This window comes from Nicotiana tabacum, chromosome 4, assembly GCF_000715075.1.
Source record: "Nicotiana tabacum cultivar K326 chromosome 4, ASM71507v2, whole genome shotgun sequence".
Lineage (NCBI taxonomy): Eukaryota > Viridiplantae > Streptophyta > Magnoliopsida > Solanales > Solanaceae > Nicotiana > Nicotiana tabacum.
This window is the reverse complement of record NC_134083.1, coordinates 1,377,644-1,445,796: the sequence shown is the minus strand read 5'-3', so window position 1 is coordinate 1,445,796 and position 68,153 is coordinate 1,377,644. Positions and strand designations below refer to the sequence as shown.

The 68,153-nt window shown below is 37.9% G+C and overlaps 4 protein-coding genes across 9 annotated transcripts; all 4 read right to left on the bottom strand.

Moving 5' to 3' along the window:
• Positions 1-22,229: 22,229 nt before the first annotated feature.
• Positions 22,230-26,050, bottom strand: LOC107780104 (tyrosine-sulfated glycopeptide receptor 1). Its single transcript, XM_016600628.2, has one exon. It carries the CDS (start codon positions 25,643-25,645, stop codon positions 22,373-22,375), a length of 3,273 nt encoding a protein of 1,090 aa, XP_016456114.1. The 5' UTR covers positions 25,646-26,050; the 3' UTR covers positions 22,230-22,372.
• Positions 26,051-27,653: 1,603 nt separating this feature from the next.
• On the bottom strand, positions 27,654-36,232 carry LOC107780103 (vacuolar cation/proton exchanger 3-like). Of its 5 annotated transcripts, none has more exons than XR_012708424.1 (14): positions 35,832-36,232; positions 35,562-35,652; positions 35,156-35,447; positions 34,978-35,045; positions 34,859-34,887; positions 32,338-32,534; positions 31,910-32,122; positions 31,551-31,685; positions 30,038-30,154; positions 29,912-29,965; positions 29,556-29,672; positions 29,312-29,405; positions 28,580-28,741; positions 27,654-28,040 (listed from the first exon to the last, which is right to left on the bottom strand). XR_012708424.1 is itself a non-coding variant. In XM_075251211.1 (14 exons), the coding sequence occupies exons 6-14, from the start codon at positions 34,138-34,140 to the stop codon at positions 28,731-28,733; spliced, it is 1,158 nt and encodes a 385-aa protein (XP_075107312.1). In that variant the 5' UTR covers positions 34,141-34,579; positions 34,859-34,887; positions 34,978-35,045; positions 35,156-35,447; positions 35,562-35,652; positions 35,832-36,172; the 3' UTR covers positions 28,290-28,730. The 5 variants fall into 5 exon arrangements, 4 of the variants coding, with proteins under 4 accessions (XP_075107312.1, XP_016456110.1, XP_016456111.1 ...); XM_075251211.1 differs by lacking the exon at positions 27,654-28,040 and adding an exon at positions 33,921-34,579 and having other exon boundaries at positions 28,290-28,741; positions 35,832-36,172; XM_016600624.2 differs by lacking the exon at positions 27,654-28,040 and having other exon boundaries at positions 28,290-28,741.
• Positions 36,233-57,333: 21,101 nt separating this feature from the next.
• Positions 57,334-59,135, bottom strand: LOC107814152 (mitogen-activated protein kinase kinase 5). The gene has a single exon (XM_016639499.2). The coding sequence runs from the start codon at positions 58,870-58,872 to the stop codon at positions 57,751-57,753; it is 1,122 nt and encodes a 373-aa protein (XP_016494985.2). The 5' UTR covers positions 58,873-59,135; the 3' UTR covers positions 57,334-57,750.
• LOC107780102 (DNA-dependent metalloprotease WSS1) lies at positions 58,891-65,130 on the bottom strand. Of its 2 annotated transcripts, none has more exons than XM_016600622.2 (5): positions 64,988-65,130; positions 62,890-63,070; positions 62,567-62,762; positions 61,830-62,240; positions 58,891-61,352 (listed from the first exon to the last, which is right to left on the bottom strand). In XM_016600622.2, the coding sequence occupies exons 2-5, from the start codon at positions 63,042-63,044 to the stop codon at positions 61,158-61,160; spliced, it is 957 nt and encodes a 318-aa protein (XP_016456108.1). In that variant the 5' UTR covers positions 63,045-63,070; positions 64,988-65,130; the 3' UTR covers positions 58,891-61,157. The 2 variants fall into 2 exon arrangements, with proteins under 2 accessions (XP_016456108.1, XP_016456109.1); XM_016600623.2 differs by lacking the exon at positions 64,988-65,130 and adding an exon at positions 64,121-64,747.
• Positions 65,131-68,153: the final 3,023 nt, after the last annotated feature.

The window sequence follows — 68,153 nt, the reverse complement described above, 5'->3', positions numbered from 1 at the left end:
TACATGTACTTTCTTTTGTTTCTTCCCGAGGTCGTTTAGATCCTTCACCAAACGACTCACATTCCTTTTTATACGGATATATATTTTCAAAAAACTCAGCATTATCTGATTCTATAACCGTATTATTATGAATGTCGGGATTTTCTGATTTATGAACCAGAAATCGATATGCTTTACTATTTGTCGCATATCCTATGAAAACACAATCAACGGTTTTCGGTCCTATCTTTACCCTTTTGGGTTTAGGAACTTGCACTTTTGCCAAACACCCCCACACTTTAAAATAATTCAAGTTGGGCTTCCTTCCTTTCCATTGTTCATAAGGAATGGATTGTGTTTTGCTATGGGGCACTCGATTTAATACTCGATTAGCCGTAAGAATGGCTTCCCCCCACAAGTTCTGTGGCAAACCAGAACTTATCAACAACGCATTCATCATCTCCTTTAATGTGCGATTCTTTCTTTCCGCAATCCCATTAGATTGGGGCGTGTAAGGGGCTGTTGTTTGATGAATAATTCCATATTCTAAACATATTTCTTCAAAAGGAGATTCATATTCACCACCCCTATCACTTCTTATCATTTTTACTTTCTTGTTAAGTTGCGTTTCAACTTCATTTTTGTATTGCCTGAATGCGTCTATTGCTTCATCTTTACTATTCAGTAAGTAAACATAGCAATATCGAGTACCATCATCAATAAAAGTTATGAAATACTTCTTTCCACCGCGAGATGGTATTGACTTCATGTCACAAATATCTGTGTGAATTAAGTCTAAAGGATTTGAATTCCTTTCAACTGACTTATAAGGATGTTTAACATACTTAGATTCCACACATATTTGACATTTTGATTTTTCGCATTCAAACTTGGGCAGTACTTCCAAGTTAATCATTTTCCGCAAGGTTTTATAATTGACATGACCCAAACGTACATGCCATAAATCATTTGACTCAAGTAAGTAAGAAGAAGCTGAAATATTATTATTATTTTCAACAACCATTACATTTAGATTGAAAAGGCCCTCGGTGAGGTAACCTTTTCCCACAAATGTTCCATTCTTACTAATTACAACCTTGTTGGATACAAAAACGCACTTAAAACCGTGCTTAACAAGAAGTCCAGTAGAGACTAAATTCTTTCTCATTTCGGGAACATGAAGGACATTGTTCAAAGTCATGACCTTGCCAGAAGTCATTTTTAGAAATACCTTCCCATATCCTTCAACTTTTGCTGTTGAAGCATTTCCCATATAAACTGTCTCTCCGGGTTCAGCAAGAGCATAGGTAGCAAAAGCCTCTCTAACTGCACAAACATGGCGAGTGGCTCCTGAATCAAACCACCATAGTTTAGGATTTCCCACCAAGTTACATTCAGAGAGCATGGCACACAAGTTATCAACATCATCATGGTTTACTACCATGTTTGCTTGACCCCTTTTCTTGTCTTTCTTCGGAGCACGACACTCCGTAGATTTGTGTCCGGTTTTCCCACAGTTGTAGCAGTTTCCACTGAACCGCTTCTTGCTTGGGTTGTATTTCGGACCAGAAGCCTTCTTCCTCTTTTTGTTAGCTTCAACAATATTTGCTCCCATTATTGTTGAATTTCCACGGCCTCTCCTTTCAGCAGCTTTATTGTCCTCTTCGATTCTCAACCGAACAATGAGATCTTCAAGGGACATTTCCTTTCGTTTGTGTTTCAAATAATTTTTGAAGTCCTTCCACAACGGAGGCAACTTCTCAATCATTGCTGCTACTTGGAATGCTTCGTTGATTACAAGACCTTCAGCAAGTAGATCATGAATAATCACTTGCAATTCCTGGACTTGAGTAATAACAGACTTGCTATCTATCATTTTGTAGTCCAGAAATTTTGCGGCAACGAATTTCTTCATCCCGGCATCTTCAGTCTTATATTTCTTTTCAAGCGCATTCCACAATTCTTTGGATGTCTCCATGCTACTGTATACATTATACAGATTATCATCCAGTCCGCTAAGAATATAATTCTTGCATAAAAAATCAGAATGCTTCCACGCTTCAATCACGAGAAAGCGTTCATTATCTGGAGTTTTATCCGGCAGATCAGGAACATCTTCCTTGATGAACTTCTGTAGACATAACGTAGTTAAGTAGAAGAACATCTTCTGCTGCCAGCGTTTGAAATCAATCCCGAAAAATTTTCCGGGTTTTTCTGCCGGTGCCAACGCCGGTGTTCGGCTTGTCGTTGCGTTGGCAGTCGCCATCGGAACAGCTTGATTTTCGTTTTCAGTCATCATCTTTTTCAGAAAAGAATGACACAAACAAACGTTTAATACACGTTTTCAAACTGGAGTAAAAATCACGTAGATTTTAATATCCAACAAAACGCCACGAAGGCTTAACTCTCCAAAACGGGAGTACACAAACCACAAAGGTTTTAGTTTGCAGAATAATAAGAATAACACAAGTACAGAAATAAATATTAAATTCCTTAAGATTGTTATTCCCGGTCAATATTGCTGTATTTGTAAATATTAATTCTGCAAAATATAAGTTAACGTAATGAAACAATAATAATAAATTCGAGCCCACTGAATTCACAGTGTTTCCTTAAGGAATTTAATCCCCTCCTAGTACCCAAGGTAATGGATTATTTCCTCCCAGGATAGAACGAATAACACACTGGTGTAGCGGTACTTCAAACCCCAGTGTTTCGGCGAACACAAAGTTCGGTAGCAAATCACACTTACAGTTGCTTTGTTTGAAGTTAAAAAACAATGCAGAACGAAGGAGTATATACTCAGAAAAACGTATGGAAGTTCTGAGAGGAAGGAATGCAATGTATAGCCAATTTGTTGAGCGAATTGTATGTTGAGTATTTCTTCAACATTTGCTGCTCATATATATAGCAGCCAAGAAGGAGTGCAAGACCAAACGTCCACCCTTCATGGTGGATCAAGTGGAGCAAGCACTTCATATTTGTGGAGCAAGCACTTCATGGTGGGAAGACCATTATCCGGCTGCCAAATTATCAATACACGGATTGGAAAATATCCGTTTACAAATACGGATAATCTTACGTTAATATTTACTATTAACAAATAAATTTGGTCCAAAAAATTAATCAATCAATCGATCATTTGACCAAATCCAAATCCAAATCCAAAGCCGAAGCCGAAGCCGAAGCCGAAGCCGTAGCCGAAGCCGAGCCGAGCGAGCGACGACGACGACGGCGCGAGGCTTGCTTTCTTCTTAACTCTTTAAGAGCTACAAGAAGAGCAATTATATATATACCCACCAAAAATGTCTTCCACTTCCAATATGGGACAATGTCTCATTTTTAAGAGGGGGAAACTTAAAATTTTACTCAAAATTTCATTTTCCCTCCATTTTCCATTCACCCTCATTTTAAGAATATTACATCTTAAAAAATAAAACCTCAACAATCCCCCACATGAATGGGGAATGGCTATATCACGGAAGTATGCATGAAAAAACTGTGTGATTTACAAGCAAGGATTAATTGCATCTGGATAAGTAGGTTTCCCTTTGAACTTTCCGTAGTAAACTTATGTCGGATATACTCGGTCAACCGGTAGATTTGATATCTTTGAACCGTCGATCTTTGGTGTATACCTAGACAACCATAAGTCACACAATCAACCCTTAACCGTCTTTGGTTCTCATTGTTGTATTCGTTTCAGCCATGAACACCGCCTGGTTTCATAAGTGCGTAGAGAACTGGCCTTACAAAGTTCTCCTTGAAGCGGCTCACACTTCACACTTAAATAGGTGATTCCTAAACGTGTCATCCTGTAGATACACTATTTGATATACCCCGTATCAAATTTAGAAATCATTAAAAAGCCTTAATGCTTTATCCTTGGTACTGAACATTGTCTCATCACGAGAATGGACTAAAATTTTATTTGACAATGTTGAACCGTCATTAATGACTTTGTTTGATCTCTTTGAACCTAGATCTTGGGATCTCCAGTCTTCTAGGTAGAGTTACCGCCACAATGACTTGTTCTCGGCCATAGCCCCATTCCCTTGATGATTTCTCAACTACCTCTCTAGTTAGGCCTTTTGTAAGTGGATCCGACACATTATCACTTGACTTTACATAGTCAATTGTGATAATTCCTCTAGAGAGTAATTGCCTAACGGTTTTATGTCTTCGTCGTATATGACGAGATTTACCGTTATACATGACGCTCCCAGCCCTTCCAATTGCCGCTTGACTATCACAATGTATGCATATTGGTGCCAACGGTTTGGGCTAAAATGGAATGTCTTCCAAGAAATTCCGGAGCCATTCAGCTTCTTCACCGGCTTTATCTAAGGCTATGAATTCAGCCTCCATTGTAGAGCGGGCAATACATGTTTGTTTGGACGACTTCCAAGATACCGCTCCTCCACCAATAGTGAATACATATCCACTCGTGGACTTAGAATCAGTTGAACCGGTGATCCAATTTGCATCACAGTATCCCTCAATCACCGCAGGGAAATTACTGTAGTGCAATTCAAAGTTCTGGGTATGTTCTAAATATCCCAAAACTCGTTTCATTGCCATCCAATGAGATTGGCCTGGATTGCTCGTATATCGACTCAGTTTACTTATAGCACAAGCTATGTCTGGTCGTGTACAATTCATGATATACATTAAGCATCCCAATACACGAGCATAATCCAATTGTGATATGCTTTGGCCTTTGTTCTTTGCTAATGCAAGATTCACGTCAATTGGAGTCTTTGCAACTTTAAAGCCCAAGTGCTTGAATTTTTCAAGTACTGTCTTAATATAATGAGATTGTGACAATGCCAGACCTTGAGGAGTCTTATTGATCTTAATTCCCAGAATTAAATCAGCAACTCCCAAGTCTTTCATATCAAACTTGCTATTGAGCATACGCTTAGTAGCATTTATGTTGGCAATGTCATTACTCATTATCAACATATCATCCACATATAGGCAAACAATGACTATGTGATTTGGAACATTTTTAATGTACACGCATTTATCACATTCATTTATCTTAAAACCATTTGACAACATTGTTTGGTCAAATTTCGCATGCCATTGTTTGGGTGCTTGTTTTAGTCCGTAAAGAGACTTAACAAGTCTACATACCTTCTTTTCTTTACCTGGAACCACAAACCCTTCAGGTTGTTCCATGTAAATTTCTTCCTCCAACTCTCCATTTAAGAAGGCCGTCTTAACATCCATTTGATGAATTTCAAGACCATACACTGCAGCTAATGCTACTAACATCCGTATGGACGTAATTCTTGTAACTGGAGAGTATGTATCAAAGTAGTCTAGACCTTCTCGTTGTCTATACCCTTTGACTACGAGCCTTGCCTTGAATTTATCAATAGTGCCATCATCTTTGATTTTTCTCTTAAAAATCCATTTAGAACCCAAAGGTTTATTTCCAGGAGGAAGATCAACCAATTCCCATGTATGGTTGTTCAATATGGATTCTATTTCACTATTGACCGCCTCTTTCCAAAACAATGATTCCGAAGAAGTCATAGCTTCTTTAAATGTTTGAGGCTCATTCTCCAATAAGAAAGTCACAAAATCTGGTCCAAATGAAGTAGACCTTCTTTGACGTTTACTACGTCTTGGATTCTCCTGATTACATGTACTTTCTTTTGTTTCTTCCCGAGGTCGTTTAGATCCTTCACCAAACGACTCACATTCCTTTTTATACGGATATATATTTTCAAAAAACTCAGCATTATCTGATTCTATAACCGTATTATTATGAATGTCGGGATTTTCTGATTAATGGACCAGAAATCGATATGCTTTACTATTTGTCGCATATCCTATGAAAACACAATCAACGGTTTTCGGTCCTATCTTTACCCTTTTGGGTTTAGGAACTTGCACTTTTGCCAAACACCCCCACACTTTAAAATAATTCAAGTTGGGCTTCCTTCCTTTCCATTGTTCATAAGGAATGGATTGTGTTTTGCTATGGGGCACTCGATTTAATATTCGATTAGCCGTAAGAATGGCTTCCCCCACAAGTTCTGTGGCAAATCAGAACTTATCAACAACGCATTCATCATCTCCTTTAATGTGCGATTCTTTCTTTCCGCAATCCCATTAGATTGGGGCGTGTAAGGGGCTGTTGTTTGATGAATAATTCCATATTCTAAACATATTTCTTCAAAAGGAGATTCATATTCACCACCCCTATCACTTCTTATCATTTTTACTTTCTTGTTAAGTTGCGTTTCAACTTCATTTTTGTATTGCCTGAATGCGTCTATTGCTTCATCTTTACTATTCAGTAAGTAAACATAGCAATATCGAGTACCATCGTCAATAAAAGTTATGAAATACTTCTTTCCACCGCGAGATGGTATTGACTTCATGTCACAAATATCTGTGTGAATTAAGTCTAAAGGATTTGAATTCCTTTCAACTGACTTATAAGGATGTTTAACATACTTAGATTCCACACATATTTGACATTTTGATTTTTCGCATTCAAACTTGGGCAGTACTTCCAAGTTAATCATTTTCCGCAAGGTTTTATAATTGACATGACCCAAACGTACATGCCATAAATCATTTGACTCAAGTAAGTAAGAAGAAGCTGAAATATTATTATTATTTTCAACAACCATTACATTTAGATTGAAAAGGCCCTCGGTGAGGTAACCTTTTCCCACAAATGTTCCATTCTTACTAATTACAACCTTGTTGGACACAAAAACGCACTTAAAATCGTGCTTAACAAGAAGTCCAGTAGAGACTAAATTCTTTCTCATTTCGGGAACATGAAGGACATTGTTCAAAGTCATGACCTTGCCAGAAGTCATTTTTAGAAATACCTTCCCATATCCTTCAACTTTTGCTGTTGAAGCATTTCCCATATAAACTGTCTCTCCGGGTTCAGCAAGAGCATAGGTAGCAAAAGCCTCTCTAACTGCACAAACATGGCGAGTGGCTCCTGAATCAAACCACCATAGTTTAGGATTTCCCACCAAGTTACATTCAGAGAGCATGGCACACAAGTTATCAACATCATCATGGTTTACTACCATGTTTGCTTGACCCCTTTTCTTGTCTTTCTTCGGAGCACGACACTCCGTAGATTTGTGTCCGGTTTTCCCACAGTTGTAGCAATTTCCACTGAACCGCTTCTTGCTTGGGTTGTATTTCGGACCAGAAGCCTTCTTCCTCTTTTTGTTAGCTTCAACAATATTTGCTCCCATTATTGTTGAATTTCCACGGCCTCTCCTTTCAGCAGCTTTATTGTCCTCTTCGATTCTCAACCGAACAATGAGATCTTCAAGGGACATTTCCTTTCGTTTGTGTTTCAAATAATTTTTGAAGTCCTTCCACAACGGAGGCAACTTCTCAATCATTGCTGCTACTTGGAATGCTTCGTTGATTACAAGACCTTCAGCAAGTAGATCATGAATAATCACTTGCAATTCCTGGACTTGAGTAATAACAGACTTGCTATCTATCATTTTGTAGTCCAGAAATTTTGCGGCAACGAATTTCTTCATCCCGGCATCTTCAGTCTTATATTTCTTTTCAAGCGCATTCCACAATTCTTTGGATGTCTCCATGCTACTGTATACATTATACAGATTATCATCCAGTCCGCTAAGAATATAATTCTTGCATAAAAAATCAGAATGCTTCCACGCTTCAATCACGAGAAAGCGTTCATTATCTGGAGTTTTATCCGGCAGATCAGGAACATCTTCCTTGATGAACTTCTGTAGACATAACGTAGTTAAGTAGAAGAACATCTTCTGCTGCCAGCGTTTGAAATCAATCCCGAAAAATTTTCCGGGTTTTTCTGCCGGTGCCAACGCCGGTGTTCGGCTTGTCGTTGCGTTGGCAGTCGCCATCGGAACAGCTTGATTTTCGTTTTCAGTCATCATCTTTTTCAGAAAAGAATGACACAAACAAACGTTTAATACACGTTTTCAAACTGGAGTAAAAATCACGTAGATTTTAATATCCAACAAAACGCCACGAAGGCTTAACTCTCCAAAACGGGAGTACACAAACCACAAAGGTTTTAGTTTGCAGAATAATAAGAATAACACAAGTACAGAAATAAATATTAAATTCCTTAAGATTGTTATTCCCGGTCAATATTGCTGTATTTGTAAATATTAATTCTGCAAAATATAAGTTAACGTAATGAAACAATAATAATAAATTCGAGCCCACTGAATTCACAGTGTTTCCTTAAGGAATTTAATCCCCTCCTAGTACCCAAGGTAATGGATTATTTCCTCCCAGGATAGAACGAATAACACACTGGTGTAGCGGTACTTCAAACCCCAGTGTTTCGGCGAACACAAAGTTCGGTAGCAAATCACACTTACAGTTGCTTTGTTTGAAGTTAAAAAACAATGCAGAACGAAGGAGTATATACTCAGAAAAACGTATGGAAGTTCTGAGAGGAAGGAATGCAATGTATAGCCAATTTGTTGAGCGAATTGTATGTTGAGTATTTCTTCAACATTTGCTGCTCATATATATAGCAGCCAAGAAGGAGTGCAAGACCAAACGTCCACCCTTCATGGTGGATCAAGTGGAGCAAGCACTTCATATTTGTGGAGCAAGCACTTCATGGTGGGAAGACCATTATCCGGCTGCCAAATTATCAATACACGGATTGGAAAATATCCGTTTACAAATACGGATAATCTTACGTTAATATTTACTATTAACAAATAAATTTGGTCCAAAAAATTAATCAATCAATCGATCATTTGACCAAATCCAAATCCAAATCCAAAGCCGAAGCCGAAGCCGAAGCCGAAGCCGTAGCCGAAGCCGAGCCGAGCGAGCGAGCGACGACGACGGCGCGAGGCTTGCTTTCTTCTTAACTCTTTAAGAGCTACAAGAAGAGCAATTATATATATACCCACCAAAAATATCTTCCACTTCCAATATGGGACAATGTCTCATTGTTAAGAGGGGAAACTTAAAATTTTACTCAAAATTTCATTTTCCCTCCATTTCCCATTCACCCTCATTTTAAGAATATTACATCTTAAAAAATAAAACCTCAACAATCCCCCACATGAATGGGGAATGGCTATATCACGGAAGTATGCATGAAAAAACTGTGTGATTTACAAGCAAGGATTAATTGCATCTGGATAAGTAGGTTTCCCTTTGAACTTTTCGTAGTAAACTTATGTCGGATATACTCGGTCAATCGGTAGATTTGATATCTTTGAACCGTCGATCTTTGGTGTATACCTAGACAACTATAAGTCACACAATCAACCCTTAACCGTCTTTGGTTCTCATTGTTGTGTTCGTTTCAGCCATGAACACCGCCTGGTTTCATAAGTGCGTAGAGAACTGGCCTTACAAAGTTCTCCTTGAAGCGGCTCACACTTCACACTTAAATAGGTGATTCCTAAACGTGTCATCCTGTAGATACACTATTTGATATACCCCGTATCAAATTTAGAAATCATTAAAAAGCCTTAATGCTTTATCCTTGGTACTGAACATTGTCTCATCACGAGAATGGACTAAAATTTTATTTGACAATGTTGAACCGTCATTAATGACTTTGTTTGATCTCTTTGAACCTAGATCTTGGGATCTCCAGTCTTCTAGGTAGAGTTACCGCCACAATGACTTGTTCTCGGCCATAGCCCCATTCCCCTTGATGATTTCTCAACTACCTCTCTAGTTAGGCCTTTTGTAAGTGGATCCGACACATTATCACTTGACTTTACATAGTCAATTGTGATAATTCCTCTAGAGAGTAATTGCCTAACGGTTTTATGTCTTCGTCGTATATGACGAGATTTGCCGTTATACATGACGCTCCCAGCCCTTCCAATTGCCGCTTGACTATCACAATGTATGCATATTGGTGCCAACGGTTTGGGCCAAAATGGAATGTCTTCCAAGAAATTCCGGAGCCATTCAGCTTCTTCACCGGCTTTATCTAAGGCTATGAATTCAGCCTCCATTGTAGAGCGGGCAATACATGTTTGTTTGGACGACTTCCAAGATACCGCTCCTCCACCAATAGTGAATACATATCCACTCGTGGACTTAGAATCAGTTGAACCGGTGATCCAATTTGCATCACAGTATCCCTCAATCACCGCAGGGAAATTACTGTAGTGCAATTCAAAGTTCTGGGTATGTTCTAAATATCCCAAAACTCGTTTCATTGCCATCCAATGAGATTGGCCTGGATTGCTCGTATATCGACTCAGTTTACTTATAGCACAAGCTATGTCTGGTCGTGTACAATTCATGATATACATTAAGCATCCCAATACACGAGCATAATCCAATTGTGATATGCTTTGGCCTTTGTTCTTTGCTAATGCAAGATTCACGTCAATTGGAGTCTTTGCAACTTTAAAGCCCAAGTGCTTGAATTTTTCAAGTACTGTCTTAATATAATGAGATTGTGACAATGCCAGACCTTGAGGAGTCTTATTGATCTTAATTCCCAGAATTAAATCAGCAACTCCCAAGTCTTTCATATCAAACTTGCTATTGAGCATACGCTTAGTAGCATTTATGTTGGCAATGTCATTACTCATTATCAACATATCATCCACATATAGGCAAACAATGACTATGTGATTTGGAACATTTTTAATGTACACGCATTTATCACATTCATTTATCTTAAAACCATTTGACAACATTGTTTGGTCAAATTTCGCATGCCATTGTTTGGGTGCTTGTTTTAGTCCGTAAAGAGACTTAACAAGTCTACATACCTTCTTTTCTTTACCTGGAACCACAAACCCTTCAGGTTGTTCCATGTAAATTTCTTCCTCCAACTCTCCATTTAAGAAGGCCGTCTTAACATCCATTTGATGAATTTCAAGACCATACACTGCAGCTAATGCTACTAACATCCGTATGGACGTAATTCTTGTAATTGGAGAGTATGTATCAAAGTAGTCTAGACCTTCTCGTTGTCTATACCCTTTGACTACGAGCCTTGCCTTGAATTTATCAATAGTGCCATCATCTTTGATTTTTCTCTTAAAAATCCATTTAGAACCCAAAGGTTTATTTCCAGGAGGAAGATCAACCAATTCCCATGTATGGTTGTTCAATATGGATTCTATTTCACTATTGACTGCCTCTTTCCAAAACAATGATTCCGAAGAAGTCATAGCTTCTTTAAATGTTTGAGGCTCATTCTCCAATAAGAAAGTCACAAAATCTGGTCCAAATGAAGTAGACCTTCTTTGACGTTTACTACGTCTTGGATTCTCCTGATTACATGTACTTTCTTTTGTTTCTTCCCGAGGTCGTTTAGATCCTTCACCAAACGACTCACATTCCTTTTTATACGGATATATATTTTCAAAAAACTCAGCATTATCTGATTCTATAACCGTATTATTATGAATGTCGGGATTTTCTGATTAATGGACCAGAAATCGATATGCTTTACTATTTGTCGCATATCCTATGAAAACACAATCAACGGTTTTCGGTCCTATCTTTACCCTTTTGGGTTTAGGAACTTGCACTTTTGCCAAACACCCCCACACTTTAAAATAATTCAAGTTGGGCTTCCTTCCTTTCCATTGTTCATAAGGAATGGATTGTGTTTTGCTATGGGGCACTCGATTTAATATTCGATTAGCCGTAAGAATGGCTTCCCCCACAAGTTCTGTGGCAAACCAGAACTTATCAACAACGCATTCATCATCTCCTTTAATGTGCGATTCTTTCTTTCCGCAATCCCATTAGATTGGGGCGTGTAAGGGGCTGTTGTTTGATGAATAATTCCATATTCTAAACATATTTCTTCAAAAGGAGATTCATATTCACCACCCCTATCACTTCTTATCATTTTTACTTTCTTGTTAAGTTGCGTTTCAACTTCATTTTTGTATTGCCTGAATGCGTCTATTGCTTCATCTTTACTATTCAGTAAGTAAACATAGCAATATCGAGTACCATCGTCAATAAAAGTTATGAAATACTTCTTTCCACCGCGAGATGGTATTGACTTCATGTCATAAATATCTGTGTGAATTAAGTCTAAAGGATTTGAATTCCTTTCAACTGACTTATAAGGATGTTTAACATACTTAGATTTCACACATATTTGACATTTTGATTTTTCGCATTCAAACTTGGGCAGTACTTCCAAGTTAATCATTTTCCGCAAGGTTTTATAATTGACATGACCCAAACGTACATGCCATAAATCATTTGACTCAAGTAAGTAAGAAGAAGCTGAAATATTATTATTATTTTCAACAACCATTACATTTAGATTGAAAAGGCCCTCGGTGAGGTAACCTTTTCCCACAAATGTTCCATTCTTACTAATTACAACCTTGTTGGACACAAAAACGCACTTAAAACCGTGCTTAACAAGAAGTCCAGTAGAGACTAAATTCTTTCTCATTTCGGGAACATGAAGGACATTGTTCAAAGTCATGACCTTGCCAGAAGTCATTTTTAGAAATACCTTCCCATATCCTTCAACTTTTGCTGTTGAAGCATTTCCCATATAAACTGTCTCTCCGGGTTCAGCAAGAGCATAGGTAGCAAAAGCCTCTCTAACTGCACAAACATGGCGAGTGGCTCCTGAATCAAACCACCATAGTTTAGGATTTCCCACCAAGTTACATTCAGAGAGCATGGCACACAAGTTATCAACATCATCATGGTTTACTACCATGTTTGCTTGACCCCTTTTCTTGTCTTTCTTTGGAGCACGATACTCCGTAGATTTGTGTCCGATTTTCCCACAGTTGTAGCAGTTTCCACTGAACCGCTTCTTGCTTGGGTTGTATTTTGGACCAGAAGCCTTCTTCCTCTTTTTGTTAGCTTCAACAATATTTGCTCCCATTATTGTTGAATTTCCACGGCCTCTCCTTTCAGCAGCTTTATTGTCCTCTTCGATTCTCAACCGAACAATGAGATCTTCAAGGGACATTTCCTTTCGTTTGTGTTTCAAATAATTTTTGAAGTCCTTCCACAACGGAGGCAACTTCTCAATCATTGCTGCTACTTGGAATGCTTCGTTGATTACAAGACCTTCAGCAAGTAGATCATGAATAATCACTTGCAATTCCTGGACTTGAGTAATAACAGACTTGCTATCTATCATTTTGTAGTCCAGAAATTTTGCGGCAACGAATTTCTTCATCCCGGCATCTTCAGTCTTATATTTCTTTTCAAGCGCATTCCACAATTCTTTGGATGTCTCCATGCTACTGTATACATTATACAGATTATCATCCAGTCCGCTAAGAATATAATTCTTGCATAAAAAATCAGAATGCTTCCACGCTTCAATCACGAGAAAGCGTTCATTATCTGGAGTTTTATCCGGCAGATCAGGAACATCTTCCTTGATGAACTTCTGTAGACATAACGTAGTTAAGTAGAAGAACATCTTCTGTTGCCAGCGTTTGAAATCAATCCCGAAAAATTTTCCGGGTTTTTCTGCCGGTGCCAACGCCGGTGTTCGGCTTGTCGTTGCGTTGGCAGTCGCCATCGGAACAGCTTGATTTTCGTTTTCAGTCATCATCTTTTTCAGAAAAGAATGACACAAACAAACGTTTAATACACGTTTTCAAACTGGAGTAAAAATCACGTAGATTTTAATATCCAACAAAACGCCACGAAGGCTTAACTCTCCAAAACGGGAGTACACAAACCACAAAGGTTTTAGTTTGCAGAATAATAAGAATAACACAAGTACAGAAATAAATATTAAATTCCTTAAGATTGTTATTCCCGGTCAATATTGCTGTATTTGTAAATATTAATTCTGCAAAATATAAGTTAACGTAATGAAACAATAATAATAAATTCGAGCCCACTGAATTCACAGTGTTTCCTTAAGGAATTTAATCCCCTCCTAGTACCCAAGGTAATGGATTATTTCCTCCCAGGATAGAACGAATAACACACTGGTGTAGCGGTACTTCAAACCCCAGTGTTTCGGCGAACACAAAGTTCGGTAGCAAATCACACTTACAGTTGCTTTGTTTGAAGTTAAAAAATAATGCAGAACGAAGGAGTATATACTCAGAAAAACGTATGGAAGTTCTGAGAGGAAGGAATGCAATGTATAGCCAATTTGTTGAGCGAATTGTATGTTGGGTATTTCTTCAACATTTGCTGCTCATATATATAGCAGCCAAGAAGGAGTGCAAGACCAAACGTCCACCCTTCATGGTGGATCAAGTGGAGCAAGCACTTCATATTTGTGGAGCAAGCACTTCATGGTGGGAAGACCATTATCCGGCTGCCAAATTATCAATACACGGATTGGAAAATATCCGTTTACAAATACGGATAATCTTACGTTAATATTTACTATTAACAAATAAATTTGGTCCAAAAAATTAATCAATCAATCGATCATTTGACCAAATCCAAATCCAAATCCAAAGCCGAAGCCGAAGCCGAAGCCGAAGCCGTAGCCGAAGCCGAGCCGAGCGAGCGAGCGACGACGACGGCGCGAGGCTTGCTTTCTTCTTAACTCTTTAAGAGCTACAAGAAGAGCAATTATATATATACCCACCAAAAATGTCTTCCACTTCCAATATGGGACAATGTCTCATTGTTAAGAGGGGAAACTTAAAATTTTACTCAAAATTTCATTTTCCCTCCATTTCCCATTCACCCTCATTTTAAGAATATTACATCTTAAAAAATAAAACCTCAACAATCCCCCACATGAATGGGGAATGGCTATATCACGGAAGTATGCATGAAAAAACTGTGTGATTTACAAGCAAGGATTAATTGCATCTGGATAAGTAGGTTTCCCTTTGAACTTTTCGTAGTAAACTTATGTCGGATATACTCGGTCAATCGGTAGATTTGATATCTTTGAACCGTCGATCTTTGGTGTATACCTAGACAACTATAAGTCACACAATCAACCCTTAACCGTCTTTGGTTCTCATTGTTGTGTTCGTTTCAGCCATGAACACCGCCTGGTTTCATAAGTGCGTAGAGAACTGGCCTTACAAAGTTCTCCTTGAAGCGGCTCACACTTCACACTTAAATAGGTGATTCCTAAACGTGTCATCCTGTAGATACACTATTTGATATACCCCGTATCAAATTTAGAAATCATTAAAAAGCCTTAATGCTTTATCCTTGGTACTGAACATTGTCTCATCACGAGAATGGACTAAAATTTTATTTGACAATGTTGAACCGTCATTAATGACTTTGTTTGATCTCTTTGAACCTAGATCTTGGGATCTCCAGTCTTCTAGGTAGAGTTACCGCCACAATGACTTGTTCTCGGCCATAGCCCCATTCCCCTTGATGATTTCTCAACTACCTCTCTAGTTAGGCCTTTTGTAAGTGGATCCGACACATTATCACTTGACTTTACATAGTCAATTGTGATAATTCCTCTAGAGAGTAATTGCCTAACGGTTTTATGTCTTCGTCGTATATGACGAGATTTACCGTTATACATGACGCTCCCAGCCCTTCCAATTGCCGCTTGACTATCACAATGTATGCATATTGGTGCCAACGGTTTGGGCCAAAATGGAATGTCTTCCAAGAAATTCCGGAGCCATTCAGCTTCTTCACCGGCTTTATCTAAGGCTATGAATTCAGCCTCCATTGTAGAGCGGGCAATACATGTTTGTTTGGACGACTTCCAAGATACCGCTCCTCCACCAATAGTGAATACATATCCACTCGTGGACTTAGAATCAGTTGAACCGGTGATCCAATTTGCATCACAGTATCCCTCAATCACCGCAGGGAAATTACTGTAGTGCAATTCAAAGTTCTGGGTATGTTCTAAATATCCCAAAACTCGTTTCATTGCCATCCAATGAGATTGGCCTGGATTGCTCGTATATCGACTCAGTTTACTTATAGCACAAGCTATGTCTGGTCGTGTACAATTCATGATATACATTAAGCATCCCAATACACGAGCATAATCCAATTGTGATATGCTTTGGCCTTTGTTCTTTGCTAATGCAAGATTCACGTCAATTGGAGTCTTTGCAACTTTAAAGCCCAAGTGCTTGAATTTTTCAAGTACTGTCTTAATATAATGAGATTGTGACAATGCCAGACCTTGAGGAGTCTTATTGATCTTAATTCCCAGAATTAAATCAGCAACTCCCAAGTCTTTCATATCAAACTTGCTATTGAGCATACGCTTAGTAGCATTTATGTTGGCAATGTCATTACTCATTATCAACATATCATCCACATATAGGCAAACAATGACTATGTGATTTGGAACATTTTTAATGTACACGCATTTATCACATTCATTTATCTTAAAACCATTTGACAACATTGTTTGGTCAAATTTCGCATGCCATTGTTTGGGTGCTTGTTTTAGTCCGTAAAGAGACTTAACAAGTCTACATACCTTCTTTTCTTTACCTGGAACCACAAACCCTTCAGGTTGTTCCATGTAAATTTCTTCCTCCAACTCTCCATTTAAGAAGGCCGTCTTAACATCCATTTGATGAATTTCAAGACCATACACTGCAGCTAATGCTACTAACATCCGTATGGACGTAATTCTTGTAACTGGAGAGTATGTATCAAAGTAGTCTAGACCTTCTCGTTGTCTATACCCTTTGACTACGAGCCTTGCCTTGAATTTATCAATAGTGCCATCATCTTTGATTTTTCTCTTAAAAATCCATTTAGAACCCAAAGGTTTATTTCCAGGAGGAAGATCAACCAATTCCCATGTATGGTTGTTCAATATGGATTCTATTTCACTATTGACTGCCTCTTTCCAAAACAATGATTCCGAAGAAGTCATAGCTTCTTTAAATGTTTGAGGCTCATTCTCCAATAAGAAAGTCACAAAATCTGGTCCAAATGAAGTAGACGTTCTTTGACGTTTACTACGTCTTGGATTCTCCTGATTACATGTACTTTCTTTTGTTTCTTCTCGAGGTCGTTTAGATCCTTCACCAAACGACTTACATTCCTTTTTATACGGATATATATTTTCAAAAAACTCAGCATTATCTGATTCTATAACCGTATTATTATGAATGTCGGGATTTTCTGATTTATGAACCAGAAATCGATATGCTTTACTATTTGTCGCATATCCTATGAAAACACAATCAACGGTTTTCGGTCCTATCTTTACCCTTTTGGGTTTAGGAACTTGCACTTTTGCCAAACACCCCCACACTTTAAAATAATTCAAGTTGGGCTTCCTTCCTTTCCATTGTTCATAAGGAATGGATTGTGTTTTGCTATGGGGCACTCGATTTAATATTCGATTAGCCGTAAGAATGGCTTCCCCCCACAAGTTCTGTGGCAAATCAGAACTTATCAACAACGCATTCATCATCTCCTTTAATATGCGATTCTTTCTTTCCGCAATCCCATGAGATTGGGGCGTGTAAGGGGCTGTTGTTTGATGAATAATTCCATATTCTAAACATATTTCTTCAAAAGGAGATTCATATTCACCACCCCTATCACTTCTTATCATTTTTACTTTCTTGTTAAGTTGCGTTTCAACTTCATTTTTGTATTGCCTGAATGCGTCTATTGCTTCATCTTTACTATTCAGTAAGTAAACATAGCAATATCGAGTACCATCGTCAATAAAAGTTATGAAATACTTCTTTCCACCGCGAGATGGTATTGACTTCATGTCACAAATATCTGTGTGAATTAAGTCTAAAGGATTTGAATTCCTTTCAACTGACTTATAAGGATGTTTAACATACTTAGATTCCACACATATTTGACATTTTGATTTTTCGCATTCAAACTTGGGCAGTACTTCCAAGTTAATCATTTTCCGCAAGGTTTTATAATTGACATGACCCAAACATACATGCCATAAATCATTTGACTCAAGTAAGTAAGAAGAAGCTGAAATATTATTATTATTTTCAACAACCATTACATTTAGATTGAAAAGGCCCTCGGTGAGGTAACCTTTTCCCACAAATGTTCCATTCTTACTAATTACAACCTTGTTGGATACAAAAACGCACTTAAAACCGTGCTTAACAAGAAGTCCAGTAGAGACTAAATTCTTTCTCATTTCGGGAACATGAAGGACATTGTTCAAAGTCATGACCTTGCCAGAAGTCATTTTTAGAAATACCTTCCCATATCCTTCAACTTTTGCTGTTGAAGCATTTCCCATATAAACTGTCTCTCCGGGTTCAGCAAGAGCATAGGTAGCAAAAGCCTCTCTAACTGCACAAACATGGCGAGTGGCTCCTGAATCAAACCACCATAGTTTAGGATTTCCCACCAAGTTACATTCAGAGAGCATGGCACACAAGTTATCAACATCATCATGGTTTACTACCATGTTTGCTTGACCCCTTTTCTTGTCTTTCTTCGGAGCACGACACTCCGTAGATTTGTGTCCGGTTTTCCCACAGTTGTAGCAGTTTCCACTGAACCGCTTCTTGCTTGGGTTGTATTTCGGACCAGAAGCCTTCTTCCTCTTTTTGTTAGCTTCAACAATATTTGCTCCCATTATTGTTGAATTTCCACGGCCTCTCCTTTCAGCAGCTTTATTGTCCTCTTCGATTCTCAACCGAACAATGAGATCTTCAAGGGACATTTCCTTTCGTTTGTGTTTCAAATAATTTTTGAAGTCCTTCCACAACGGAGGCAACTTCTCAATCATTGCTGCTACTTGGAATGCTTCGTTGATTACAAGACCTTCAGCAAGTAGATCATGAATAATCACTTGCAATTCCTGGACTTGAGTAATAACAGACTTGCTATCTATCATTTTGTAGTCCAGAAATTTTGCGGCAACGAATTTCTTCATCCCGGCATCTTCAGTCTTATATTTCTTTTCAAGCGCATTCCACAATTCTTTGGATGTCTCCATGCTACTGTATACATTATACAGATTATCATCCAATCCGCTAAGAATATAATTCTTGCATAAAAAATCAGAATGCTTCCACGCTTCAATCACGAGAAAGCGTTCATTATCTGGAGTTTTATCCGGCAGATCAGGAACATCTTCCTTGATGAATTTCTGTAGACATAACGTAGTTAAGTAGAAGAACATCTTCTGCTGCCAGCGTTTGAAATCAATCCCGAAAAATTTTCCGGGTTTTTCTGCCGGTGCCAACGCCGGTGTTCGGCTTGTCGTTGCGTTGGCAGTCGCCATCGGAACAGCTTGATTTTCGTTTTCAGTCATCATCTTTTTCAGAAAAGAATGACACAAACAAACGTTTAATACACGTTTTCAAACTGGAGTAAAAATCACGTAGATTTTAATATCCAACAAAACGCCACGAAGGCTTAACTCTCCAAAACGGGAGTACACAAACCACAAAGGTTTTAGTTTGCAGAATAATAAGAATAACACAAGTACAGAAATAAATATTAAATTCCTTAAGATTGTTATTCCCGGTCAATATTGCTGTATTTGTAAATATTAATTCTGCAAAATATAAGTTAACGTAATGAAACAATAATAATAAATTCGAGCCCACTGAATTCACAGTGTTTCCTTAAGGAATTTAATCCCCTCCTAGTACCCAAGGTAATGGATTATTTCCTCCCAGGATAGAACGAATAACACACTGGTGTAGCGGTACTTCAAACCCCAGTGTTTCGGCGAACACAAAGTTCGGTAGCAAATCACACTTACAGTTGCTTTGTTTGAAGTTAAAAAACAATGCAGAACGAAGGAGTATATACTCAGAAAAACGTATGGAAGTTCTGAGAGGAAGGAATGCAATGTATAGCCAATTTGTTGAGCGAATTGTATGTTGAGTATTTCTTCAACATTTGCTGCTCATATATATAGCAGCCAAGAAGGAGTGCAAGACCAAACGTCCACCCTTCATGGTGGATCAAGTGGAGCAAGCACTTCATATTTGTGGAGCAAGCACTTCATGGTGGGAAGACCATTATCCGGCTGCCAAATTATCAATACACGGATTGGAAAATATCCGTTTACAAATACGGATAATCTTACGTTAATATTTACTATTAACAAATAAATTTGGTCCAAACCGAAGCCGAAGCCGAAGCCGAAGCCGAGCGAGCGACGACGGCGCGAGGCTTGCTTTCTTCTTAACTCTTTAAGAGCTACAAGAAGAGCAATTATATATATACCCACCAAAAATGTCTTCCACTTCCAATATGGGACAATGTCTCATTGTTAAGAGGGGGAAACTTAAAATTTTACTCAAAATTTCATTTTCCCTCCATTTCCCATTCACCCTCATTTTAAGAATATTACATCTTAAAAAATAAAACCTCAACAGATACTTGCATGTATATATGTAGGATTTGATATTATGTGTCATTGGAATAATTGGATCCTGCAAGATCTCAAAGGCTGTTTACTGAAATGATCTTTTTTGAAGTTCAATAATCTGGCAGTCAACTTCGAGAAGCTTCTAAAAATAAAATTTTATATATATTCCACAAGTTAATTTGAAGAATTATTTAGTTATTTACCACATACAGTAATAACTTGAACATGTAGAAGGAACCTTCACATATTCTCATATTCACTTTCTCTATTCTCGCACTTTCAAAAAATAAAAACTACTCCATTAATTAAACCCGTTACATGCCATTTGTCACATACCACTAATAATCCGGATTAAGTAAAATTGATCCAAAGTACTATTCGTTCTTTTACGTAACCTTCGTATAATGTATTGTGATGTTGGTCATATAATACAAGAGCTTTAAATCACATTGATAATATAAAAGTTGATATTATATTAGTTAGGGTGAAAGTGAAACCACCTTTTGCAAGGGTGGCATTCAACTTAAAAATAATAGTACTATGTTATTAGGGTCTTTGAGGGTTGGCCTCAATTTCTTAACTCAAATTCATTATACCAAAAAATTGTAGTAGAATACTACTAGTTTTAATGTATTTAAAAATTGGTTAAAGTTTATCTCAGAAATATTACAAGATAGGAGTACTACAGAAGACAAATAAGTTTGAGTGAATTTCTATTTACCCCTATATTATGAGTTAAAGGACAACACAAGCGGTAATTCTGTTATTTACTCCTCTAGTTTTCTTTTCACGAGTACTAGATTTCAAATAGTGGAAATTGTTCCCTTGGATGACAATGACAAAAATTTAATTAGTTTAGCATCTCTTTTATGGTGCAAAGATATTAGGAGTAGTTCTTATTCCCTTATCCTTGAGTACATAGTGCGCACAAAGCCTAAAATGATGTTTATATATTTGTATTTAAATAGAAGTTAAATTAACAGCATTTTATATATAGGATAGTAGAGTAGATATGGTTGGATTTCCTACAGTAAAATTCAATCATCACGTTACATCACGACAAAATTTTCAGAAATACCCCTACCAATGTAGACAGAATCAATGCAAGTATTAGTAGTGGAATTGAAATTATTATCCCTAACTTTAGGTACTCCTATTAAATTTGTTATCACTTGTCATAATATTCTACTTTTAATGTCAAAGGTGAATGGGGCATTTTGCTCTCCGGAGTGAAAAGAATTAGTAGAATTACCAGAACGTGATTTTAAAAGTTGCACTAAGGAGACCTACTTGTACCTTTTCCAAAAGATAATAATCTAACTCATGTAATTTTGTTATAACTTACTACTGTAGAAGTTTGTTTTCCAGTTTGGGGCTCATTTGCCTATAGCCTGCTTGTGGAAATGCCCAAACCAATTATAACTTGCCAGAGCTTTTTGTCCCTCTGCTGCAATGAACGAACTGTTTGCAGAGCAATATGGCGAAATTACAGCGTGGCTGATAAATGGTTAAGGTAATCTGTACTAACATCATTCTTAACCAATTCGATAACCAATGTATTGGGTATTATTTTCAGCATATTGTTTTCTACTTTCCCCTGTATACATTAACAGAAACTGTTAACCCCCAAAAAGAATATGCTATTTGGTAATTCTTTTTTCAGTGGGGTTGGAGAGGAGTAGGTGCAAATGAACTTCCATTGCTAAGGTGTAATGCTGCCTAGAGGTGTGTCCTTTACATTGCCAATACCGGTAGGTGTGATATTTCTGTTATTGAACATTGTATTGCTAATTTGTTCATCAATGTCGTAATGAACACTATCCATATGAATTAGTTAAGCAGACACCTATTAGAAAATTGGGCTAAAGAAGAACACCTATGTCCGGAACACTTTACTACTTATCAATAACTGCCAGTATAAGCAACTGGGACTTTCGTTTATTGCAGTGTTTGTATCTACCTGTCATCCTGAAATGAAATGCTCGCCATGAGTCAAAATCCTAAAATTAATTGATGAAATCTTTCACTTTATACATTTATTCCTACATGTTACTTTTGTATGTTGTAAAAAGGAAAGTCCAGCTTCCCAGCTATACAGACACTCGCAACTATATCAAATATATGCATACTGCCACATTATTTAGGTGCCTCCCGTTTGGATCCTACTTCTCTGAGCCACTCAACAACCTCTGTTATAGCTGGCCTTTTGAAAGGATTGTGGTTGACACACATACAGGCAACATCAAGCACCTTAAGCAATTCTTCTTCGAAGCCCTTGTCTCTCAGTAGAGGATCAAATATTTCTTCTTGTTTGCCCTCATTTCTCATTTGCTGCACCCATACAACCAACTCCCTCGACATCTTTGGTTTGGTCATGTCCACAGGTCTTCTGCCAGCCAGGAGTTCTAGCATCACAACTCCAAAACTATAGACATCCCCTCTCAAAGTGGCTATCCATGACTGACTGTACTCTGGTGGGATGTAGCCGAGGGTACCAACCAGTTCAGTGGTTACATGAGTATGGTAAGGAAGAATCAATCTGGACAATCCAAAATCTGCAACATGTGCTTTAAACTTTTCATCAAGGAGGATGTTACTGGATTTGATGTCACGATGAACAATATGTGGTTCACATATCTGATGCATGTAAGCCAGCCCACAACTCGCCCCCTGTGCAATCTTCAGTCGAGTTGGCCAATCAAGTAGGGATGCTCCTTCAGCCTTCTCGTGCAACCAGTAGTCCAGACTTCCATTTTCCATATAGGAATAGAACAGCAATCTACAGCCATCATGCACACAATAACCTTCAAGAGAGACCAAATTCTCATGTTGGGCAGTGGATAAAGCTTCCACCTCTGCCCTAAATTCTCTTTCAATTAAACCCATATCTCCTGAAAGCTTCTTAACGGCCAGTGTAGTTCCATCTGCTAAAGTTGCTTTGTAGACCAGACCAAAACCTCCACAACCAATTATGTTTGCTTGGTTGAAGTTATTTGTGGCTTTTAGTATGTCAAAAATTGTGAGATCCTTAATCTGATTCTTATTGGTTGGAAACATAACAAGCATGCTATTATCCTTACCGTTCTCGGCAGACAATCCAGAAGTGGAGTTGTAGGACACAATATCCAAGTCATTTTTCTCAGCGTCACCTCTCGGAAGGATCCTCCTCTTGGAGAATATCCATAATGCTGTGACAATAAGTGTTAAGGCAATGCCGAAGGAGATCCCTAGGATAAGTCCAATTATAATTTTCTTTTTTGGGCTTTTTCTCACTGCAGAAGGTTGTGTAGTTGCCGATTGGTCAGTGCAAGTGTGCTGAAGGATTTGACCGCAAAGTCCTGGATTCCCTAAGAAACTAGTGACAGGAAATGTGTCAAACTGACCTCCCGTTGGAATAGGGCCCTCAAGATTGTTGTGAGCAACACTGAAAGAAGACAAAAAATGAAGACCCTTGAGTGATGAAGGAATTTCACCTGAGAGGTTGTTTCCAGATAGATCTAGTTTCTCCAAGTTAGTGAGGTTGGATATTGTTTCCGGAATGTTTCCTGAAAAGTTGTTATTGCTCAGATCAAGAACAAGGATGTACTTCAGCTGACCAATCTCAGTTGGAATAATGCCGTCAAGGCTGTTATGTCCGAGGTAAATAGCTGGTGGCAGGTTTGACAGTTGATTATATTGCTGATTCGAGGCATTATTTGGCTGAACAAAAACAGGCAACTCTAAAGCACTTCTTTCTACCTGATCAGCAGCCCCCTCTGATGCCAGTCTTCGCAGTTGAGTAAGTTCTATTGGGAAGCCTCCGTAGAGAAGATTTTGAGACAAATCCATGTAAAATAGATTTTGTAGAGTTCCCAACCAACCTGGAATTTTGCCTGTGATTTGATTCATAGAAAGGTCTAGAACCTCTAACTTCCCAAGTTTAACCAGCCATGTCGGTATCTGTCCAGTAAAATTACAACCACCCAATCCCAGAATTTGGAGATTTTGAAAATCTTCAGACCCAATCAAGTTTCCGGCATCGGGCAATGTTTCATTATAGAAGTTTTTTGTGAGGATTAGTGTGGTGAGATTCTTACAACCCTTAAGGACTTCTATTGCTCCTGCAAAATTGGTTAGGCTGTTATTGGAAACCGAGAGGAAGGACAGAGATTGTAAAGACATTACACCAGGCATGATATCTCCCGTCAGCTTGTTAGTAGCCAGACGGATTGCAGTTAATGATCTGCATGAAAAAAAGCTTTGTGGAATGCTTCCAGTGAAGAAGTTATTCCCAAGGTCAATCGTGCTGAGTCGACTGAGGTTTGAGAAATCAAGAGCTGAGAGTTCACCTTCCAAGAAGTTGACCCTTAAATTGAGCACAGTGAGACGAGTACAAGCCATCAGTGAAGGGGGCACAGTGCCATTTAGAAAGTTTATATGGAGGAGCAACTGCTCCAATCTGTTGAGCCTCCCGATATCTTGAGGGATCAAACCTGTCAATTCATTGCCATAGAGTGCAAGGATTCTGAGGTTGACAAGGTTGACAATTCTTTCTGGGATGGGTCCAGAAAATTTATTGGCAGGTAAAAAGATTTCCTGCACTGTTGACACACTATAAATATCATCAGGAATGGATCCTGAAAGATGGTTGAATCCTGCTCTCAGAGTAACCAAATTGGAGCAACTTCCAAATCCTTTGGGAATCTGTCCCACGAAGTCATTGGAGGAGAAATCAAGAACTCTGATGGCTGCAGAGTAGCTGCAGATAAAGGAAGGTATTTGACCAGAGAAGCTATTGTTGCTAATATCAAAACTCACTAAATTAATTGCTGGCTCGAGAAATGATGATCGGATTGTCCCATTGAAGTGGTTGCTGGAGAGATTTAATAACTGGATGGGTGATGGCAATCTATCAGATAGGGGTAATTGTCCTGATAAACGGTTATAACTCAAGTCAATGATCTGCAAGCTACTAAATGACTCGAAAAATCCATCCGGGAGGGGACCAAAAAAGCGATTATGTGACAGGCTGAGTTGCTCAAGTTTGCTCAAGTTTGCAATAGAAGGTCTAATGCTTCCAAAAAGGCTTCTTGATGGAAGCAACAGACTGATTACTCTGCCACCATTATCACAACCAACACCTTCCCAGGTGCAACAATCAATAGAAGAAGACCAATTCAGAGGAGATGGAGAAGAGACAGCAACAGAGAATGATAACAAAGAATCACGATCAAGTTGATTGCAGGAGGCATGACAAATAGTAGCAGCAGAAGAAATTAGAAGTACAAGAACTGTCACTGTTATTAGGTAAAAAGAGTTATGGTGGGGTAAAGATGAAGAATGAAGAGAAGTGAGGAGCATGGCTGCTCGAAACTGATGATATGTCAGACCAGATTGTAGGTGGCGGCTGTCTTTATTATCCGTGATCATTAATTTGGACAACTAAAGATGAGCAAGAAGAAAGACAGTTGAAGATGCCAAGATACTCCAATCAACCATGTGGGTATTTTTTTGCAACTTCTTTGTCCTGTGGATCGTGCAAGACTTTAGTCTAACCCCATGAAGAGGAGAGAGAGAGAGAGAGAGAGAGAGAGAGAGAGAGAGAGAGAGAGAGAGAGAGAGAGAGAGAGAGAGAGAGAGAGAGAGAGAGAGAGAGAGAGTAGTTTGATGTTGACAAGGAGCAATTTTTATGTAAAAAAGGTGAGGTCTGAATTCTTGAAATAAAGCGTTTACTTTTGGGACGGCTGGATAGCTTGGTGGACTTTCTTTTTTATTCTGTGGATATTTGTATATTTGCCACCATCATATACTAAAGCGTGTAATATACGTGGGAAAGAGAGAGACTTTACCATACTATTCTCCTCACTTCCTCCTTATTGAAATGCTTTTTCTCCCAATATGACTTGTCTTCTTTATTTTAATTTTATGCCCACTTGCACTAAGTAACAGATTATTACACTCTTTTATTATGGCATGTTGTGATTTTCAAAAGTAGCTTGCACCTATCAGCTATTATGGGTTTGTTGCTATCCGATTTGCTACATGATGGGTAGTACTATTTGGGAGGTGGAAAATGTCTCAGATGATAAAGCAGACCATTAGAGGTGGAGGAAGAGCCACATAGTATATATATTTTTGACATAGTATGTTTATTGGTGAAAGGGAATCTTGGGGCAACCCGATCAACCTACAAAGACAATCTCTCGTGAAAATGCATAATAAAGTTGCGTGCATCAGATCTAATTTAGTCTGGCCCTTTTCCTAGATCGTACATTTAAGTATGTTTATTGGTGCTCCATTTTGATTTTTATGTAGCTGACTTCTCTCTGTACAAGCTGTGCTATAGTCACATGTTATGTTCTTCAACTGTTATCTGTGTGTAAGACATTACTCGGCCTCTTGCTTATTTTAATACTATTACTTGGCTCGTTGACCATTAAAAGAGTTTCCGGATCCATTCTAATTATTATTCTTTTTTAGAGAGAGAATGAAGGTTGGAAGTGAGTTTTTTCTTTAATTAAGGGTTTAATTTTGGTACTTTGATTGTGTAAAAATATAGCTAACTAAACATAATTTTTTAATAGTAAGTCAGGATTGGTGATCAGGTTGATATAGACATGTTCAATGGCTGCTTATTGGAGAAATTGCAGGGAAAGCAGAGGCCTGAATCCCCGGAGTTTGACGGCTTCTCAAGTCATCTTTTAGAATGGTTCGACAAATCTATTATCGGGGACAAATATTATAGGGTTAAAATTCCAAAAGATATATATAGAATTAGATCACTTATATGATAAATCTATACTGTAAGCATTAATCCTTAATCTAAATTTACTATCGCACTATACATAAGCATTAAACTATACTGACAATGTAAAAAAAGTTATATTGCCTGCGTATATAATAAAAATCTAAAAAAATTTAATTTATTTCAAGCGGGGGAGTCGTATCATAATGGCCAATCATAATCCATTAGCGAGCACTGAGCCATCTCTGCGCATGATGGTGGAGGAAAAGGGATCACAAATCACCAAATAATAATTCAAAAGTCAAGAGTAGTAATAATAATAACAATAATCCCCTGTTGTTTTTTGTCAAAGGGGTTATTATGGCTTATGAGTTATGAGCATAGTGGGGGGAACACCATCAGATAGGAATCGCACACTAGGCAAACCCTTTACCAAACATAATATATCTCCTACAGCAACACCCAACAGACATAACCACAGCCACGTCTTCAGATAGGATATCCTTAATTAATCCAATAATAGTTTAGTTGCTAGTTGCCAAGATTAAATTAGTTTTTATTGAGGTGGTCATATTTTGAAGAGTTTTCGTGAACATATCAAAGAAACTCAGAAGTAACATAGTTGAACCACCAAAAGGTGGAGTGAAATGGTAAAAGAAAAGATCTCGAGTTTGTACCATAAAAATAAATTCCTCTTAAATAGGAGCACCAAAACCCATTATAGCTGGCTATTTACACGCGAATTTGAATTAGTCAGATCACTAGATTCCAAACGAATCATAATAAAAGTTAAACTAAATATACATATAGTTGGTGCGTGAAGTATCGTCAGTCGCTTTCGCAAATCCCAGTTAAAAATGCTGAGCCCAACCACTAAAGTTTTACCAGTTTGAAGAGACCTGTCCATTTTCAAACCAAATGTTCTCCACCAGATGCAGATTCTAAGTTATTCAAATCTCAGTCAAAGATCATCCATACCAGCTTCCTTCCGTCTATATATTGTTCTACCAGAAATGCTTCATCAGACAATGCTGAAAATTACTCTATCCAATGAAAAAGCATTTGCATCTCATTGGTATCCTGGACCACATTTTATTCACACACTCAAAACATAAATTGCAAAGCAGACTTCCCTTTTTATTATACTAGTAATTTGGGTGGGTCGGAGGGGGGTAAGGAAACATAATGGTGCGCGTAGTATGTCGCATTCAATACGTATGTAGTTACATTATGACATAATTATCACGACTTTACTCCACTGACCGCGACAAGGACCCTTATGTGCAAGAGTACTGAAGTTAAAGATATCTCCTTGCTACAACACACTGATTTTATCCAAAGAAAACTTTTTTCTAAGGATTACTATGAAACAATAGGAAAATTTTACAACAGTTACATCTCCTAACTATGACATTTGGAACAGCAATTTGAAGAAAGAAAGAAAGAAAAGAATAAATATATTTGTTTTATACCCTCACCCCTTTTTCTATCTTTTTTCTCCAAGTGGAAGACTAAAACCAGCTTTCCTACATTGCTGGGAATAATGGGATTGTTTGTCTGCTAAAGATACATAATACAACATGGATAAAACATTCAAGAAGTCAATAATAGCTCACTACCTTGAACATTCTGTTGTAACAAGCAACTCCCTTCATTCCTCCAACCCAATCATCATTTAGGTAGTGCTGCTGGCCAGACTCATTGCTATTCATTTCATTGCCGGGAGTCGAGGAGCTCATTTGGTTGAGGCATGTGTATAGCCATGGCTACTTAGTCTCCATCTACACAGAGTCCATTGCAACAAAGGTTAATTACCAATTTTGTGATCTTGGGATTTGGATATAATTAATAAAGACAGTGGTCAAGAAAAGCAGGATCTTACAAAGCCTCATCTCGCCAATGTCAGAATAAGCATTTTCATATTTACAAGTTCCAATTAACGCCTATATGCAGCTAAAGGAAGGGGGCTTGAGAAAAGGGAATCTAGCATTCAAATAAAACTCATTTCAGGACTCATTAAAGGTGACCAGACAGTGGTGACATTTGTAACCCTTCTTTTTTTAAATAAAAATATAATAAAATATATATATATATATATATATATATATATATATATATATATATATATATAAACGTATCTGTGTAATGTTTAGCTTGCACGAATTAGTACTTTTTCTATCCAAGCAAAAGAGAAATTATCAGATTTAAAACATGCCACTTTAAGACTAATTCAAAGAAAGTGAAAAAATTCCTAACGAATCAAATGCCGAAATATAGGTGGTAGTAGATAAAACAAACAAGCTTTGCATCATAAAGGCTATATGATAACATAGGCACGTGAAGGAGCCTACCTTTGGATGGATCGACATGTACAAAGAAACTTGCAGCAACAATCAGATAGCAAAGGATCAGCATCAATCCTTTAAAATAGTTTGATGTACCTTCCTACATCGTGTAAAGCAACAGAAATTAGCAACAAGCCTATATCACACATCCCAGGAATTAAGTTTACAGGGCAAGATGAACAATTTCTTTTTTTTTTGGGAGGGGATGAAAGTGAGGGGTGTTAAGAAAGAACTACGTAGGATGCAAAACCTGCAGCATGAATGCCACGACTAGCACTGTGATGAAGAGTGTAGCAGTCTCAAATAATTGGAAATTCAAGTCCATGGGCTTTCCCATAAACCAACCAACGATAACACAAAACGGTATCTGCATTTTCAACAGCACGGGATATAAAATTACCAACAAAATGCACAAGCTCTACTATCTATCTCGAATAAAAATATAACCTGACTGACCAAAATTTACAGTGATACAGAAAAGTTAGGTGCTCTCAGGAGAGTAATCAGAAAAATCCATACAAGGATCAATATTATTTTTTTTAAAAAAAAACTATCCAATAACTTAAAAAGTTACCTCAAATAGTCAGAATGCATTAAATGTCTTACCACAAACATTGATATCTGAGTAGATGACCCAATTGCAACTCCAAGTGTGATGTCCTACCAAAGAGGATGCATTAGTAACTATTTTGGAGCAAAAGAGAAAGTAAATTTAGTTTCCTAAGAACTCACAAGCTTATCTTTCATCGCAAACATGATTGCGCTGGCGTGTTCTGCCGCATTTCCTACAATTGGAAGCAAGATGACACTAATAAAGGACATGGGCATGTTCAACGAGTCAGATGCACCCTGAAAAAATATTAGTGACATGGATAAATTACCGCGAAGAACAAAAATCAAAGTCACTAAAGGATTCAAAGCTAATATTGAGTCCTTCTGCATTAAGCATGTAGCTTCACTTTATTAGGTGCTTATGGGAGACTGTAAATCAATTAAGTCAGAGCTAAATAAGCTTCTGTCGCAACAATGAAATTGTGTTGGAAATTTTGTGGCTCTATCTTGATTCAATAAAGGGTAGCACGGTGTACGAAGCATCCCACGTTCAAGCAGGGTCCAAGAGAAGGGCCGCGCCCCAAGGGGGTGTGATCTATCTTGACACAATGCTGTTCTTATTTTTTCAGAGTTCCAGGCTTCTTTTTCTTCACCTGGTTTGAGAAAAGGACAAACCAGGTTCAAATTTTTGTGCTCCTATCTTGCTTTTCTTTACCGTGTGTGAAGTATGAATACACCTGGTTGGATTCTACTGTTCTGCTTGTTCTCTCCTTTGCAGCTCTGTTAACATTTTAAATTGTTTATTACATTATAGTTTTTTCCTATGTTCCCGTATATGCTTTATTTGGTACCTTGCGCATATGCATGCATCAGTAAGATCTATGGATAATTGTATTTTTGTTATGTGTTGTTTCCAGTTCCTTAGCCACTAATACTTTTTTCTAAAATAAATGTAATGTCTGGCTCAGCTTATGCACACCCGCATTATTCCACTGAGTACCTACTGCCTCCCACCAACACAAGCACCAGGTACCAAGTAATCTATCTACTTAGGCAGTCGGAAATAAATCACCTAATGTTTTTGCGTCTATAGGAATTTGAACAATGGTCTATTAGGGTTTTGCTCCCACTTCATTGGCCGCTAAGCCACACCCTTGGGTACTTAATACTAATACATGTTCAATATTTATGACACCGTATCCAACCATGGACACGTTCCCTCGATTTTTAAAAGTTTCATGCCTTGATGTCTTCATGCGTGTGCTCGACATGACACCCTTCAGGATCTGTGTTACATAGATTAATTTTCTGAACTAATTTTCTAAAGGCAAATTAATCATATTTTCAGTTTCACTTCTACAGACCCTTGGGACAAAAGGACATACAATTCAAATCTCTAACTTCATTTCATGATTCCCCATGTCTGATCATTAGCCAACTTTTTTGTGGCGTGGGCTTCGCAGTGGAACCAAAAGGCATCATGAGGATTGGACAAGGAAAAGTAAGGCAGTCGATATCTGGAGGTCTACTGCCGCGAGGTTATCTGTTATCAGATAAATTTTTCTCTGATAACCTCAGAAGGGTGTCATGATAAAGCATCTAAGAACTAGGAGGTACATATACCTTTATAAAACTGGTATATACCTTAAAAGAAAGAAACGAAAAAAGAAAAGGAAAAAGGCAAATAGATCACCTCGATGGCATCTACAAGATATCCAGACAGCACCGATATCCATATTGTCAAAACAGCAAGCCACCCTATAGCTTCCCACTGGGTTATCTCAGGTGCCTCTTCTTCTTCAGAATTTTCTGAATTATTTTCTATATCCTGTTTGCATAAAAGATAAACTATTAGATCTACCAAATCATTTATAGCTACATAAAACAATGATCATATATTTTGGTATACGTTCATCTCGAGAACTATTTGAAATATATGCGCTCTTCAGTCTTCATATCAGGCATTTGATTACTCCAATGAAAAACATAATGTAATGAAATAGCAGTAATGAACTTTAGGAAAATCAAACAGCTAAAAGTTAGACCATCTACCTCGCCCACAGAGCTATACAGATTTGGTTGACTCTTGAGCTGAAAGAACAGGTAACTTGCATATGCTATCAGCATTATGCAACTGCTAAATCTTGAAAGAGCCAACTGTGACTTGCCAAAATGCACTTCCGTGTGGGTGAAATGAAGTACAGCTGGAAACAGTAAGCCCATGACTGCCATCAACAATAATCCTGAGTTCACAATGGCAGTTGCCTGAAACATTTAAAATATAATGACCATTTGCACATGACAGCAGAGAGGCACTTAATGGCCACGCTATGAGAAGAGATCACTGAACCGTTACTCATAAAATGTGAAGTTTTATTATTTTTAAGTTTCATTCTTTTTATTGACCAATAAAAGGCAAAGTTGACTTCATTGCAGATTTATTCAAGGACATGAGTAAATGATTCAGAAGAAATGATCACCTTACTGAACACCTGGACTTTCTGGTGATGAATAATCCCACCACTCAAGAAGGCACAGCCAAGCACCAAGAGCATATTCGATAAAATAGAACCCAACAAGGACTGTTTAACAACCCGCATCATTCCATTGTTCAGTGCATATAATGAGATAATCATTTCAGTTGCATTGCCAAATGTAGCATTCAGAAGGCCCCCAACTATAAATCAGGAAAAAAAAATTAGTATGCTGATAAGAAAACAAGAAACAAGTGGTTAGGGGAAACATGGGCTTCCACAGAATAGATACACCCACGTGCAACTGACTCGTTTCAAAAATACACATGTACAGTATCAAAACAAGATGCACTATTCCAGCAAAGGACAATGAGACGAGCTTCAAGCACAGCAAAGCACAAAACCATTTTAAAAGATACAAGAAACTGACTGACCAATTTAATTGGCTTCAGTAACATAAGAGCAATTATTCAGAAGCTTGGTAAGGAATTTTATAGAAACAGACAAAAGAAGCATAAATCCAGACCCCATTTATGGGATCAAACTGGGTTTGTTGTTGTTGTACAAAAGAAGCATAAATACTTCAGCAAGTCTGGATGGAGAATAAAATAGCTTATCAACAGTGACCTGTAAGATCTTATGATGTCTTTGACAGTTGTATGAGAAACCACATCACAATTATACAACATAGCAGGATTTCCCACCAGCCTTATTAAACGAAAGGAGAGACACAGAGCACAAAGAACATGGCAAACACATAGCAGCCGTCTTTTGAGAAGCATTTGAGGAAGGACAAATAAATTTAGGTTGCCACTTTTTCAATTTTATAGGAGAGAAACATTCAGGTTCACTTTCATTTTCAAAAATCAAAAAAAAAAAAAGTTCATTTTCAAAAGAAACATTCAGGTTCACCTCCATTTTCAAAAATCAAAAAAAAAAAAGTTCATTTTCAAAAGAAACATTCAGGCTCACCTTGTACCACACTTCTATCAAAGAGACAAATAATAAAGCTGAGGTGTGGCAACAACCTTATTTTTAATTGTAATTGCAGTGTTTTATGTGGGCAGATATGGAAGAATTAGGATGCTTAATACTAGTGAATTTCAATATGAATAAGGACACAAGGCCGATGAGGTAAAAATTGCTTTTTACAAGAAGGAAAATCTAGATGGTCGAAATGATAGTCCAGGTATTTGCCTATTCTAAAGGTTGAAAGTTTATTTTTCTACTTAATATCTGACATGAAAGACCCTCGTACATCTACCATGAATCTAACTGTGACTAGAACAAATTATGACAAGGTTAATTTGTAAGAAATAGGAACTGCATAACAAAACGAGAAGAATAGGATGAAGTTCGACCATCTAGGCATTTAACAACGATAGACAGACCCCAAAAAGAAGTACAAGATACCTCTTTTAGTAAGTGATCCACAACAGGTCATTAGAACTAGAATTTAAGTTAAATGCAGTTGGTCAAAACTTGAGGATGGCGATGTTTTCTGTCGAATCCTTTGGAAGTACATTGAAGTTTGTTTTAGCTTTAGGTTACGCGGCACATACTTCTCTAAAGTTTTTATGGTGCATTACCTATCTGCTCCCTTCCCCTGACCAGCATTGGTGTAGCATGTGCTCTCTGATTGCTGAATTGTGTATTAAAATTCCCTGCTTCTAAAAACTGAGCAGCAGCTTCAATTTTCTTCCATGTTCTGAAACTGAAGCACTTTCCCTTTAAGATGTCTTCAATTAATCGTCTCTTTCTCTTCTCCACCACCTTAGCTCGTTGAAGAGAATCACCAAATGAAAGCATCTTCCTCTAAATTATACTGCAGTACATTATCTCCACTTTAGATGCGTTACGTTCAGTTTATTGCATTCATCTAAATACCATTTATAGTTCAGAGTTAAATGGAAATGCTGCTCACTCAGCCACTTCTAAATCCACCTTGGACACCATATTTTTGCCACTTATGGTAGTCTAGGACCAATATCCATTCAGCTGGGAGGAGAGCAGGGAAGAATCCAGAAACATCTTCCCCCAACTTAACTCACAGAATCCCATCCTTGAATCACAAAAACATGTCATTCCCCTTCACACTCTTACTGATCTTGAGTACAGCATCCTGTCTTTCTTCCTTTTTTTAAATGATAAACTGAGTACAGCGTCTCTCACATGGTCCGAATGCCTTGCGAGCTACCAAACAATTGATTCATGTATTGGAAATAACCAATTAAGTTCACGATGACACCTAGAAATCGATCAGTTATTCAATTCGAGTACCTCTGCAGCATAAACAAGCTTTCGAGAAGAAATTGGAGGACTACCAATTAATTGGTCCCCGAAGTAAAGAATGAGGGCTTGACCCAACTACTTTAGGATTGAGACAGAGTTGATTGATCAACAAACTCTAACTGGTTGAAAAACACTTAATATGCATGAATGTGTAATTCCAATTGCATGCATTTAGCGTGCCTTAAAAGAAGATAGAAATGGAGAAACAAATGAAACAATTAAAAAAATGGAGTACCTGTTGGCCCCGTATAGAATGCGAGCTGCCTGTAACAAGAGGATGAAGAAGGCTAATAAGCACACAAAACAGAATAGCAGCAGAAGAGAACTAAACTAACTTGGATAACATAAGCTTACTCAGTCGCATAACCCAATCGCTCAGCTAAAGGTGTAATACCCAGCAAACTGAAGAAAAAGACCCAAGCCTGAAACATCAAATTGTTCCCAAAACAAGGATATAAGCACAACTGAAATGAAAAAGCAACACGGACTACTAAAAAGGTGCATGTGGAAAAAGGTTAAAAATAATCATTACATGTTTTCCAGTAACATAGTGCAGCAATATGGCCAGAGGACCAAAAGGAAGCAACACATTGATCTTTGCTTTGATAATAACAACATATATACTCCTTAAAAGGCTGTTCTGGTACATCTTTCTTAAGACCCTAGACGAGCGATAACTTCTTGGCGATGCAATATGAGATGCCTCATAGTGCAGACCGTCCATTTTATTAGTAGCCTGAGATGAGCTAAATGAAATCTCCTCATCAGATTCAAGTTCTAGTTTCTCCCCAGCAGATCCCATTTTGAGTACAGCGTACAATCTCCTGAAAACATGATAAATAGCTGAATAATTGGACGAGAAAAAAAACGATAACACAACATGGGCTAATAAATAATTGCATACTCATTAAAGTTGTGATTTTTTTCTCTAAAAGTACCTTAATTAATCAATGGAAGATGCTCAAACACAAGTTTACAGGGTCAGTACACCAGACGAGACCAATTCAAAGATGAGTCAAAGTAAGTCAGCTGAGAAAATAAGAATGAATAACGAGATTAATCAGAAGATTATGATGCAACAAAAGGAAAAACAAAATTTTGAAGTTGATTGTGAGAGATTGACCAGATAAAGATTTGCCACAATAGATAAAACAGAAAATAAAAACAAATATAACCAACAAAGAATAGCATAAAGATTGAAACTTTACCAGTGAAAACATCAACAAATCGGCTAATGGAATCGTCTGTCTGCTTAACTTATTTACTGATTAGTATTAGTGCAAGAATCGATTATCCAAAAATACATACAGTAATCCTATTATAGGTGTAATTTCTGTGTGTTTTCTGTAACATATACTACTGCAAAGTAAGGGAAAAAAAGGTCCCTGAAGCTTAGGTTATTGGTCTGAGATAGAGGTGCTGGGGAACGGAGCCGGCAATGGAAGAAAATATATGACATAAAGAAGAAAGATATGAAGCTTCGTAGAAGAAGCGCCTAATGTGCTCATTTTGCTAATTTTCAAATTAATAATTGATTATTAGTACTAATTAACAAATCAAGAATTGATTGGAAAAAGTAAAGGTACAAATGCAAAATAGTGGGATATTTGGGGTATTTTAAATTTCTGGGATAGTACGGGGACAGACAGTTTTATAGTGGAAAAGCAGGGGGTTACATGTAAAGGGGAATGAGAAATAGCCATATTTACTACTCCTAATTGATAATAACTACCGTTTCAAACATAATCTAAATTTAATCATTTTTCATATAAATATAAAATCTGAACAAAATAATCTTTCAAAATTAAAAAATATTTCAGTATAATATGCTGGAGTTCGAATTTTTTACATATGATCTTCCATTATAATATGCTGAAATTTTATAATGTATTGGAGTTTCATCATAATATGCTGAAAGTTTATATGCAGGAGTTTCATAATCTTGCATATTATGCTCTAACTTTCTATGTACTAGAGTTCCAATATAATATGCTAGAAATTTATACGCATGAGCTGTATAATTCAGAATATTATGCTGGAACTTTCCGTGTTTTAGCAAAACATTAGTTATTTTTCAATGACTTTGTAAATACTAGCTATTTTTTAATTACCAATAAGAAAACTAGCTAAATGTTATTTTTATTGCAAAGTGACAATTTCAATTATTAAAATGTATATTTAACGTTGTCTTCACTAAACATTGCATGTTGTGTTGGCCAACGACGGTGATTAGATCTTTCTCCACTACTCCCCCACAACCAGCCCTTTATCTCTTTATGGATAATAATAAAATAATTCGATACTCCAATTTATCTGCATTTCCTATTTTTTCAAGCTCCTGTCCATACTCTTTTTCATAGAGAAATCTCTATCAAGAATAGAATAAGACATGTTTTGCATCATATCTCTGGAATCTTTCGGTTAAGTGTCAAATTAACTGCAATCTTTTTGTAATAAAATTAAAAGTAGATAATATACAGTTGTTTCACTTCGATAAGAGGTAAGGGAGAAAAAATGGAAAATTTTACTCTATATTGTTTTTTATCAGAAAGATGATAGAAGTCTATCTGAAATTCGGTTGTCATGTTCTTTTTTTTCTTTTTTTCAGGTAATCTCTCAATTTCCTTTTATCCCTTTTAGGCTGAAATTGAGAAAACAACCCACGTTATCTTTACAAAAGTGCAGGGACTTTCCTTAGTACTTGGGTTAGTTAGTTAGTGCAAGTGATAACTACCTCTGTTATGTAGTTATACATCATGCTATTAATTCAACTTACAAATACTGTAATGAAATCTATTTGTTCGATGAATCAACACAATCAACTACGGTTATAGTTCTTATATTCTGATCTCTTCTCGTCAAACATGTTTTTAACTAACTAACTTCACTTAATTCTTTTATTTGGAGTATCTCTTCTCAAAATTTGACATTGCTAACACTCTTAAGCTGGATCAGTTTCAATCTTGAACCTTGGGCTTAGCAAGTCGCGAAGTTATAGACAATATATATGAAATGTTCTGGTTGACCCCTAAGAACATTCCTTAATATTTTGACTGAAAATTTTAAACGAGTAGCAAACGAGAAAACAAAAATCATTTACTAATTATATGCTCATTATTTACAACATATTTTTCACTTCCCCTCCCCCTCCATTGGACAACAGACAAAGCCTAGTAATGTTTTACAAGCCCTATATGGTCGCATGTTTGTCGCATTCATAAACAAGCCCCTCGAGCTTGGTTCGACAAGTTAAGAACTACCTTATTACATGTTGGGTTCATCTCGTCAAAGGCAGATACTTCACTGTTTATTTGCAATTCTAATAGGATTTTGACCTTAATCTTGGTGTATGTTGATGACTTGATCATTACCGGTAACTATGTGAATTTCATTACTAAGCTAATCAACCAGCTTTCCGCTAAGTTCGCGTTGAAGGACTTGGGTATGCTTCATTATTTTCTAGGAGTTGAGGTCAATTACAATGACTCAAATTTAGTTCTTTCTCAATCTAAATATATTTATGATCTGCTTCAACGTGCTAACTTAGAAGGGCAAAGCCTATATCAACTCCTATGTTAGGTGGCTTGCAGCTCTCTAAATCTGGTAGTGAATCCTTCTCCGACCCAACTTTGTATCGCAACCTCGTAGGAGCATTGCAGTACATCTCGATTACTCGACCAGATGTATCCTTCTATGTTAACAAGCTTTGCCAATTTATGTAATCTCCTACCCTTGCTCATTTTCAAGCTTTGAAACGAGTGTTACGCTATTTCAACGGTACAGTTTCCTATGGGCTACATCTCCGGCGCTCCTCTAAGCTCACTATTCATGGTTTTCCTAATTTGGTTTCTTGGTACTCAAAAAAGCAAAAGGTTGTTGCTCGTTCTAGCACTGAATCTGAGTATAGAGGCTTAGTTGTTGCCAGTGCTGAAATTACTTGAATTCAACACCTTCTCCAGGAATTGTTTATACCTCTGCCTATTGCTCCAAAGCTTTGGTGTGATAATTTATCTACTATATATCTCACTGCTAATCCTGTGTTTCTTGCTCGCATGAAGCATGTTGAGCTGGACTTTTACTTTGTTAGAGAAGGTTGTTTCGAAGGATCTTAAAGTTGGTTACATCAGTTCCTTAGATCAGCTAGTTGATACTTTGACAAAGAGTTTATCGGCCTGCCGCTTTATATTTCTTCAAGACAAGCTTGTTGTGATTGATCCCAAGCTACGCTTGAAGGGGGTGTTAGGATAGCTACGGCTAAGGGATAAAAATATTCACCTTAACTGAAAATCCTTATCCTAAGGGATAAAAATAGTAGTTGATATCCCTTGTAAAGTCCATCTCCCTTTAGGAATGTTGTATTGAGTAGTATTTAAACCTCATTGTATTATATGCATAGATGAAGAAATAAACAGTTGATTCCTATAATACTTTCAAAGTTTGCCTACTCTTTGCCATTATTGTTTTGCGTGGTTTCGAGCCGAAGTACCGCTAGATGTCAATTCGCAAGTGACTCTTGAGGCGAACCAACGTTCCGAACCGAAAAAAAAAGCATTCAGGGCGGTACTCGATCCGTAGCTCGAGACACCCATAACGTGGAGGAAATCGGAGTCAACTTACATATGATGTTCGAGATGTTACAAGCCCAACAAGTAGGGATAACTCAGTTGCAAAGCCAAACTCATATACAAAGCAGGCCAGATCCCAATCCGCTTCAAGAAATCACCCCCAGAATGAAGTCTGCCATAGTGAAGTCAAACGAGCAAGAATCGGGGACCACTCCCGAAATTACTAAATTGCTCGAGGAACTCACAAAACAAGTCGAAGCCAACGACAAGAGAGTGAAAACATACAATGCCAGGGTCGATCAGATCCCGGGAGCTCCACCAATGATAAAAGGGCTGGATTTGAAAAAATTCATACAAAAGCCTTTTCCCTCGAGTGCGGCCCCAAAACCAATCCCAAAAAAATTCCGTATGCCCGAAATTCCCAAATATAATGGTACGACCGATCCCAACGAACATGTTACCTCTTACACATGTGCCATTAAGGGTAACGATTTGGAGGACGATGAGATCGAATCCATATTGTTGAAAAAGCTCGGGGAGACCATATCGAAGGGAGCGATGATTTGGTATCACAATCTGCCACCAAATTCCATCGATTCTTTTGCCATGTTAGAAGATTCGTTCGTAAAGGCACATGCTGGTGCCATAAAGTTTGCAACAAGGAAATCAGACGTCTTCAAAGTAAAGCAAAGGGGTAATGAAATGCTGAGGGAATTCGTATCCCGATTTCAAATGGAACGCATGGAATTGCCACCGGTCACAGACGATTGGGCCGTCCAAGCTTTCACCCAAGGGTTGAACGATCAAACTTCAATAGCATCATGTCGGCTGAAGCAAAATTTGATCGAGTATCCAGCAATAACTTGGGCGGATATACACAACCGATATCAGTCGAAAATTAGGGTCGAAGATGACCAGTTAGGAGCTCTGTCTGGATCTATGCATCAGAACAGGACAACTATTAAAAACCAAAGGGAGATCGATAGAGAACAAAGGTCGAACAGAGACCGATATCAACCGTACGTCATAGATCGGATGAACAACGGTTCAACATGCAATACTGCCCGAAACAATCGAAGGAGTGATCGAGGGCAAAATTCTCGGGGGCTTATGATCTTATGGAGGCACCTCGGCTATCGGAGTACAATTTCAGCATCGACGCATCGGCCATTGTATCGACGATCAGAAGAATCAAAGATACTAGGTGGCCCAGACCCATGCAAACCGACCATTCCCAAAGGAACCCAAATTCGATGTGCAAGTATCATGGTACGCATGGCCACAGGACTAAGGAATGAAGACAGTTGAGAGAAGAGGTAGCCCGCCTATTCAATGAGGGCCACCTTCGAGAGTTGCTCAGTCACCGAGCTAAGAATCACTTCATAAAAAGGGACGCCGGCAAAGGAGATAAACAGGAGGAACCTTTGCATATCATTCACATGATCGTCGGTGGGGTCGATATTCCACAGGAACCCGTTCTCAAATACGGCAAGATACCGGCCACAGGGGAAAAACGAACCTGAGGTTATGCACCCAAGGGCACTTTATCATTCGGAATCGAAGAAGTTGAAGGCATCTCTCACCCTCACAACGACGCTCTTGTAATTTCGATCCTATTAAATAAAATTCAAATTAAGCGCATCTTAGTGGATCCAGGTAGCTCTACAAATATCATCCGATCTTGGGTAGTGGAGAAGCTCGGTTTACAGAATGAAGTCGTGCCCGCAGCTCGGGTCTTAAATGGCTTCAATATGGCCAGTGAAACAACTAAAGTGGAAATTATCCTGCCCATAAATATGGCTGGAACCGTCCAAAACAGCAAGTTCAACGTAATCGAAGGCGATATGAGGTACAATGCCCTACTCGGAAGACCATGGATCCACAATATGAGGGCAGTACCTTCGACTCTACACCAAGTAATGAAATTTCATACGTCTGACGGCGTGAAGACAGTGTACGGGGAGCAACATGCTGCGAAGGAAATATTTGCGGTCGATGAGATAACACCGATACCAACATCGTCGACCTCAGAAAGGTCGAGCATAAAAAATAGGCGAGGAACCAAATAGCAATCACAACAACCGGTCTCCACCGAATCGGTGAAACAGGAAATAGATGATAACGAGGAAGAATTTCCGACACCTCAAGCTCTCATCGTCCCCCACGACTCTGACGCCACCAAGTCGACAATCGAAGAACTAGAGCAGTTATATAAATCAAACATCTGCCTGAGAAAAAGGTATAGTTGGGTACGGGGTTGACCCCCGAACTCATAGAAAAACTCATTCAATTTCTTATTAATAACATAGATTGTTTTGCTTGGTACCATTTAGACATGGCAGGGATCCCACCATCGATAACAACGCACCAACTGAGCTTGGACCCTAGGTTCAAACCGGTGAAGCAAAAAAGAAGACCCTAATCCGAGGTGAAACATGCATTTGTAAGAGATGAGGTAACTAAACTTCTCAAAATAGGGTCAATTCGAGAAGTGAAATATCCCGAATGGTTGGCCAATGTAGTTGTAGTCCCCAAGAAAGGGAACAAACTTAGAATGTGTGTAGATTATAAAGATCTAAACAAAGCATGCCCCAAAGATTCCTTTCCACTGCCTAGCATCGATCGCTTGATCGACGCCACGGCCGGCAATGAGATCCTCACTTTTCTCGACGCCTACTCCGGGTACAATCAAATTAGCATGGACCCGGAGGACCAAGAAAAAACTTCGTTTGTCACTAAGTATGGAACTTATTGTTATAATGTAATGACGTTCAGGCTAAAAAATGCAGGAGCTACGTACCAACGCCTAGTGAATAAAATGTTCGAAGAACAAATAGGTAAATCAATGGAAGTTTACATTGATGACATGCTAGTTAAGTCCATGCGCGCAGAAGACCATTTGGCTCATTTGTAGGAAACGTTCGAAATTCTAAGAAAATACAACATGAAGCTCAACCCCAAAAAATGTGCCTTCGGGGTCGGATCGGGCAAGTTCCTCGACTTCATGGTATCGGATAGGGGGATCGAGATCAACCCCGACAAAATCAAAGCCATCGAAGACATCACCGTCGTGGATAGTACGAAAGCAGTGCAAAGGCTGACCGGACGGATAGCTGCCTTAGGCCGATTCATTTCAAGGTCGTCAGATCGAAGCTACAGATTCTTCTCTCTACTCAGAAATAAGAACGATTTTGCTTGGACCCAGGAATGCCAACATGCACTAGAACAACTAAAGCAGTACCTATCGAGCCCACCATTACTTCACACTCCGAAGGCAGACGAGAAGCTTTACCAATCAGTTAATCGCTGTGAGTAGTGTCCTAGTTCGAGAAGAGCAAGGTACGCAATTTCCTGTTTATTATGTAAGTCGGACCTTAGGAGAGGCAGAGATTAGATACCCACACTTAGAGAAACTGGCGCTTGCATTGGTAAGAGCCTCTAGAAAGTTAAGACCATACTTTCAATGTTACCCCGTATGCGTTTTAACCACTTACCCACTTCGAAACATTTTGCACAAGCCCGAGCTATCGGGCCGACTAGCCAAATGGGCCGTCAAGCTCGGTGGGTACGATATTCAATATCAACCTCGGATGGCCATCAAGTCCCAAATTCTAGCCGACTTCGTGGCCGACTTCACACCAACCCTTGTACCCGAAGTTGAAAAGGAACTCTTGTTAAAATCGGGTACATATACGGGGGGTTGGACCCTCTACACAGATGGTGCTTCGAATGTGAAGGGTTCCGGGCTTGGCATCATACTAAAGCCTCCCACATGTGGCATTATTAGGCAATCCATCAAAACTACTACATTAACTAACAATGAGGCCGAGTACGAGGCTATGATTGCAGGTCTCGAGCTAGCCAAAAGCTTGGGAGCAGAAGTCATCGAAGCCAAATGTGACTCTTTGTTAGTGGTAAACCAAGTGAACAAAACTTTCGAGGTTCGAGAAGAAAGGATGCATAGGTATTTGGACAAACTACAGATAACTCTACACCGTTTCAAAAAATGGACCCTACAACATGTACCTCGAGAACAAAACAGTGAGGCCGACGCACTCGCAAATCTGGGGCCATCGGTCGAAGAGGATAAGATCGACTCGAGGACAGTCGTTCAACTCTCGAGATCTATAATCGAGGGTGGGAACGCCGAAATAAATTCCACAAGCTTAACCTGGGATTGGAGGAACAAGTACATTGAATACTTAAAAAACGGAAAACTCCCATCAGACTCTAAAGAATCTAGAGTTCTACGAACCAAAGCTGCTCGATTCACGTTGGTTGAAGATGGAATGTTGTACATAAGGACGTTCGACGGACCACTAATTCGCAAAATCATCAGAGCAGGATACTACTGGGATAGCATGGAAAATGACACTAAGGAGTTCGTTCGAAGATGCGATAAATGTCAAAGGTTTGCACCAATGATCCATCAACCAGGAGAGCAGCTTCATTCAGTCATCTCTCCATGGCCATTTTATGAAATGGGGAATGGATATCGTCGGCCCTCTACCATCGGCCCCAGGTAAAGCTAAATTCATTTTGTTTGTGACTGACTATTTCTCTAAATGGGTTAAAGCACAGGCGTTCGAAAAAGTAAGAGAGAAAGAGGTTATAGATTTTATCTGGGATCACATCGTGTGTAGAACATTTACAAATCGGAAAAATTATTAAAGAAATTCAGAAGAAAAAACAACAACAACAACAACAACAAACAAACCCAGTGAAATCCCACAAGTGGAGTCTGGGGAGGGTAGTGTGTATGCAAACCTTACCCCTACCTTATGAAGGTAGAGAGGCTGTTTGAAATTAAGAAGAAAGAACAAAATATAAAAAGGCACGTGCAGCTCTGAGCCTATGATATTAAACACTAAAATTAGAGAAACTAACATGCCACTGAAATCTAATGCAGGATCAAACAACGGAGAACACAATTAGTCCAAGTCAAATGTGATAAACCAACAGCGACAACGAGTACTCCCTAGTCAAAAAGGAACATGACGAAAATACAATGAGGCATACAACAACAACAACAACAACATACCCAGTATTATACCACACCGTGGGGTTTGAGGAGGGTAGTGTGTACGCAGACCTTACCCCTACCTTGTGAGGATAGAGAGGTTATTTCCAATAGACCCTCGGCTCAGGAAAGCATAAGCACCACATTAATGAGAATATAGAGAAGAAGGGACAACACCATAAAGCCATATAAAAGCAGAATAAAAACAACAAGATAGTAAGGTGATCAACAATGAAAGAAAACAACGGTTAGTCATAAAAACCTACTACCAACAAAAAGCGAGACTGCGTGCAAATACTACTGTTATGAACACTCTAGACTACCTACCCTACTACCCTAATCCTCGACCTACATACCTTCCTATCAAGGGTCATGTCCTCGGTCAAAATTATATACATGGGTAAAAGTATAAATGGGTAGAAGTATAAATATAAAAATTCCCAAGAGTACTTTAGGGTTTCAAAATTACTTTATTATATACATGGGTAAAAGTATAAATATAAAAAAATTTAACGGGTTAACGATTTATCCGATAAGGAAATTAAGTAATCCGCTCCAAAACCGTTAAGCTGTTAATTATAAAATCTCAATCCGTTCACCAACCGTTATCCCGATAACCAGATACCAATAAGCCAATAAGCTATTTTTTCGGTTCGGTTAACGGGTACGGTTCGGTTTTGACCAATCCTAATGTGCACCTCCTCTTTACATTCACTGTAGGGGTAAGGTCTGCGTACTATCTACCATCCCCAAACCCCACTAGTGGGACTATAATGGGTTTGTTATTTTTTTTTCTCTCCCTCTCTCTCTCTCGATCTCTCTCGATATCGAAGAAATTCCCTGTATGGTTGTGGCCCCACTTCAGTTAGTATCTTTCTCTTTTTTCACGTCTCTAATTGATGTCTATTTAACAATATTAGAATAGGAGAGTTTCTACTTACCTTTTCTACTAGAATAGGGTATTAAATTCGTAGCCAAAACCAGATAAATCACAAGAAGAACTACATAGTACTGATGGAAGTTAAATGAATTTGAAATGATCTCAGTCATCCAGACCACGATATTCCCCTTCTAAGAAGTATCTCAAATTTAACTTCCCATTTAAAAAGAGCAGAGAGAAAAGAAGAGAAAAAGGGGAAATGGGGGTCTGGTATGATAATTCATTTGATACATTCATCTGGTGTGAGAATTCACTTGGTACAAACCTTGACTAGTAAAATTATTAAGAATAAACAGATCGGGCTTCATATACATCAGAGGAAATATGTAATTGCGTAAAGAACACATTTGACCCAATGCTTTCTTCTTATTGTTTTGGGGAACAGACAAGCCGAATCAACGAACAAAACTATCATCCAAAACATGAAGAAAAGATTGAACGAAGCTAAAGGAAAGTGGAGAGAAATTTTTTCCGAAGTCCTTTGGGCATATCGGACAACATCTAAATCTAGTACAGGAGCAACTCCATTTTCCCTAGTATATGGTTCCGAAGCCTTAATTCTGGTCGAAGTCGGGGAGCCAAGCGCAAGGTTTCGATATGCATCAAAAGAATCGAACTACGAGGCAATGAATACTAGCCTCGAATTATTACACGAAAAATGAGAAGCGGCACTGGTTCGAATGGCTGCACAAAAACAACGAATCGAGAGGTACTACAACAGAAGAACCAATCTCCGCCATTTCAAGACCGGGGACTTGGTCCTAAGGAAGGTCACTGTCAACACCCGAGATCCTAATGAAGGAAAGCTCGGCCCAAATTGGGAAGGACCCTATTGAGTCCTCGATATAGTCGGGAAAGGGTCTTATAAACTTGGGGCAATGGATGGAAAACCACTACCAAACAATTGGAACATATCGCTTCTCAAATGATATTACTGTTAAGGTATGATTTTCTCTTCTTTATCATCTATATACGTTCATTGGACGCTAACTCATTGCAGGAATTCGACTAAAAACATCAAGACCTCCGATTTCAAAGCACGCGGTGTACTCTTTTTTCCCTTAGTTCGATTTTTATCCCAAATGGATTTTTTCCGGCAAGGTTTTTAACGAGGCAATAATTATGTGCTACCCGAGGACAAAATCAGCAGTATCCGAGGCTCCTTCATAATCAGCCTCGAATACTGGGGGGGCTACCAATCGAGTAAATCAAGTTCGGCACAAGAAAGTTGTTTTCATATCTAATTCTTGTCGAACAGGGTCTTGATAGAGAAAAGTGTAAGGGCCAAATGGTCAAAACGAACCATGCCCACGTAGTTTTGCTCGAACCCTGGCACAAGATACAAATACATATATAATGACATAAAGTAGAGTTTCTAATTTCAGATATCTCACACTTTGAAAAGAGTTTCCTGCTTCATGATTCAAACAGGTTAAAAGGCCTACGGGCTAAGATATTTTGAGCTCGAGTTCGAAATAATCACTCACTCAATTATTTAAGCCTAAGGTCTATCCTACCTCGAGTTCGAGCAATCACTCACTCGATCATAAAAAGCCTACGGGCTAAGATATTTTGAGTTCGGGTTCGAAACAATCACTCACTCAATTATTTAAGCCTAAGGGCTATCCTACCTCGAGTTTGAGCAATCACTCACTCGATCATAAAAAGCCTGCGGGCTAAGATATTTTGAGTTCGAGTTCGAAACAATCACTTACTCAATTATTTAAGCCCAAGGGCTATCCTACCTCGAGTTCGAGCAATCACTCACTCGATCATAAAAAGCCTACGGGCTAAGATATTTTGAGTTCGAGTTCGAAACAATCACTCACTCAATTATTTAAGCCTAAGGGCTATCCTACCTCGAGTTTGAGCAATCACTCACTCGATCATAAAAAGCCTACGGGCTAAGATATTTTGAGTTCAAGTTTGAAACAACCACTCAATTATTTAAGCCTAAGGGCTATCCTACCCCGAGTTCGAGCAATCACTCGCTCGATCATAAAAAGCCTATGGGCTAAGATATTTTGAGTTCGAGTTCGAAACAATCACTTACTCAATTATTTAAGCCTAAGGGCTATCCTACCTCGAGTTCGAGCAATCACTCACTCGATCATAAAAAGCCTACGGGCTAAGATATTTTGAGTTCGTGTTTGAAAAAATCACTCACTCAATTATTTAAGCCTAAAGGGCTATCCTACCTCGAGTTCGAGCAATCACTCACTCGATCATAAAAAGCCTACGGGCTAAGATATTTTGAGTTCAAGTTCGAAACAACCACTCAATTATTTAAGCCTAAGGGCTATCCTACCTCGTGTTCGAGCAATCACTCGCTCGATCATAAAAAGCCTACGGGCTAAGATATTTTGAGTTCGAGTTCGAAACAATCACTCACTCAATTATTTAAGCCTAAGGGCTATCTTACTTCGAATTCGAGCAATCACTCACTCAATCATAAAAGGTCTACGGGCTAAGATATTTTGAGTTCGAGTTCGAAATAATCTCTCACTCGGCCATAAAAGATACGAAGACCGAATTCGATGGAATCGCATATAAAAGCATTCGCAAGGCATGAACGAAAGCTTCACAAGGCAAGAAAGCCGAAACAAGTAGTAAAAGAAAAAGATATTTGTATAAATATACAAAGATTATTTACATGAATAAAAGCGACATAAAAGCTAAGGGCTAAGCTTCTGGGTTGTCATAAAGAGCGGTCTCTTCTCTACCGGGCTCCCCTTCGTCATCGGACCTGCCCTTGCTATCGCCATCATCATCGTCACCATCATTATCATCATCGCCATCGGTAACTAAGGCTTCAGCATCAACTTCAAGTTCTTTAGCTTTTTTTATCTCTTCGGCAAGATCGAAACCTCGAGCGTGCATCTCCTGCTTGGGTCTCCCTCCGAGATCGACACTTAACAAGTTCGGCAACCCGATGTGCTCGAGTGTCGGCAACATCCGCTGCCTCTCTTGCCTCCGTTTGAGCAGCCTCGGCATCGGCCCGATAAACAGCAATAGACTTGTCTGCCACCTTGGCCTCAACAAGCCTTGCTTCAAGCTCTCCGATCCTCTTAGCCTGAGCCGAGCCTTTTTGCTTAATGTTTCGAAGGGGAACATCGGCCGATAATAATTTGGCTAAGATAGTTTCCTTTTCCGCAGCCAGACGGTCGATAGTCTCCTTCCACCGATCACATTCGGCTTTGATTTGATCAACTTTTTCCCGAAGCAATCCGATCTTTTTGACTTTTTGCTACAACTGAGATAACGAAGGGTCAACTTCCACAGTTTGATCAAACCCATACTCTAACAGAACAAGGCTCATCTGCTTATTTAGTTCGGCCTCTTCTTCTCGAGCCTTAGCTAAATCTGCTTGGAGGTCCTTTATAACCACATCCTTTTGGCCGCAGAGAAGCCTCAGAGCATCTCTCTCCCTCGAGACTTTCTAAAGCTCGACCTCACACTGGCTGAGGTCAGCTCGAAACTTGCTAATGGCCTACACAGAAGAAAAAAAAACACACGAGTCAGGTTTAGAAAATAACGAAGAAACCAATCTCAGTAATGTCATTACCCGAGAAATGAAACGTTGGGCCTCTTCTAGGAAAGAGAAGCATCACCGATATCGGAAGCATCATCGACCCCAACGAAGCAATCCCGAAAAGGATCCCCTGCACTAGAGCCTCCGCCCATATCGGGGGTCTTCAATTCTCGAGCTTCTTTTAGCGCCTCCTCAGAGAAGGTCAGAAGAGAAGGCAAATGAACCGCCATCATAGTACCGAGCGAATCGCTCGGGGCACTCTGATCAAGGCTCGGGTTATTGGAACCGACCAGGAACGGTGTGGCTATCATCGGCTCAGAAGATCTGGTGATCTCGATAGCTTTCGCAGATCGAACCACCAAAGCCGAATCATCATCTTCTTCTTTTTCTTCTTCTTCTTCTTCTCTCAGTCGTTGGACCGAGTCCATCGAAAGAGTGATTGCTTTCCTCTTCACTCTTCGAATTTTGGGCTTGGTGTCCTCAGACCGAGAGGCAGCCTTTCGCTTGTTATCTTTCCCCGATTTCGGGATCGAGGACTTAGTTCCTTCCTCACCACTCAGAGGCCTCAAAATGGCATCCTTGGTTACGCCTGTATGAGAGGAAGTCAGTAACGAATGGAGTAACGAATGGAGCATAAAAAGCATTTCGAAAAACATAAGAAGAGACCCTTACCATGATTCTTGGCCTCCCACCTGCCTTTCGCCAAATTACGCCAAACGTGTTCGGCATAAGAGGAAGTCGAGGCTAACTTCTGAACCCAATCCTCGAGGTCGGGCACTGCTTGTGGCATCCAAGGGGCGGTTGTATATCAGAGGAAGATATCAAGTAAAATCAAAGAAAGACACAAAAAGCAACGCCTTATGAAAATTACTTACGATCGAAATTCCACTCCTCAAGGAATGACAACTTCTCTTCCGGGATAAGGTCACAGGTCCTCACCCAAATATAGCGGCCCATCCAACCCTGATCCTTGTCTTCGTCGATGCTCGACATTAAAGCTTTCGATGCCCGACGATGGAGCCTGATTAGACCTCGAAAGATTTGAGGCCGATATAATCGTATAAGGTGATTTAGGGTAAAATCTAGCCCCCTAGCCTTGTTAGAGAAGAAGCGAAGTAAGATTACTTTGTGCCATAGAGAGGGATGAATTTGACCGATGGTGACCTAATATCTTTTGCAAAAATTGATGATCACTGGGTCGACGGGACCCAACGTGAAGGGGTAAGTATAACTACTTAAAAACCCCTCTACATGAGTGGTAATGCTCTCTTCGGAAAAGGGATTTGCAACATAACCTCGGGACCCCAGTTGCAGTCTTTCCTCACAGCCTCGAGATGGCCCTCTGTTATCAAGCACATGTACATCGACACATGCTCACATCGGCCCGGAACCGATGAAGGATTTTCGACTTTAAAATTGATTTTTCGAGTGCACGGGCCGGGAACATACTCGTGGGGAGGCGGCTCTACTGGCGCCTTGTCGCCGGCCGGCCGTGATGAGGAAGCTTTCTCCTTCTGAGGCACAGTTTTCGAAGTTTTGGCCATTGATATTAGAGAAAGGAAGGCAAAAGAAGATGAAAAGTTGATGATGCCAAACGCTAGTGTAGATAGCTCTGCAAGCGGCGAAATAGAGAGAGGGAGTAAGAAAATTTGGAAGAGTGAAGACGTAAAAGTGGTAAATGTTAGATGGAAGGGTTACTTATAGGCTTACATCGTAGCGGTTCAGTATCAGTGGTGGCCGACTACCATCTGACATGCATTAAATACCTTGAAAGACTAAATCGATGGGACAACTATCACATACGTCATGATCGAGCCCTGTGAAAACGTCAGCTTATAACCCGATCGAACCGTCAAAAATCATATCGATTCTCACTACATCCTTCCTAAGAAACGAGGGGACTATCTGTATACGGTCGAAATAGATTTCAGCCTCCGTACGTTCGATCGAGCTCGAATGGTAAGCAACCTGAGTGGGATTTTGGGATGAGTTCCGAAGACAGTACAAACGAGCCTCGAGTTCCAAAGACTGATAGAGGAGTCGGCTCGATGCTATTATCGAGCCCATGACCAAATCGACCCGCAAGGCAATGTGAGGGTGGTCGGAAATGCGCTACATCCCGAAAGTCGAACTCAAACCAAAGCCGAGGGCTCGACCCAATAACGAGTTCGAGCCAGTATCGAGCTCGCAGACAAGAGCCGTTACAACCGCACTAAGGGAGAGAATCTTGGCGGGAATCGAGGAAGAGACAATTCATCATGGGTTATCCACTATATATTTTTTTTAATTGTAAATAAAGTAGGATCTCTCTACTATAAAAGGGGGAATCCTTGTAAGCATAAGGCAGTCTCACACACTGTAACAAAAAGTCACTTCTCATATTGAAAGATATCCCCTTGTGCTCGTTTTACTTTATCTTATTCATTCTTCTTGCTCATTATTCTCATTCTCATAGTCAAAAATATAGATATTACTATTTCTCTATACGGTTTGTATTAAACTATATCACATATCTTTAGAACCATACTCAAATTTAATTTTATTCGATTTTCCGGGTAAACAATACGTAAAAAGTTTGGAACTATATAAATCGAGATTGAATCGTCTATACTAGCTTCATTAGCTGAAACTAACTCCACCATCCAAAGTAGGTTATATTGTACAAAAAAGAAAAGAAAAGCGAAGGTCCAAAAGTTGAAAACTGAAAAAGAAAAGAATATATGACAGGGCGGCAGGGGTTACGGCTTTATGCCTTTACTCATTCTTTCATGTCAACTTAGCGATTACGGGGAGATTCATTCACTCCTATTCTCCCACTCTCCTATCATTATATATATATATAGAGAGACACCCAATTCCCTTCTTTACATCTTAATTAATGTCACATTCATGATTTTTGTACTGGCAGCCGAAGGCTTATTTTTCCAATAAATATTCCACAAAAGATTTTAGAAGATAAAAGTCATTGCTTATATTCTTCCAAAACGAGTGATTGTATCCTTGCGGTCATAATAGCCAACTGAACGCGCAGGAGTGACGTTTGCTGCTCCTGTTTTGAACGAGCCCAACTCATGTAAAATGGAATTGATGATCAACAAATCGATCACCAAACTCCGCGTATTATCATTGTATGGCTCGATCACAACAACATCCGAACTATATGCTCCAGGATTTTAGTCTAGTGATAAGAGCGTTGTATGCACGTTACAAATTCGTACATTGCAAAAATTAAGTATTCAAATGGAAAAGAATACATACGTGTATACGGTTGAAATAGATTTCGGCATTCCTACGTCCGATCGAGTTCGAATGGTAAGCAACCGGAGTGGGATTTTGGGATGAATTCTGAAGACAATACAAACGAGCCTCGAGTTTCAAAGACTGATAGAGGAGTCGGCTCGATGCTATTATCGAGCCCATGACCAAATCGATCCGCAAGGCAACGTGAGGGTGGTCGGAAATGCGCTACACCCCGAAGGTCGAACTCAAGCCAAAGCCGAGGGCTCGACCCAATAACGAGTTCGAGCCAGTATCGAGCTCGCAGACAAGAGCTGTTACAACCGCACTAAGGGAGAGAATCTTGGCGGGAATCGAGGAAGAGACAATTCATCATGGGTTCTCTACTATATATTTTTTTATTGTAAATAAAGTAGGATCTCTCTACTATAAAAGGGGGAATCCTTGTAAGCGTAAGGCCGTCTCACACACTGTAACAAAAGGTCACTTCTCATATTGAAAGATATCCCTCTGTACTCGTTTTACTTTATCTTATTCATTCTTCTTGCTCATTATTCTCATTCTCATAGTCAAGAATATAGGTATTACTATTTCTCTATACGGTTTGTATCAAACTATATAACATATCTTTAGAACCATACTCAAATTTAACTTTATCTAATTTTCTGGGTAAACAGTTTGGCGCCCACCGTGGGGCTAAGGATAACAGCGATTGTTTGATATAAATCTGCAATACACACCAGTATACAACTTCGAATCAGCAATGGCCTTACCTATCGACCACGAAGCCGGCCTTCAAGATGAAACCAACAACTTTTTAAGTTTTCACTGTCAAGTTATTTAACATACTGCTTACTGGGTCTTCATTGTTCAGTGATGACCTTATCCATAAATCCATTTATGTCAGGGGTTCGTTTGGTAGCCGGTTAGAGAGGAGTTATTCATGTATTAAAACTGGGATAACTTTATACATTGCTTGGTTAAAAGAAAGGAAAAAAATCTTTTTCACATAAAATGTAGCATTGCTAATACAATATTTGGTTCATGTTTTTTTTTCCGGCATAACTAATATATTTATAAGTTATGAGAGAATCTATGTATTATTTATGCAAGGTAGAAGGTGAAATAACTTATACATGTATTAGTAATACGTGTATTAAAACACAAAATGACAAGAATACCCTTTATTCAAACTTGTATTTTTTTGTTTAAAAATATATATTTAAACTATACTAACAATTTTAATAAAATAAAGTAAGCTAATAATAAATAACACTCACATTACATTTATATTACTAATCCTTATATAACTATCGCGTAATTAATCCTCGCATAACTAATCCCAACATAACTCAACCTTGCATAACTTATCCCTGCATTACTTATTCCTGCATAACTAATACATACATAATTAATACATACACAACTAATATCTGTATAACTAATACCTGCATAACTCTAACCGGTAACGAAACGATCCCTTAATATTATTTGTATGTAGCAGAATTCGAACCCATGTAATGTCTCTTCCAATTAGACCAGAGCCCGGAGGGCCTCATCCATCATCAATTTCTATAAGACACAACCATAGACAATCGGTATCAATTCATTGAATAGCAGACTTGTACACCAAAGTTGAAAGATCACAATTAAGCACGTGAATGTTGGGAATAAAGGTGTAAAAATAATTAAAAGAAAATAGTTGTGCATCCATATTATTTATTAAAAAATAAATTGGATAACAAATTTTTTAAAAACTGATCGAATATGGATAAGAAGCACTTAGAAAATGATTAACCAAATGGATAACCAATATGTTTAACTTTTTCATTTGTAAAACCTCAAATTGGGGGGTTTCTCAAGTTTTGGAAGACTAGAAATTCTCCCATAATTGATCATATTCAAGAAGCCATGGATAATATGGATATTCATATTATCCGCTGGATAACCCGTTTTTTATCCGTCTCTAATACGGTTAGGGTCGAATAATTTATCCGTTTTTTGAATTACTTGTTTTCAACCCGCTCATATCCGACTCAACCTGCCACCCATAGTTGGGAACACGGTAAATTTCACATATTGTCATATAAGTATGACTTTTTTTTACCAATGTCATATAACTATTATTCTCGCACAAAAATCATATAACTATGATTTTTTTTTTACAAAAGTCATATAACTTTATTTTCTCATACAAAAATCATAAAACTATCACTAACTCGCATAAAAATCGTAGTGGTCAAAAAATAAATTTCTATTACTATTACGTTTTTTTTATTTTTTATTTTTCGTCTAATAATAATTACCTAATTAAAATAGGAGAAATATGAGTATTTTTAGCCCTCCCAAAAATAATTGCCAATAACTATTTTTTTATGTGTATATTATATAATGTAAATACTCTCATATATATATATATATATATATATATATAATATAATTAGTTTCGACCGATCGGTTAATTTTATATTTTTTTCTTAAAATACGAATAATCCAACCCAGTCCGACTCAATAACCATATACACAAGTTAAAATAATACGAAAAGTGAATTCTTCCCTCGTAAAATAATTTAGTTCGAAATGCATGAGATTGCGACAAAAAAATTAAGAAATAAAAGGTATAATTAGAGAGAACTTGAAATAAAAATGCTATCAATTTAAATAAAAATCTTGAAAAGAAAAATAAAAGATAGAAGTATCATCTTAAAAGATTTACGATTCACTTTTAGTATAATTTAATTTACATATATGAGTATTAGGTCGGGTGGGTCAGATAGGGTTAAGTCATCCCTATTTTAATTGAATTATTATTTGTTAGACTAAAAATAAAAACCAGGTAGGGTTAAGTCATCTCTATTATAATTGAATTATTATTTATTAGACTGAAAATAAAAAATAATAACCAAAAAAAAAAAATACTACTGAAAAATTATATTTTTTAATCACTATGATTTTTGTGTGAGTTAGTAGAAGTTTTTAATGATTTTTGTGTGAGAAAATATAGTTATATGATTTTTGTGTGAGAAAATAAAATTATATGACTTTAATGAAAAGAAGTGACAGTTATATGACCATTTGTGAAATTTACCCATTGAATGTTACCAATTATGTATGATGCTAGGATGAGGATAATTACTTATTAAGGATATATTTAAAACGATTCCTATCTCTTTTCCAGGTGTACAGTGTTACCCTCTCCTCCCCTGTACATATATGAGTATTGGGTCGGGTGGGTCAGGTAGGGTTAAGTCATCCCTATTTTAATTGAATTATTATTTATTAGACTAAAAATAAAAATCAGGTGTTAAGTCACCCCTATTATAATTGAATTATTATTTATTAGACTGAAAATAAAAAATAAAAACCAAAAAAAAAAAATACTACTGAAAAATTGTATTTTTCGATCACTATGATTTTTGTGTGAGTTAGTAGAAGTTTTTAATGATTTTTATGTGAGAAAACATAGTTATATGATTTTTGTGTGAGAAAACAAAATTATATGACTTTAATGAAAAGAAGTGACAGTTATATGACCATTTGTGAAATTTACCCATTGAATGTTACCAATTATGTATGATGCTAGGATGAGGATAATTACTTATTAAGGATATATTTAAAACGATTCCTATCTCTTTTCCAGGTGTACAGTGTTACCCTCTCCTCCCCTGTACATATATGAGTATTGGGTCGGGTGGGTCAGGTAGGGTTAAGTCATCCCTATTTTAATTGAATTATTATTTATTAGGCTGAAAATAAAAATCAGGTGTTAAGTCACCCCTATTATAATTGAATTATTATTTATTAGACTGAAAATAAAAAATAAAAACCAAAAAAAAAAAAATACTACTGAAAAATTGTATTTTTCGATCACTATGATTTTTGTGCGAGTTAGAAGAAGTTTTTAATGATTTTTGTGTGAGAAAACATAGTTATATGACTTTAATGAAAAGAAGTGACAGTTATACGACCATTTGTAAAATTTACCCATTGAATGTTACCAATTATGTATGATGCTAGGATGAGGATAATTATTTATTAAGGATATATTTAAAACGATTCCTATCTCTTTTCCAGGTGTACAGTGTTACCCTCTCCTCCCCATATATGAGTATTGGGTCGGGTAGGGTTAAGTCATCCCTATTTTAATTGAATTATTATTTATTAGACTGAAAATAAAAACCAAGTAGGGTTAAGTCATCCCTATTATAATTGAATTATTATTTATTAGACTGAAAATAAAAAATAAAAACCAAAAAAAAAAATACTACTGAAAAATTGAATTGTTCGATCACTATGATTTTTTGTGTGAGTTAGTAGAAGTTTTTAATGATTTTTGTGTGAGAAAACATAGTTATATGATTTTTGTGTGAGAAATTAAAATTATATGACTTTAATGAAAAGAAGTGACAACTATACAACCATTTATGAAATTTACCCATTGAATGATACCAATTATGTATGATGCTAGGATGAGGATAATTACTTATTAAGGATATATTTAAAACGATTCCTATCTCTTTTTCAGGTGTACAGTGTTACCCCCCCCAAAAAAAAAAAAAAACCACAAATTGATTAAGTTCAGAAGTATCAGCATCTAAAATTAACCAAGCAAGCAAATCTATTATGAGGAACTACTATCTCAACCAGTATCTGTCCGCACAGCAAATCAACAAGGGATTCTCCAGAGCAGGCAAGCAAATAATGTGACAGACAATAATATTCGGAAATAGCAGGAGGCTTCACACGAACAAAATAGCAAAGGGGGCAGAATCAAGCAGGCTAGTCTAGTCTGTAACAGCCCACAAAGAGATAGATAATGCCCTACTTATCTTTTTCTAATAGTAGTAGTAGTATTACACCAAATCCTTTTCGAATTTGCTACAGCAGCTCACTCTATCACTCTACTCAGTACGTACTAGCTTCAGCATAATAACAAGGCAAAAACAAGAATAGGGGGTCTGTAGGTACTAGAGAGATGCACCTTTCCTGCTGGCAGCAAATTTTTTATATTCTTTACTATATTTTTTTACTTGCTAGTAGCATCACTTTTCAGTGTTGCCATGTTCTTCTCTTTATTTTTTCCCCACTTACCAAGTTCTTGCTACCGTTTTCTCTCTCCATCTCTTTGAATACGCAAGTTTTTCTCTTTGGACAAGAAAAATCTTCCCCAATTAGCATACAAGATCTTTCGAAAAATTCAACTAAATCTATCTGTCACAACATTGATCTGAACTAATCATCATAAGGTCTAGAAAATCTTTAGCCCCTACCTAAAAAGACAATTGATTGCCTTACTCTTCACCAAAATTAGCAAAACCAATACCAATAGATGCACAAATCCAGTACAACATCATCCTACAAATGCAAGCAAAAATTTAAAAAAATGGATACTGCGCCCCTTGTAGGAAAGAGAGAATTGGAAAACTTTCTTTTTTCACTTTTCATGGTCATTTGTCTTCAACATGTGAAATGCTTTATAGCTAAATAAGTCCATGACTTGATAAAAGATTCCATTTTTGCAAAAAAAAACATATCCAAAATATTAACTTGGGGCAATCCATAATTTCTACTTTCCTTTCTCCTGATAAAAGAGTGTAAAAACAACAATTGTTGATCAGCTGAAAATGGAAAGACTCGAGCTTTATCATAACCAAGACCCCATTTCTCCAATTTTTCCTTCTTCTCCAGAAATAAAAATCCAGCCACCCCTTCACCACCACTACCCATCATCCCCATTAATAGAAAAGTAACAACATTTAAGATTACACAAAATAAAACCAAAAAAATTAAGTAAAACAGGAGGAGGGGAATGTAATTCTCCAAACCTAAAACGTCAAGAAGAAAAATGAGGAGGTGGAGGTAACAATTGATGTGCTGGCTGATGAACCTGATTAGGAAGTGGCATCATATTACCGGTGGTGGTGGCGGCTGGGCTATTCTGGGTAATAAATGGATGACGCAAGAGCTGTGCCGCCGTCCACCGCCGTGCAGGATCCCTCTGCAAACAGCAAGCAATAAAGTCCCTGAACTCTCTAGAAGCAGTTGCCGGAGCCTCCGGCGGCTGTGACATACAAATGGCGCACATAAGACTAGCCCAATCACCTAACCTCCCAACAGAAAACGGAAACCTTCCCAAATAAAACTCCAATATGCTCACACCAAGACTCCATATATCTCCAGCATACCCATCGTACTGTCCATGATTCAGATCTGTGTTGATTCTCTCTGGACTCATATAGGCAATTGTCCCAACTGACGAATTACAAGGATCCATAGTTTGTGCCAGCACTCTCGACACCCCAAAGTCAGCAATTTTCACCTCGCGCCTGGAGCTGATTAGCAAATTCGAGGGCTTGATATCTCTGTGCACAATCTTACGCCTGTGGAGGTAATAGAGACCCGAGAGGACTTGTCGGGTTAGATCCGAAAGAGCTGATTCTTTAGGGATGTGGATCCCTTCAAGAGAGCCTTTATCCATGAATTCAAGGAGGACTTGGATTTCACCGTTGTGATCGAACATATCGTGACATCTAACGACGTTAGGGTTGTCGACGTCACGGAGAATCTCGATCTCACGGCACATCTGAAGGCGAACGGAGTCCTCGTGGTTACCGTAGATGACTTTGAGAGCGTAGAGTCTTCCGGTGGGGCGATGTAGGACTTTGTAAACCGTACCGCCAGCGCCGCTGCCGATGCGATTGATGCGCTCGAGTTCGGAGAAGTTTAAGGGGGTGGGGAGTGGGGAGGAAGAGGTGGAGGAGGAGGAAGAAGGGGCGGAGGTGGGAGGGAGGGGGAGGGGTACGGCGAGAGCTGGGTCACGTTGGGGAAGGGGGAGAGTTAAATCGGTACGACGACGGGGACGGTTGCGTGAAGGAGGAGGGGGCATGGGTGATGCGGCGGAGGAGGTAGTGGTGGTGGCGGCGGCGGCTGGAGGGGGTGGTTGAAGAGGTCGCATGATTGATTGATTGATTGATTTTGGAGAAAAAAAAAAGAGAAATGGGACAAAGCTATTCGATTGTCTTTTTTCTTTTGCTTCTAAATAAAAATGAGAAAATTAGAGAGAGGGAAAGGAAATGAGAGGAAATGGGGAATGAAGGGATTTTTAAGGTTCTAATCTGGAAATAGATGAAGGAAATCGAGAGAGGAAAATGCAGCCATCCATAGAAAAATAGAGAGAGAAATTTCTTGGTAAGAGAGGAGGAGAAAAAGGAGGAAAAAAAAAGAGAAGAAGGTGTTTATGTATTGGGTGCCTGAGAGTAGGGGGTGGGGCAGGTAATTAGGGTCACGGTAAATGCTAAAAAAATAGTTTTAAATGTGATTTATTTCTGATTTCACCGTGATGATACAATTCTTCATTTGTTTCCTTTTTCTTTTTAATCATCTTCATACATAACTACCTTTTTGGTCGAGCTTTTCCGAGCCAATTTTTTTTCAATGTTGAAGTGTTTGGACAAGATTTTAGAGGAAAAAAAATATTTTTGAGTAGAAGTAGAAAAAAGTAGTTTCTCTTCAAAAATACTTTTTTGAAAAATATTTTTGAGAAAAATACACTTAAAAAAAAAATTTTAAAAGCTTGGTCAAACACTAATTGTTGCTACTCAGAAGTATTTTTTAAATAAATTAGTCAAACACAAACTGCTTCTCAACAAAATTACTTAGAAAATTTCTTAGATATGTTAATTAGATACTTGTAAATTCAAAAGAACTACCATCACCTGAGGAAAAAAAAATTCCAGGGGTGAATGTGTTGATTTATATGAACACGGATATCGAAAATTGGAAACTTAGAAAATTTCTTGACCTGGAAATCGATATCCCAAAATGAAATAGTAGTAGCTCCCCTAAGCAAACGTCCGTCTCTATTGACCTGTAAATGACTCTTTCTTTCCGTTCATTTTCATATCGAATAGTCGTTTAGAATTCAAATTGAATTAGTCATCTCTTTCTTTAAACAGAATGACAGCCTTGGGTTTAACTTCGTTTGAACACAAAGCCAACAACACTCCACTAAGATTTTGCTATCCCTTAATCTAGACTTCTTAAATTTTGACACATTCAACTAAATTTACACTTGATAGAAATTATCTTGTTGCATATACTATAGTTGAAAGGTTAAATACTTTTAAAGCAGTGGCGGACCCAAGTGGAATAATATTGTATATATGTATAAATTAGGATTAAAACTGTGTAAATTTTACATAAATATTTTATTTGAACACACTTGACAACTATTATTTTACGACTAAATTAGTATACTTCTAAGATTGAACCCGCTTGCACAAAATCCTGGGTCCGCCACTGTTTTAAAGTGGTAAGTCATTTAAAAAATTACTTAATAAACTATGTAGAATGAATAATAACTACTCCTATATCATATTTGCTAGTTCAAGCACGCGAACCATGCCTGAATCTCGTTGCTGCATAAAGAAACAAAACTGAAAATATGACGGTGAAAAGTTCCTCTAAAACACAAAGATATCGACTGATTGCTCCTTCGTTTAAATATAAGTAGTGAGCAGGTGATGTATACTTATCACAAGTTTCAACTAGAATTCTTTACCAATTTCATTTGGCAATTAACGTCAACGATTTTGAATGAAGGGATCCTCAAACTCCATAGATACAAGCAAAAGATGTCGGTGGGTTAACAAATTGAGATACGATAACTAGGTTTGGAGAAAGCGTATAACGTTGGTATCTCAAAATAATCAAGATATGGTACATTGCATTTGCCAATGCATATATGGAAAAGTGCTAGCGTCAACACGGTAACATGTTGCGATCACACAAAAAGCTATTCTTTAAGCACCTTTCCTTTATATGTAATCATTTTAAAAAGTACTCCAACGCCTAATACAATTAAAGTGGTAACTTTCGCAAATTTGATAATTCGTGACAAATGACTTTCTAATTTGCATATCAAATTATTATTCTACTCATGCAATTGAGTGAAAAGTTGAAACTGAAAACATATCAAGTTCTGATACCAACTACTTTAATAGTTTAATTACTATTTTTCTCTAACACAGGCACACAGCTCATTATAGGCCTTAAATGACTACCAACAACTCAACATCATATTAACAAATTCACAGATGTTTTCTCGAGCATAATAGGCAATAAGGAGGGTGAATACGGCCACTTAATTACACCATATACACATTTGCAATTAATTTAATAAATAACGTCTGACCTGTACTAAAGTCCGCCTGTAATTTAAAATTCTTCGCTTCTCGTGTTTTAGGTGCCAATATGAGGACCAGTGGTTGAAACAGGTGAACCATAAGAGTATCTCCACTCTCCACAAGCTAAGCACCGGTCAATCTCGTGGCTATTATGCAGCGTGCAAAACTTACAAGACCAGACTTTTGCTGCATTTGCGTCATTTCCTCTATCCTTCGGGATTCCACAAGCTCCACATAGAAGCGCTAGCGGCTGAAATGGTGAAATGAATATTATCAGACGGGCGACTCTAAAGCCACTAGGTATATGCGGATGACAAATCCCATCATCTTGAGATGTCTGAAAATGATCTAGAATCTTGATAGGTGACATCTGATTGGCAGTGGCGGAGCCACCTTATAGGAAGGGGGGTCAAATGACACCCCTTCGCGGGAAAAATATATATATATATATATATATATATATATATGTATGTATATTTACTATGTATTGGCTCCCCTTAATCTCCTAGTATGTTTACTTTTATATATTTTGATATCCCTTAACAAAAATTCTGGCTCCGCCACTACTGATTGGGCAAATAATTTTGTTTTTCAAGGGACAGTGCCATGTAGTTAGATCAAAAAAGGTTGAAGTGAGCTGCGTTTCGAAGAGGACTTATACAACTCCTATGTGGTACGGGAATATCATAGGAAATAAAAAGAGCAAGGACAAAGCAAAAGACATTACCTGATTCAATAAAGTACATGCACAACATTCCCACATTATCTGAGGATCGGTTCCTAGAACTGAAATATGATCAGACTTTGGTCCTACTGAAGTTTTAGAGCTTTCAGAGGGTCCCTTGCTCTCTACCATTTTGGAGCCGCACCACAGATCATCGTGTAACCTCCTTTCTGCAGCCATAGCGGCAGCCTGAATTGGGGTGAGTGCAGCCTTGATGCTACTATCACCCCCCAGACGCTTAGGCCCCGATGGCAAAAGTGCTCCAACTCGTGATCTGTTTTCTGCAGCAGCCAGTGCTTTCTGCCGCAATGATGACAATGGAGGTTGTCGAGAAAACCCACCCAATCGCTTTCCGGGGAGATCAAATCCTTGTCCAGTACCTGTAATTCCTTTAGCCATAAGCTCTTCACATTCCTGAAAAAGGAAACAAGAAGAGTTTAAATTGGCAATAGAAAGAAGGAAAGTTTAGCCATAATGTGCAAGTGCTTAAAAATGCAAAATGTTAAAAACAATTGTCAAGTACAGTGTGTGAGGCGGGTGAATCCCCAGCACGACTCAGTTATTGTGTCTCTAAGGAGGAACTAGTATTGCCGGAGGAAAACAATACTATCAGGGGGAGCAAGGCAAACAGGCCTTATTCAGGCTAATAGTTAGAGATGCAAGTTGTAAGAACACGGAGAAACAAAAAGAATGAAAATGGCCCAAACTAAGTAAAAAAGTATCTCATGCACGTACACAACCTTCCTGATTTCGTCCAATAGGTTATAAAAATCAGCATTATGCGGGCCATATTCATTGTGGCAGAGTTCATGAAGCATGGTGTCAAGAATTTGAGTATAAGGGAAGAAGTCCAACTCATTGTTTGGTCGCCGCAATCTAAGCTTAACCTCTGCACCTCCTCCTATGTTGAGTCCTAAAAGTGATGGATTGGCAGGACTGCGAAATTAGATTAGCTGATTAGCTCATGAACAACAATAAGAGATAACAATATAAAGAAGGAAAGTTCACTAAAGTTAAGACTCATAGGGAGACAAAAAGGCTGAAAGGAAAGAACGGTCAGTACCAAAATTCAGAGAGCACCTTGACTTTCCATTTCCGTTTGCGCATTATAGGTTGCACTTGCTTCGCTACCTTTTCAAGAATTTCTCTTGCCTCATCATCACGTACCTTCTTCAAAGGTTTGACTTCCCAGACTTTGTTTAGATCATTAAGATCCATGTGGCTGGTGGAAAACCACAACCAAGCTGACAATGAAGAGGAACTGGTTACTTCCAAATGAAGTCAAAATGATCAGATGTCAATAAAAGGTCATGCAAATATACAGAATTCAAATAGAGTAGCAACAGGTTAGCAGTAAAAGTCTGCTCACACAATAGAAGTTCTGTCCACAGGTGCATTTTTTGGGTAAACTATCAGGTACCTTAATCCACAGATAAATTATAGATGTATTACACTGGATAGTTTAGCAAATCTGTACTTATTATCGAATGTTTAGATCATGATATTAGATCTTCTGTAGTACATAGTCTAAAATATGGGATTGAACTGCTTGGCATGCCACCCAGGGAACTCCTTCCTTTTGCCAACTTGTTACTTGATCTTCTTTAGAAGTACCTCGAGGCTTCTCTTTCACTCAGGGCATACGAGACCATGGTGTGAGACTTCCTTACTACAGAGTCGTGTTTTGCAACTCGAGGAGGGACATCAATTTGAACATATTAACAATTACATTAATCCAACATGACTGATGGACATGCATCGTACAGAGGGAGCATGGAAATAAAATATGTAGACATCTCAAGACGAATAAACCAAAAACATATCCATTTACCAGATAGGAAAGAGAAAAAGGAAGGATAACTAGGCTAGAAACTGAATTAACTCTTCTTCTTTTTTTTAATGATAGAAACTGAATTAACTCTGATGTGCTAGTAGATAGATTTTCATGCCCTTCTTCTAGCATTTAACTAATAAATTTGCTAGGTATCTGATGTCCTAGGTGTTCTGGCAACTCATGTCTCTTCCTTTGTAATTGCAACCTTTGATTAGGGGAAGGAAGCCGGAAGCATATCAAATATGTGTCCTTCGACACATAACTAATAAACTAATCATTAGAGAGAAAGCTGGCCAGCTCACAAGCGCATTGAGATTAGGGACAACAAGACTCACTTTCAAAATCCCCAAAATAATTTTTAAGTCAAGTTTAGCCACAATATGTCAAAAAACATTTTATTGACATATTGTGTGATATGTAACATTAGATAGACCTCGAGGAAAAGTTTAATCTATTTTACCTGGATGCAAGTATGGCTTAACATATATTCACAGGGAACAATCTCTATCTCCTTAAAATGCCGATGCACAAAGGGGAGAAACACAACACATCCAATGCATGTTACAGCTGGAGAATATAGCAATATAAACAAGTCACAACACACAACAACAGACAACTCTAATCCCTCCATTACACCATACATAATCTTCCATCCTGATGCGTCAAGTATAAGGGGCTAAAGTTCTTAGACAACAATTTCTGACTTTTTCTGGAAATGATGGCAATAGTATCTTGAAAACGTCTCCGTATACTCTTTTCTTTTCTTTCCCTAGTGTTCTGTGATCCATGCTCATATTACTTCGAGCACATATTAAACTTCAAGACAATTCCTTTGTTTAATCTATTTTGTATTATGAGCAGATTAAAGTGGCATGCTTCACTATTATCGCAGTTTCTCTTCCCAACATTGCATGAGCACTGTGTGTTCCCTTTTACTATATGGAAGAATTGACTTATCTAATCATAATTTCAAAAGTGTCGATCCATAGACTAGATCATCTCCTAAAGTTACTACATAATAGAAGCCACTACCTTATAGAATATCGCCTATACTCAACAGCATAGATGACACCGAGAAGAATATTGAGAGCTTATAATAGAAGTTAATTTGGAACCATTGATAAAACAACATCATATAGAAACCAAATGAAAAAAATAAACTTTCTTCTATTGTATATATATATCAAATAATATTAAAATGTTAAAAATAAACTTTTTTCTACTTTCTTGTGTGAGATCGTGCAGAATAACACGCCAAATTAAGGTAAAACAAATATGAAGCGACAAAATAGAAGTGAAGTTGAAAGGCGCAAGGTTTAAGACTTACCTGAGTCGCCGCTTAGTCGGAACTGGGAATGTGGGGAAACTTATGGACTTTTTGGACGCTATTTCTGGACTCCCTATTGAAATTAGCTCCAGTTCTGAGTGTTTCTTCGGGAAGAAGACACCCGTAGTATCTCATCCAAATATATGGGCCGGGCTGGGTACTCTTACCTTTCCTTTAGACTCGCAAACAAAGTCCAGCCCATCTACTTCCGCTCCACTTGTATTTGCAATCTTGGCTTTTCTCTCTTTTATGATTGAGAAGCTTAAGTGATGTAATGAACCAAAATTTAGATTATAAGTATTTGCACTAAGGGGTCATTCGGTAGGATCAAGGATGTATTTAAGGCTGTCGAACGGGACGGGACGAGACGGGACGGGACGGGACGACATTTAGCCGAGACGGTGGCAAGACGGGCCTAAACGGGACGAAACGGTAGGCCCATCCCATCCCGCTAACAAACGGGATAGGACAGGACGGGACGGGACGATTCGCGGGCCTTAAGTGGGCCTTTTTTAAATAAAAAAATTAATTATTTAAGTATTAAGTTTGGCAACGGCTAATTTTTTTACAATGACTAAGTTTTTAAAGTTTGTAACGGCTAGTTTTTTGACTTTTTTAATAAACTTAAAACTTAATAAATTATAAAGAAACTAAGTAAAGAATTATAAAATATTAAAAAAAAGACTTGTAATGAAATATTTTAGTAATTGTAATAGAGTTGTAATTTATTTAATATAATTTCAAGCCATTAAGTAACTAAGTAAGAGTAAGACAATTCATAAAAAAAATTCAAGGCTCAGAACTTTTTATTTTATTAATAGAACTTTCAAATTTTATAAATAAATATAATTCTTTTGAAGAGCACATAATCTACGCAACCACCTTGTAGGAAGGGTTCTGTTTAAACTAGGCCTTTTAGTAACCAATTACAAATCATCATACTAATATTTGTAAGCTCATATATAGCTTCGTTGTAACTTATCCATAATTTCTCTCGGATATTGTTCTGGAATTGGCAATGTTAATTGATGTTCCATGAGTTCCATGACGTCATCACTCCCATTACTAAGTATCTCATTGTATTCTTCTTCTTCCCTAGTGGTTATTTTTTCAAAACCAAGATTTCTTCTTTCTGAATTAATCCAATCTCTGAATAATACGGAAATCTCTAGGTTGACCTCCGCTAATGAATGTCTATGATCTCCGAAATAAATATTATAACATGCGGGGGGTGGACAAATGAAGTTTCATCAACATGAGTCATTTCATCTATGTGTTTTCTAATTCTATGAGAAGATTAGGATTAGGACTTGAAATTTATTTTGATTGTGAGAAAATTTGCCCAAATACTTAAAACTTATTTTGATTGTGAGAAAATTGAGAGAATAATATAGATAGAATGTAAGAGATTTGAGAGAGAATGGTTGATTTTTGTGGGAAAAAATAAAGAAGGATAGGGATATTTATAGTTAAAATAGAGCCAAAGTGTAATTTAATAAACTTAGGGGTTAAATTAAAAGTTTGGGTGGTAGGGGGTATTTTTGGGGGGTGGGGGTCCAAATATGATCGTTTATAGCCGTTGGCCAATGGCTCTATTTCAAAAAAAAAATATTAAATAACATGCGGGACAAACGGGACAGGCGGGATGAAATAGTCATCCTGTCTCATCCCATGTACCGTTTAATATGGGATAAACGAGACGGGATGGGACCGAGACGGGACGGGACGACCCGTCCCGTTGGACAGCCTTAGATATATTAGATAAAATAATGCATGCATTACCTTTGTGTATTAATAGTACTTTGTTTGATACACTTTTTGAACCTATGCATTAGTTATGCAAACATAAGTTATACATCCTATTTGGTATTATCCTATGCATAACTAATGCATAAGAAACCATAGTATTAACGATGCAATTAGTTTTAATGCATGTGTTAACTTAGTTAAAGATAAAATTATCCTTCAAAATTTATGCTTGATTATAATATGGTATTATATTAATGCAAGTTTGAAATAATCCAATAAATTGAGAAATAAAATTATATCCCTGGTAAATAAATAGATATTTAGCTTATTTTCTTTTTTATAAATAAATATTCAGTTCTATACTACAATATAAGTAGACAAATCAAATAATTTTTTAAACCTTTTTCATATAAAAATATTCATCAACATATATTTCTTTTAAAAAAATAAAGTGATGGACTAGTTATGAGGGTATTTTTGTAAACAAATAATTCTTTTAGAAATTGTGCAATGCTGTAACATCAAACCAAATAATGGATAAGAAATATGCCAGCATAACTAATGTCAGCATAACTAATATAAGTATAACTAATACCAACATTACTAATACACTCTATTCAGCATTATTCTTATACACTCTAACAAACGACCCCTAAGTAAGATTTACCAGTTGAATTATTTACTTGGCCTTTTGGTCAAGTTCTTGGAAGTAATATGTTTTGCTAGTATATTGCAACTGTAACGACCCGCCCGATCGTTTTGAGAAAATTAGCCCCTAACCCATATTTATTGCTTCCTCTATTTTATTTTATGGTTACGTAACTTACCGGGAGATTTGGTTTTTGGTTTTGGAATGAAATGGGACACATAGTCCCTAAAATGGAAGTTTAAGTCGTAGAAATTGATCGTAGTTCGAATTATATGAAGACGATCTCGGATTGGAGTTTTGACGGTTTCAATAATTCTGTATGGTGATTTTGGTCTTAGGAGCGCGTTCGGATGTTGATTTGGACTCCGTAGGTCATTTCGGCGTTAAGGCGAAAGTTTGAAAATTGAAAGATTTTGGAAGGTTTGACCGGGAGTGAACTATTTTGATATCACGATCGGATTTCGATTCCAAAAGTTGGAGTAGGTCCGTAATGTTAATTGTGACTTGTGTGTAAAATTTGAGGTCAATCGGACTTTATTTGGTAGGTTTCAGCATCGGATGTAGAAGTTAGAAGTTCTAAAGTTTATTAGGCTTGAATCGATGTGCAATTCGTGTTTTTAGCGTTGGTTGATGTGATTTAAAGGTTCGACTAAGTCCGTATGATATTTTAGGACTTGTTGGTATATTCGGACAAGGTCCCGGGGGCCCCGAGTGTGATTCAGATTTGAATCCGGAACAAAATTGGACTTGGTGCATTGCTGAAGCTTG

What these genes read in the sequence shown, in the direction of transcription:
- LOC107780104 (XM_016600628.2), bottom strand. Translation starts at nt 25,645, where the DNA reads ATGATCACGGATAATAAAGACAGCCGCCACCTACAATCTGGTCTGACA.
- LOC107780103 (XM_016600624.2), bottom strand. Translation starts at nt 35,425, where the DNA reads ATGGGATCTGCTGGGGAGAAACTAGAACTTGAATCTGATGAGGAGATT. An exon ending in CGATTGGGTTATGCGACTGA is followed by an intron (nt 34,888 to 34,977) that starts GTAAGCTTATGT and finishes CTCTTGTTACAG; the next exon opens with GCAGCTCGCATTCTATACGG. An exon ending in CTCAGATATCAATGTTTGTG is followed by an intron (nt 29,673 to 29,911) that starts GTAAGACATTTA and finishes TTGAAAATGCAG; the next exon opens with ATACCGTTTTGTGTTATCGT.
- LOC107814152 (XM_016639499.2), bottom strand. Translation starts at nt 58,872, where the DNA reads ATGCGACCTCTTCAACCACCCCCTCCAGCCGCCGCCGCCACCACCACT.
- LOC107780102 (XM_016600622.2), bottom strand. Translation starts at nt 63,044, where the DNA reads ATGGATCTTAATGATCTAAACAAAGTCTGGGAAGTCAAACCTTTGAAG. An exon ending in TATTGGACGAAATCAGGAAG is followed by an intron (nt 62,241 to 62,566) that starts GTTGTGTACGTG and finishes TTCCTTTTTCAG; the next exon opens with GAATGTGAAGAGCTTATGGC. An exon ending in CATGTACTTTATTGAATCAG is followed by an intron (nt 61,353 to 61,829) that starts GTAATGTCTTTT and finishes TCACCATTTCAG; the next exon opens with CCGCTAGCGCTTCTATGTGG.